Below are 67,274 nucleotides of genomic sequence, written 5' to 3'. Positions count from 1 at the left end.
ATGTATATTTCGATACCATTAAGGAAGAATATGAATTGTGCTGTTGCTGCTGTAGCGAACATAAATCTGCCTACCTAGCCCTAGAAAGGCGCAGCTGCACATCCAAGAGGGTCAGTGTTATTTCGCTGTATTCTCCTCTTGATTATACGAGCTGAGCCCATCAAACCCAGCATAATTACAGTAATTTCGCCCTTATTTATTCTAATGCAGTTTCCTATCTCTGAGGTAATTATGAGCAATTTTTTTCGCACGGAGGATCTTTTTTTGCGTTGACAAAAGAGATACTGCTCTGAAAGAAATTTGCTGCTGCCATAGAAAAAAAAAATAGTGAAATAGGTGAGCTGCCATTTCGTCACTGTTCCCTTAGACTTAGCCTATGTATAAGGCTGGCAAATTGCTTGCAGGTGTACATCACGGAGTTGTCAATGCGAAGAGGCTTCAAAATTAGCAAAGCACAAAGCAAGAGTAATGAAAGGAGCGACCAAATTAAAGAACAACTTGTGTGTCTCCCCTTCCTTACATTTCCTCTCGGTGTGAGCAGCTTTCTAAGCTATAGGACTTTTTTCTACAGAAGAAGCTCCTTGGTTACACGATAAATACACTGCAGACTTATTTTTTTTAATACCAAAATTAGGCTACATGATGAAATAGGCCTAAAATCCTCTCCATTTAAGAACTAAGAAATAGTTTTAGATCATCAAAGAATCAGGAACATTCAGCGATTTGACTAAGAATAAAAATAAATAAATGTTATGGCGAGGAGAGAAAATGGATGAATCATGCCTGCAACGAGAATCAGGTCTGTTTCCTGTTTTCAGTGATCTCAAATGCATTTAGTCCTCACGCTACTTCCAATTAAAATTTAAGAAATAAGCATCTAATACACACCTTTCAGATTGATGTTGAAGAGGCAAGCTCCCTCTGAGGAGTTTCAGAAATCAGCATGGAGGCAGATGAACAGCAGCATCCTGCAGCACAGGCACACGATGAGCGCTTAAATCCCACAAAATGTGTCCCATGTGTCGGTCTAAGCTATAGCAGCAGAGTTCAGAATATGACTGAAAATGTCTGCTTTATTTCCCCTCTTTATAGCTGATGGAAAAAAATGTAGATTATTAGCATAAATGTTTACTCCTCATTACGCTGATGACATTGTGCACTCGAGATCTTGGTAATCTTTGGGGGAAATTATGAGTAATTTTTTAAAATTTAAAGCAGCAGTTACCATGCAATTCAGGCTAATTCTGCGTAGGCTCCACACGGATATAATTATCGTTGAGTCAAGATGTTAGGCTAAAAACTATGCATTGATATTCCCATTTATTATGTACATACAACTTTGACAATGTTGATGCTTGAAATAGCGGGAAATTGTCTTGTGTAAAAATTACACCCCATATTAGGACATCTAAAATTGCGAAGAATTATATAGTAATTGCAGGCTTTCAGATTTGAAAGCCAGAATGCTCAAACCAGAGCAAATGTGGATGAAATTACAGATCAGGGTATAAATTAGGAGGGTATGGCATTTACAAGTTGCCTAGAGAAATGCAAAAGTATAAACCACAGCAGCTCTAATCCATGAATGAAGTCACATGGAGCAACAGAAAACATTCCTAAATCCTATTTTTTTTAATTATTATTATTATTTTTTCTACGATTTTTTTTTTGAAGAAATCAATAAATATTCTAAAATAATTTCTAGTATTATGTATTATGTAAGAATCTGTGCTGATTGGTTCACCACTGGTGTATAAGTCCGAATATGAGTGAATGGTAGTTAGGAGAAAACCAGCTAATATTGTGTCATTTCAGTTCATATGGTGTAGTGATCACGCAGGCCTATCACGATGCATGCATGCATTTATACTCTCTGTACAATGACAGTGTAGACAATTTAAATCTACAGAGGTCCATTCAAAGGTATACAGGCCCGTATGCACGTAGATTTAATGTTGTGTTGGTGCACAGCGCAGACCTGCTGCATGCCTAGGATCTGATCCTGTCAGCCGCAGGGAGGAGGCTCCATCATGGAGATATAGCAACCGCTGACAAGCTACAGTCAGAAGGAAACGATCCCACTTTATGGCCCGTGGTCGTTTGAAGGGAAGCGTGTGGGACAGACAGAGATGATAGTGAATGAAAAATAAGTGATGGCACAGTGTAATAATAATAATAAGACGCCCACCATCTATCCATCCATCTATCCATCTATCTATCTATCTATCTATCTATCTATCTATCTATCTATCTATCTATCTAATTGTGGTAAAAAAAAAAAAAAAATAGCTCTAATTGAATAGCTAAAATAAAAATCTAAATGATATAAGTTTTCCTTGCTGCAATAAATTTAGTTTCTGGCCTGTGTTTTCCAGTGTTCCCAGTGTGTTTTCCTGTAGCCTACAGGCCCTACATGCGCCACATAAATAGTAATGTAGGTCAATCTGCTCGTCTTCAGAGATCAGAGACTTGACTTGTGAGACGTGAGAAATGTTTCCATGATGTTGTAGCTCCAGGCTGTCTTGGACTGAGTTCCTCTCTCTTTTTCTCTTGTTAGGCTGACTTCATAAAACGTCTGGAAAGCGGCTCTCTGACTCCAGAGAGTCTGAGGATCCTGTGCTCATTCATACCCACCCTCATCTTCCCCTCTCGCATGCCAAGGCGTGTTGTTGTGTTGCCTCCCCCTCAGCTCAGCCTGCGCCCCGGGCCTCTGCCTGCCTGTCTGCCTGCCTGCCTGCCTGCCGGAGCCCCGGCTCGGCTAATCATCTGCTGACGGAACCGGGTAAAATAAATGTAACCTGAGACAGCTGAGGAATTATCTTAAGCTTGTCCACGCTTGTGATGGCACTCTAAGACGCTCGTGTAATTACAAACAACATATTATTACTTAAGAAATAGCCTTTAATCAGTGTAACCTTTCAAGTAAACGTCCGCCTAGCTTAAAGTTCAACCGTCCTGACTAACTTAGCTTACAGCTAGTTCTCGGTGGTTGCTAAGCAACACAACGGGCGGTTAGCCTAAGATGCTAAGCGATTAATTTTTGTTAGCAGCTACAGGTGTGCATTTATCCGATCTTTTTCGACGATTTCTCTAAACCACCACCAAAATACAGGTAAATATAATGTTTAGGCTATACTAAATCACTGTAACATATTCATTACTGCATAGAGCCTTTAAAGAAATCAAGGTGTTAACTGGCTAAATTGGTGATATTAAGCTAACATCATGTCTTCTGTTCATTTTTTGAAACAAAGATTTTTGACTGACCAAGAATTAAACGTAGGCTTAAAAAAATAGCACACCTAAATTGCTGTTTAATAAAATAGGCTAAAACATAAAAACAGTCCCTATGCAGGAATATATTTGTTACTAGGACCGTTGCATAAGAAATAAAACACAAATTCTCCTCAGCTTTACAATGTCTGTTAGGAAAGAAAAGGAGAAATGCGTCTGCACAGAAAACATTGTTGGAAAGGAAAAAAGGGGATGCATAGGATATGCACAGAAAACATTTTTATTTAAATAACGTCTGGCCATATATGGAACACTGCTAAAATAAATAAGACAAAAAATACAATTAAGTGTGATACAAGTAAATCAGAGGGGAAGGACAATCAGTAGCTTACGGTGGTTAATGGATTTGCACCAATAGCCTAAAAAAAGTGAAAGCGTCATGGGCTATCAAAAAGCTGTGGTAAAATATTTACAAACGTGGATTCATACACTTACCCCCCAATATATTCAAATCAACTAATGGCATGAGGAATGGATAAAGGTATGCTGTTTTTTAATCGCACAACAAAATGAGGTCATATTGAAAAAGGCACGATACAGTTAACTTGTGCTACATTTGTGACAGGTTGTCCTGCGATGAGTGTTTTATTTTGCAGGAATGGCAAAAAAAGTGACGTCCGCGTAAAAGTGGGCTTGCGCCCAGGCTGTGATTGCTTTGGGTAATAGTGGTTCATTCATCCCTCGACATAAACAAAATAAATAAATACAAAAATAACTGTAGAAATCTGTGTCTACCATTTGCCAGCCGGCAAAACCGGCAAGGTCCATGAACCTGTCTGGCTCCATTAACTTCTCCTAAATGCTTGCGTGTAAAGTTCGCATGGCGCACACACGAGGTCTGTAAAATGAAGGTATTGGCATTTTTCTTTTTTTCACCAGTATTGTCCGATTTAAACCCGACGTTTGTTTGTTTTGTTTTTTGTTTTTTTCAGAATATCGTCCCAGCGCTTATGGCGGAGTTGTGGTGGTGTTGGACCAGAGGAGGCTGCAGATGCGTGGTAGAGTTCGTGGTTGAGTACCAGGAGTAGTTCGCCAAAAACGATGAAGGCGCAGTCGTGTTGGGAGGGCTGCTGCTCTGAGGTAAACTGGAGTTGACACTGTTCATTCTTTGAGTCTGTGGAAAGTCCCAGGCAGTAGTTGGTGGAGACGTGCAGGGGGGAGATTCACTGGAAGCAACATGTTGCTCTGGGGGGATTTCTCCACTTTTCCACAACTTCTTGAACTTGGAGCGACGGTTTTGGAACCAGATCTTGACCTGAAAAAGAAACAGATATAAGCATAAAATTAACCAACCGATATTTTCCGACTCAAACCACTATTTGACGGCTTTAATATCTTTTCACCTTAGACATTGAGTTTATATTTGACAGTGTATGACCCCATGTCTTAAATGTACCCACCTGTGTTTGCGTAAGGCCCAACGAGGCTGCCAGCTCGGCCCGTTCTGGTAGAGCCAAATACTGCGTCTTTTGAAACCTCCGCTGAAGTGCAGCCAATTGGAAGCTGGAATAAATGGTTCGAGGTTTTCTGACCTTCTTTGGTTTTCCATTAACCATCCGGATTTCTGGCTCGCTCTCATCTTTCTCTGAAGGAACATTCAAATGAAAATAATGTTTTGCATGAGGTGTTTTTGCAAATTTTCAGTGGTGCAGAACTGCATGCATTTTTCACTGACGTCTGTTTGTGTTTGGCAGATGTGCTTATTCCTAATTATTAATTTGATTCGACCAGAAATAATATTATTGTGCGGAGGGCAAAATCAGGCGCAATTTGCTTGGCAGTTGTGTTTAAAATAAACTGAACATTCACTATATCGATGAATATCGATACAGTAAGACAGGTATGTGTCCGGTCATTTCTGACCAGATAATAATTATCTTGTCAGTTATATGCAATGCATGGTTCCATTTGCTCCTCAGACATTTCATGTCATGAGGAAGTTTAAGATGGTCTCAAACAAAAGCATGATAATCATCTAAATGCATTAAACACATTTAAGATGCCCCTTACCTGTATCTGCTGGAGTAGGTGAGGAGTTGGAGCCGTAGGAGCTGTATGCACCATAAGATGAGTTGAAACCAAGGTCGTAAGACTTCGCGTTATATGGCACAGTGCTCGTGGCGCTGCCGTGGTACTGGTAAGAGCCGAGTTGGAATGGAGACCCCGCGCAGTGGCCAGGTTGCTGGCTGTTGTAATAGCTGCTGTCCGTCGCCGTAGACACGGGCAGAGTCGGGGACTCCTGCGATTTGTGCAAGCTGTGGTAATTGCTTGAGGTAATCTGGTTCGAATGCATATCAGTATTTAAGTTCTCAAAAACCCCAGTCATCTTCGAGTTGGAGCGGAGCAGTCTCGTAACCTATGCGCAAAAACCGCAAAATTGCGAAACTGCAAGCTGAAAAACACGACTCAAATCGTGGACTGATGGCCCCCTTTTCGAGAAACAAAACGCATCCCCGTGTAAACTGTGGCAAAATCAGCGGAAGGTGTGTCCCTCTCACAGTGGCCTGTGATTATCTGCTACGGTCGGTGGTGGGAGCGCATTTATGAGAGAGTGAGAGGGAGAGAGCTACTGTGTCTGAGGCAACCAATGAGTAAGAGCTGCACCACTGACTACTCCCCACCGCGTCCACCCTCCATTATTTGTTCAGGTCTGCATGTCCCGGTTGTCTGCAGAGAGTTTTCCATCAAAGCATCTCAAAAGAATCAGCGAAAGGTACCATGACCAAACCTGCAGGCCCAACGGATCTGGTCTTCATCCAGTAACGCAGATTTAGTAATTCATCCCTTTGCATAATCACACATATAGTTAGAGAAGATAAAATATGACCTTAACATATGAGTGAAATGTACTACACGTCGGAAAAAGCTGCAAGTTGGTGTAGCAGATTAGTTTTTAGTGGCTTTGCGGTTTTGAGGTTAGCCATCTTCATTTGAATTTTACGCTTGTCAATATAACAGATTTATATAAGGTTCCAGTGCCAGCTGTGGTGGAACCACAGACCTGGTGTACACTTGATTAAAATCTTTATAAAAAAAACTCAGAAAACTGTTTGACACTAACAAAACGAGGCAGAATGAAACATAGGAAGAGAGGGACACAGGGAGTTAAAGGTGATCGTAAAGTGTTGATTTAAAAAAAATAAATAAATCAGACCCTGTGGATGAAGCTGAAGGCTGAAGGCCGTTAGGAGACTAAAGGAGAAAGCTACAGCGCCCCCAGGAGTTGGAAATATGACTTACAGTCATTTCCCCTTTCTCTTTCCTTTTGTCTGCATTTGGTGGATAAGATAGGAGAAGATTAACCGCCATAGAAACCGACTCCCTTCAACCAGCATGTGGAGAGGTTCCCAGAAGTGCGTTTTATCACTACAGCTTTACGTGAAGTCCAAAGTGTTGGTCGTTCCACATCGTAATAGCTTGTCCTGGAGTACAGAAGTTGGTGTGATGACAGATGTTGAGCTGCCTGTTTCTGTCGCCACAAGATGGCAGCATAGTTCCTTCTATTGTAATGCCATTGCATCAATTGCTCAGACTAACCAACCACTGCAAACCTGCTTTAGAAAATAACACTTTTACAATCTAGGAGAAGAAAACAGTAGCCTAAAGCTGACTTTATAAAACTAATCTGTCTGTCAGAGACAGACCTCAAACAGCCATTTAAACTTGTGGGATCCAGTATTTTGGGCCCTGGATTCTTCGTTTTCAGCCCCCATAAATATGGTAAAACAAAACCACACACACAGTGAAAAATTGGGATAATGTGTGCTATTGACTGAACTCAGACAAAGCTAAAACTTTCTTGTGCACGTGATCTCCCCTCCACAATCCCACACATGGCTCAAGTTCTCAGACAAAATAAACAAAATTTCAGACAAAACAAGCATTTCTTGAAGGCACTATTTACCAATGGGGAATGCAGTCAGAGGCTATAGTGGTGCTGCAGGTGGCAGAATCCCCAGATCTCTCTTTGCTGAAGCAATGAGTGCACATATCAGTTTCCAACAGGTTGTACATCTGATTTTCTCAGATGTCCAGGAGGAACAAGATAACAATTATTTAGAAGACTTGGACAAGGTTATTAGAACTTAGAGGTGCAGGAGGATTACCACCCCTGGTCATCCCCTGGCAAAAATTCTCAGAGTCAGAGTCAGAGTCAAAAGTCAACAATGGAAGTCATGGAAACAAGTATTTTCTCTAATTAGAATTCTTTTCAAAGGTTTAGTTGGTGTGATCGCCTGTGAAATTTGTCTGAAAGTCTGAAACTATGTTTTGCTGGGTAAAAAAAAAAAAAACCTTGGATTTTTTAAAATAGCTTTTTGTGCAAACTTTTTCCCAGTTCAGAGACCTTTCATGTAAAAGATTCAGATATTTCATGAGGAAAATGTAAAGATCTTCAAAGTCAACTGAAAGAAGAAAGAGGTTCCTCTAGAGAATGTCCAAGTCATCATATTTTTAGACAGCGGTCAGGGGTGGTCAGGGAGGATTTCACAACATAGTTTCACAATTTTAGAGTTCACAATCATTAGGATGTGCCAAAATATTCATAACAGCACAGATCGTGGGGCAACAACTAGACAACATAGCTCTTTTCATTCATTTTCTTTCAGCCTTAGCAGTAGATTTAGAATTTTCTTCTGCTGCATCAATTGTTTTCCTGTTGCCATGGTGGGTATGTCCCATTAGTTGATTAGAATTTTAATGTTTAATGTTAATGTTTTCCCTCTGCTGCAGTTGCAGAGCAGCTGGTGTTGTAGCATTACAGTGTTCAGTGACATGGAAATGATGCCACATGACAGGACACAGATGTAAGCACCTTTTATCAAGCATTTCAAATGACCATTTATACAGAAACTTCTCTGGACTTGGCTTTTAACACACCAATCACACAACATATATATGTATTCACTATCTTTCCTTTCAGTTCATAGTGTCTAATCTTTCTGTGATTGCTGCGAAAGAAAAAAAAAACAATTTCAGTAATTAAGCGTTTGAAGTACCCATCCATTATCTGATATTTCTTGAATGCTAGAGAAAGTTGAGCGGTTGATTCACATTGTTAAAGATGATGTAAAAATCACAATTACATACAATCCCAAATCCCAAATATACCGAAACTTTCCATTACCTCTTACATGTGTAATTCCATGCTCATTCTAGTTGAGCGGCCTCAGGTATAACATAGCATATAACATTCCTTAGTGTTACGTTGACATGTTCAATGAAAAGTTTGCAAACAGACAAAAGAAGCACCATCTGACACTTTGTATTTGAGAAATTCTTGTTATGTATGGTATTTATGGTCTGCATAATTATACAGTAGCCTATTTCAATCAACATTAGATTACAGCCAATACACCGCTGCCCTCAGAAAGGTTGGGAGGAGGAAACTACTCATAAAATGGCACAGCACTGGATGATATTGACATTTTGTCTTGAGGAATCAAAGTGCACAAAAATGGAAGTCACTGTGAAAAATAACAACCCTGACATTTTGAGGAGTTATTGATCTTGAGTGTCTCTTATCTTGTTTTTTTTGTTGTTCTAAAAGCTCAAAAAGCAAACAATAGCTGAGATCTTTTTGACGACTCACCATGAGGTGAGTAAGAAGCACTGATAATGCAACAGAGTAGAAGGAGTCAAGATAGCACTCTGCACTCCATGACCACACAGTGTCTACTGCCTGTTTATACTGGCAACGACCCAGTACAAAACTTATATTACAATACAATTGGCAATAAAAGAGGAAGGGCAGAGGGGGAGGACGACTCCTGGCCTATTGAACGGATGTTGCACTGAATATTAACCATTTTAGTTAGGTACAAATAGCTATTGATTTCAGGACATGGTCTGAAATCCTCAACAATCCAGAAGAGATGTTCATTAGAGTGTGTTCTGCATTATTGTTTTGTGCAGAACAATGATAATCATGATGATGTTTTAATGGTCTCTGCAGGAAAATTGGCATTCACGTCCCATAAACATTTAATACCAATATGTGTGCCCAGATGGAAGGAGTTCACTAGTCATGATTAGTGGATGCCACAGATTCTCAAAACTAATGTCCTCCCCCCAGTTCTGACTGAGGATGGCTGTCTTTGGTTCTCCGTGTCCCCATATTTTACTAGGGATAATGACATGTTTTGAGATTTTATTTAATGAGTGAATGAACCAGATATCAGACCAAAACCCTCAATTTAGGTATCTGTTTTCAATAGAGATACCTAGGTAAAAAGAAATAAATATACTTATAGCACATAAAATGAGTGACATTTTTGATTGGGTATATTTTTTTTGGGAATACCTACCACTTTAAACTGCACTAATTTTGAATATCTCTTAAATTGCGCTTTTTGTTTAATAGTGTCTGTATTAGTTTAAAGTTAAAACATAACTTTTTAAAAGTACAGTGGTGTCTTGATTTGTGAATTGTATTTATTGTTTGTAATATACTAATTGTGAAAAATGTAATTTGTTTTGAACTTGGATATTAGTATAGTTGTTAAAAGCAGAAGTAGGCAGACATACATAAAGAACATAATGTATTTAAGTACATCTTAAGTACAACTTCAGTGGTTCAAATTTAACTCAGCTTAAAATATGCTAATTTTGAATACCTAAACATACAAAAGTATATTAAAAGTATACTAATACGGTACATCCTTTTGAAAAACAGAATTTTTTGTAGACTTTTTTTACTTAGGTGTCATAAAACTAAGGATCTAAGGTGTTTTTCATTATGTAGTGCACTTGGGGTCAACAGGACTGTTGTATTTAATGCAGGAAGGTTTCTGGCTCAGTAGAGTGATTTGGCTGTTGGTGGATTCTCTTCACTGATCTCCTGCTGGGTCTATTGGAGCATTCATCACCTTGGCAACTCACCCTTTTAGTCAAATCACATTAAGGAAGTTCTTTTCAGCTTTGGCTTAAAAGTTTGAACACCTCCATGAAATGTTTTAGAACACACCAGTGTAACAGTAGGTGTTTTATTTGTTCTTCCATTGTTTCCAAATGTTTTTAAGCTCAGCTTCTGCATGTGCTTCTTGCAAACATGGAAATGATCTACCAACTGTTTCTTGACCTCTCGGTCTGAAAGGTTGAGCCTGTTCTCCGTGGCTCCGGACACGAGTGGAGTTTAAGTTGGAAACCTTCAGCAGGGTGTTCATGATTGAGCATGTGTTTCCTAAGAATTAGTCATGGTGGCTTTTCCCCTGACTAGACGTTATTTTTAACAACAAAGGCTTTAATGACGAGTGCTGGTAGACAATAACAATTGGAAGGAAGTTTTCAGTTTGGAGCTTGTAACAGATGTAAGGTTAAAGTTTGATGCCCCTCAAACTGGATGATCTGGGTTGAAGATCAATGGTATGGTTGGTTAAACTACTAATAAAGTATATTTTAGACTATAACCTTTAACATAGTCAGAAAGAGAAAGACAGAGTAGAAATGGTCTGTCCATTGCTGAAAGCCCATTAAACCTATTTTTATGGTTTTTGGGATTTAGTTGAAGTATTGCATTGCCTTCAGTGAGCTGAGAAAGTTCTTGGGTTTATGAGAAAAACATCAAAAACAGCTGAAATAGCTGAAAATCTGTTTCTTTATTGATGTGAAAACTCAACACACTTCTTTATTCTTCATGAAAGTCAGATTATTTTGAAAGATATGGTTTTCACAAAACAAGAAAGTCCCAATTTAAGTAAAATCCCTGTCTGCTGTAAAACACAATTGTTGTGACAAATGATAAAAGGCCATTCTTTTGCACTAAAGCAAAAATGATTTTGCACTTTGCTGGACAAATGAAGGAATCCCCAGAATTCCCTGTGTCATCTGCACAGCCTGCCTGAGAAAGAATTCAGAAAGGTCTGTGAGGTCCCGCTCCCTTTATTGTTGATTCAGTGGCACACACCCCCACCCAGGACCCATAAATGGAAGCAGTCCTTTGTGTGAGGGGAGTGGAGCAGATTTACTGCGGATGGTCCCTCTACAAAGGACCACGCCACTGTCACAACAGGACCAGGATCAGCTGCTCCCACTTTCACACAGTATGATTTAATGCCGTGCTTCACACAGCCACTGATGCAGACACAACTTCTACAGTCACTCAGCATCCATGCATCTCAATGGTACAACAGCGAGAGCTCTTATCTTCCCCATGTCTGGATACAGCCACTACTGTGATGATTTTATTTATACTTACTTTTACTATTACCACTTTCAGCATTTCTTGCAAGGACAGAGTTAGCTGTTTGCAGATTGCAACACAGACATTAATTTTAGTTTCTCTTCCGTGCTTTGAGTCCAGAAGTCCAAGACTTACTGTATAAATATCATTATCAATTCTCTTGGATGTAGGGTTCAGTTAGTTAGTTAGTTTTTTTTTTAATTTAAAGTAACATCCATCTGTTGTACCATTGCTCCATGGTCAATATGACTTAATTCCTGAGCAGCAGACATAAACACATGGTTTAATTTTGATGTGATGATGATCTTGAACTGAAGATTATTCTGGTCTGCACCTGTGTGCATTCTTAGTATAAGAAATCAATTCTTTGCACACCAGTGGGCAAATTGCCTATACCAACTGTACATTTTGTGCATGTTTCCTTGCCTCTCTGATAACTTGTGGGTTTGGTTTCCTCTGCCAGTTCTGTTAATGTTGACTTTATTACACTGAAACTTAAGGAGCTGGCCCTTCTGTCTCACTAGGGTTTGAGTTTCAGAGCTTCGAAAACTTAATAATGTCATTGTGAAGGTGGCAAATCAGTGAAATCCAACCACCCGCACTGCTGCCACTCTCAGCATCTCTCTCAAGGATGGTGTGAGTTGTCTAGATGGCAAAATAGACATTAAAATCCTCAGAGGATTGCAAAGACTGAAATCAGTATAAAATGAAATTACTTTTACATGCCTCTGTGTGCTGCATAAATGTCATTATCAAGATTGGACCTAAATTTAAGTGTTACCAAAGTCTTAAATTTAAAGTAAACAACATCCATCTGTTTGCATGGCACTGTAGCCATGTCTACAGTTTTATGCCTTGGTACACCAGTAAACTGCCTGTGCCAACTGTTCATTTTGGGTATGCTTCCTTGCCTCTCTGATAACTTGTGGGTTTGGTTTCCTATACCAGTCTCTGTTACGCTGACTTTGAAACTTAAGGAGCAGGCCCTTCTGTCTCAACAGGATTTGAGTTTCAGAGCTTCTAAAACCCAAACAATTTCAGCATGAAGGTTGCAAATGTGTGTAATTCAACCATTAACAATCGTCAGACAGATGCTTCTCTGAGGAAAACCTGCATGCACAAATGAAATTACATTTAAAAAGGAAAGTTTAGAGATTTTAACAGCTGCAAATATGTTTCTTGGCCCCTGGAAGTGAGGCTGCATAGCTGAAAGGAAATTATATTTCAAAGGTATCGTTTATATCTTTGCTTAAAGCTAAAATCATGTCGAACATTCCAGTTTTCTTTATTTGATTAATAGGCAGATATCATGAGCAATACTTCACCTTTAACTTCTTCCTATACTCAAACCAGTGGAACATGTATGTGGGTAGCATTAGAAAAAGGCTCAAATTCTTTACCCACAAGTGAAACTTAATATCTTCACCACTGATTTAACCGGGGGGCCAAATAGACCTTTCTCAAGTCAGCGTTCATTTTGTTTGAACAAAGATGCAGCTAATCTGTTTAGAAAGGCCTCGTCACCTGCAGGGGTCCACCTGTTCGACCTGCACCATCTCTCCAGTTTCTCTGTTCCCACTGACCTGAGACAATGCAAGGCCTAGCAGGTTCACCTCCTCTCATAGCTCATGTTACAAAGCCACCCAGGGCAAAAGTGGACATGAAAGTGCTGTTTATGTGGTTGGTTGAAGTCAGGTGCAGGCAGTTACACACCTTTTTGCTCACAAGGCACAGATCATAGTAAGCAAGAAACAAAAGAGCAACTGAAACTTTTTTTTTCAGATTAGATTTAGATTTAGATTTATCAAACCTAATCACTTAAAAGATGTGATAATGTCAGGAAATATGCTCTAGTATTACTAATCTAAAAGTCTCTCAATAAAAGATAACTAAGCCAATAGGGATTTTCAGATTTGCAAGCATACACTGATGTAATTCCATATGTGCTTTCATAGCTCATCTGTTCCTATGAAAAGGAATTTAGATGCACTGCTTATTAGCTTAGACTATATTTACCATAGTGTTCATGATATGTGTATCTGTTCATTTAAAAGGTTTAATTTCTTTGGCTCATCAAGATTACAGTGAACTATCAAGAATAGACATACAATCGGTGTTAATCAGTGTTTAATTAATGTTAATTAGCTTGAGGGACATAATTTTATCAGGTCACAACATGTTGTTTTATTATTCTAAAAATGTTAATTCTATCAGTTTTATATTCACCATCAATCACATATACCAGTCCCTGACTATATGTATATACCCAGAGGACTGATAGTACTAACAGCTTCACATCATGTTTATTAGATAGAGAGTAGTTTGAGTTACAGAAGTAAGGACTAAAAATTAGGTCTAGATTTAAGAAACTGCACAGGATTTCAAAGTGAGATGTGATAAGGAAATAGGATGGAGAGCAACAACTGGAGGGATTCAGTGGAAAACTGATTACTGTGTCTCAGCTTTTAAAAAATTACATTTTTCAGAACTGAGGAGCCAGAATGATCTGGAAGTTCAGCGTGTACCCGCCCTCAACAGCTAGTCATGTTTCTGGAGGTGAGGGCTCTGACACCGTTGTTTACCAGAGAATCTGGGTGACATCAATGAGGAGGCTTCTGATGCATCTGTTACCAAACCCGCAGCAACAGAGATGCCATTCACATATCTTACACTGGAACCTCCCAAGTCATTTGCTGCAATTAGGAATGCGGTTAAGACCCTGCCGCAAGCCCCCCCACCTCCCCACCCCAGCCTCTGCCTGCACATGAGTACACACATGAGTACAGTCGCATTCACATAGGCACTCAGGGGGCTTTCTAACTTCAACAATGCCCACATTGTGTTGTATTCTGTTGAGTAATTGTGGCCAAGGCTGGCTCAAACTTCACACCACCACCAAACTCCAGCATATACACACTGGGAAGTGAGAGGGCGATACAATGAAGCTGTTCTTGCAGGTTTGGATGATGACACAAACTGGCTCATATCACTGATGCTGGAGGGTGGAAACCTCTTAAATGCCAGCTTTTCAGGAACTGAAAAAACTACTTAAAGCAGTTTGTTCAGCTGTTTGTGAGCAAATTTCTTTTACCTGGAGTATCATAAAACCTAATTTCTCAAGACAAGTACAAGCCTTCAGCTAGTTAAAATGTGAACATCAAAAGTGGATAGATAAGCTTTTGACTTGTAGTCAGAGTTGAGACATTCTTAGGCGACTCAAGACCTCTCTTTCATGACCACAAAATCTTTCCTGTATGGTGATAACTTATTTATGAACCCGGTCATCAGCAGGTGTTAGTAATGAAAGCACACTTTAATATTTTATTCCAATTTTTATGGAAGGATAATCAGCCCCCAAACCAGAATATTTTGCCCCTTCTTTGTTTTAGTTGTTTTTAATTCAGTTAACATCTCAGGATTTTTTACAAGAAATTCTGATAAAAGACTGAAATTGCAAACCTTTTAAAAATTTTACAGCCTTTAGTGACCTACAGCAGCCTGTCTCCTTGTCTGTCTGAATTTGGGAGGTTTACAGTATTTGTCCAGCTGACTGACACACCTGACTTCATGTTTATCTTCTTCCACCAAACTAAAATAGCAACGTAACCTTCATTTGCAGTAGGGTGTTCCATTTGTTTCTCTCACTATTACTCATAAAATTGTAGCTGAAAACAAATCAAACGGAAAAATAGGAATACAGTCTTTGTACTACAGAGACTGAAGATAAAAACTCAGATTTCAGCAGATTGCAGTGTTGCCCAGTAATGGCATAATTGTTTTTGTTTTGTGACTGTTTAAACATGGCCTTTAAAAGAAAAAGCAAGCTAGCCTCTAGATCAGGGGTCGGCAACCCTGCTGTGGCTCCCTGTGACTTTGGAAAATAAAGAATGAGTATTTAATTTAAATGTATTTTTCTTGTAGTGCATTCGTCTTTAATGTACTTCTACATTTGAAGGTTATGGTGATCTTGTAACATTAAAATAAAACGTTTTTAATTTTTTGTCGCTCAAAATATGCGTCACAACCGCCGATGTGCGACACCCGGCGGCAACATTTTGAGGTTGACAGCTGACTGCACGCTTCAGTACACGCGATAAAGTGATGAGGGGAACAGAAGCACACGGCAATTTTGTTTCGCTGCAGGTGGATAATTTAAGTTTGGATTTTTATTTCATAAATACGAGGAGGACTCAAATAGACACTGAGTATTTTATTTGAAAGTTAGCATCAACCAAGCGTCTTTTGTTCGGAGTTCAAAATGTTTTTGTTACATGCAGAAATAAAATTTGGTGTTCTCTGTAGCAGTTCATTGATTTAATAAATGCCACACACTATAGTTTTTTATACATAGCATACAGGTAAAAAACAAAAACAAACAAAAAAACAAAAAAACAAAACCCAAAAACGATATATGCAGTGTTAACCTCATTTTGGATGTCAAAAGGGTTTTGTGGCTCCGGGTGTTTTCTCTTCTTGTGGGAGACGGTCCAAATGGCTCTTTGAGAATTTTAGGTTGCCGACCCCTGCTCTAGATGAAAGCTGTGGTAAGAAATATGCCAGTAGATTATGGGGACGCTTGACCTTTAAGTGGTAAAAACTGTAGAGGAAGATCAAAACCGGAACTAAAGCTAGTTTTGGTGTGATGATCAGACTCTGAGAAACACATAAAATATAGATTGTCCACTGTAGACAAACTTGCCAATTATGTAAATGTGAATATACCTCAAATCTGTTTAACTGACTGAGACTGTACTTGTCCTCTAACAGGCGGCCTCCTGTAGCAGTGAAGTTCGCCCTGAAGACCGGAGGGGGCGCTTTGGAGCAGAATCGGAGACCCGTCTGAGGGAACAAGCAGAGACAGCTTTCAGTCAAACTGCACCGGGCTAAACGGTGAGGAGCAGAGGGGTCAGCGGCGCTTAACTTTGGATCGGCTGGGCACATCTGGACCGCGCTGCAATGCTACTGCAGGGAGGATACTCCGCTGTCTCTGCTGCACTTTTATTTCATCTTTATTTTCTGGAGCCAACTGTGGTGCTCGCCTTCAATATTGACACCAGGCATGTCATCATGAAACGCGGAGAACCGGGGAGTCTGTTCGGGTTTTCCCTCGCCATGCACCGGCAACTCAACCCGGATAAAAGAGTGTAAGTGATGCCCTCAGCCAAACTTCTCCACTGCTCTGTTTGTTTTCTTGTGTGGTTGTTCATTGAAAGTGCAGCTCTGTTATGAGAGACACCTGACGGCACAGGTTCGGGGAAATTAATGACATAAGTAAATCTCAGCTTTTAAAAATCTCTAACAAGATTTCTTTCTGCCCAAAGTTATATCTGGGTTGTTGTGGGTAGGAAACATCTACTTAATTTTAGGATTCTGCCTTTGCAAGACTAATAAATGGATTTTCACTCATAGGTCGTGATGTCGGGCGCTGCAGCAGCCTCTACGGTTTACTCTAGTCACAATCTTCTAGTTTCTTCTCCGATGATGAAAGTTTTTGTTTAGATTTGCAGTAGATTTCTACTGTCTCCTTGAGATTCCTTGAATGTAAAATGGGAAGCCGCCCGAGGACAAGTGAATAAACAATGGTTCTAACTGTCATGCAAATGCGTCTGTAAGGTCAAACTGAGGGAACCTGAAAAGAATGGTGTACTGCTGCAACTTTTAGTCGATTAATCGTTTGGTTTCCAGCAATTCTGATGATGAATTTATCATTTAAACAATTTATCGAGAATGTTGTCAATAATTCTCAGATTGAAACTTCTCAAATGTGTAAATTTGCAACTTCTGCCTCTTTTATACATTTTAAACAGAGGATTTTGTGGTTTTGGACTGTTGGTCAGGCAAATTTAACACTGTGGTCACAATTTTTTGTATTTAATTGACTAAAATAGTTGTTGGATGATGAAAAGATTTGTTAGTAATTGGCCTGGTTAAGTGGTGAATATGAACTTTTCTTAAATATGATGTTTGTAGATTTCAGTTCATCAGCAGTGTCCTTTAAATGAATGATTCTTGTTGGGCTTCTCTACAGAGTTCTTTTAAGGTCTTAGTGCGTTTTCACTCAGTGGTTTTACTGGTAAACATTGATATGTACGCAGCACTGAGATGGGAAGAGTATATACTCATTGTAGTTGCCTTGAATGAATATTAATGGCTATCTGACTGATGCAGCCACAATCACATGTTTCAGGCATTTCAGTCATTCACATGTACACAGATGAGCCAGGTCAGAGCAGTTTTCAGCTTTTGCCAAAATTAAGCAACAGTTAAATTGTAAAATGTTCCCCAAATGCAAGAATGCCTGCTGATGCTACACATAGCAACCACGTAGCTAGGCTGATGTAGACACCACTGCAAACCATTTCCTTTGGTTAGCCCTGAGGGTGCAGAAAAAAATGTCTGTGTAGTGAAGCTGATCATCCTGCTACACAGAGTGGTGGGAGTAAAGTGAGGAGAAGGGTTGGCATGTCAAAGCCTGCGAGCAGGAATGAAAAGCCCTGATAACAGGAGTAGATTTTGCATGCAGAGATTTTTATCTGTTTTTTTGGCAGCTGTGCGAAGGTGGTTCATGATGTAGCAGCAACACAAAATTGGAAGCTTTCCCTCAAAAAAAAATTTTTTTTACAAGGATTTTATTTTGTTCGCAAAATTCTTTACATTCGTCAGATGTGACAAGTGTAAAAAGAGTGAAAGTCATGAAACTGAATGTAATATTTGCTGTTCAAACAGAGGTTCGAAATGTGACACTGGCCTGATAGTTTGTTTTTCTGCCAATAAAACTAAGAGGAGAGTGAAGATTGACCTCCTTTACATACTGATCTATGTGAAAACTGCTCCGCTGTTCTGGCAAACAACATCACTGCATCTGTACGTTGTTTTTAATATTTGCTTAAGCTGGTTTAAAATTAAGCAGTGATTGAAGACACCATTCAGTCAATAGAAAATCCGCAGCAATTTTGTTAATCTGTTAATTTTAAAAAAAAAATCAAAGTATCGAATATTTGCTGATTCCAGCTTCTTAAATGCAACGATTTCCCATTAGAGCTACAACTAATAGTTATTTCTATCAATTAATGTGTCAGTTGTTTTCTCAAGTAATCAGGTCTACAAAATAGTTTGAAGAAAGTGAGAGAAAAGTATGGAATAAACAGCAGCTCCCTCTATTTGGACCATGATCTCAGCTCTAAATCCTCATGTGACCCTGAGATAAGCAGCCAGACAAGTGAAGTGAAAGCTCGGTAGAGCACATAGAAGTAGGTAATGAACAGCCCTGCCTAACTTAAACGTGTGAGGCACAGTGACCACTCTGGAACTCTAAACCCACTGAAAACATAAGTCAGCGATGTGTCTCACACACTGCATCTGTCTCTTTTGTTCGCATGCGAACATGTGTTTGATGATGATCACTAGCAGCTGTAAAACACTACTGGCTATCACCTCTGGTATTAATCTGATTACTATAAATCATACGTGAAGAGAGGAACGCTGGTTCTAACAGGGTCCTTTCTAAACAGTCTGTTTAGCAAGCAACATATGTGACTAGATAGATTAAATTCATCTCATGTCAGATGGGAACTGGCCTTTATCCCTTCTGTGTTTCAGAGCTAAAACTTCTCCCCCACTTTGCTGCAATTGAAAAAACAAATCTTTCTGTGATTAAAGTGTTGTTTTATTTATAAATGCATGAAACCATTTATGCAACTCTATCCATATTGTTCCTCTAATGGGTTTATTGAAAGCACAGCTTGGATTCTCACAGTGTTTATAGTGTTATTACGCCTTTCTTCTCCTAATGGTCTCTGTTGAGAGGGAAAAAAAACAAGGAGATCCATGTTTCAGCATGAGACTGGCCATGATGTGGCATCTTGCTAAGAAGCAACTGGATGCCTCTTCCTTGAATAATGTGTTGGGTTAATGATATGGATATAACATCCTCTCAGTGAAACCAGAGAAAAAGGCCATTTGACAAGACATTCACAGCCATCTGTGCACATGTAACCTGATAGAGTAAACGCATCAGTGAATCATCACTTGAGGTACTTCAGTCAAACTTTGTACTCATGTTTGAAACAGATTGTGTAGCTTAGAAAAAGGTTAATAAAAGTTACACAGTTAAGACAGGTGAATCTGAAGACTTTTAAAAATCTTTGTTTTAAACTTTATTCTTTACTTGAAGTTGATCTGTACTTGTAATGAATATTCATGCCTTCCTCTGTGATGTGTACCAAGCCAATCACAGGTCAGCACCAATCAGTGTGTGTGTGTGTAAACTGAAAAAGTTAGAACAGCTGCAGCAGTTCTTGTGGCTTTGAGTGCACAGCTGTGGAGCACTGGAGCACATCTGTTAACAAAGACCAGTGAGATCATTGTGCAAACCTACCCCAGTCGCTATGTATTGCCATTTACACTGCAGTGAAAGACATGCTGCATGATGGGATGTGGTTTCACACTGCAGCTTGGCCAAAGGATCACTTACAGTATGTGATTCCTTAAATGACATGTGCTGAGTGGAAGATTTTACAGTTCACTTTCACCCTTTTCCTAAACTACTTGAGTAGTTTAGTTTAGTTTAGTTTAGTTTAGTCCCTCCCATATGAACTTTTATAACTATAATTATCCCTTAAACTTTCATTTAACACAGTCATCAGTTCAAATGTTTAGCTTGTCCAGTACTTTAGTTACTTGCAAATGTTAGGAGTCTTTTATTAAACTGCTATTTTTATATATATTCACACACACTATGCCTCAAGTATATCTTTGGTGTTTTTGTATTGCAGCTTCCTGTTACTTAATGGCAAATCTGTGAGTCGACTGTTTGTTGCTTTATAGGCGTATGGGGTCTATATTAGCAAATACATTAATTGCAAAAAATGTAAAACTACTAAAATTTAGCCTTTTTGAAAAACTAGTCCATGAGTCGGCTAGCCTGGTGTGTTGCATGTAAATGTCAGTGTTACCCCTCAGTTACTCGCTAAATTCTACATCTGTCACTTCCCTGAGTAGCTCTGCTGGTCATTTTGAGGTGTTTTTTCTTTACCTGTGTAACAAGATCTTCATAAATGTGATGTTCTCCTGCATGTGGCCTCATAGATTTGGCTTCTCTTGAGTTGATTATCAGTTACAGCAGAAGGGATATCTCTGCTCCAAAGACACGTGTACATCTACAAAATGTAATGCACTCCAATTCAATGCATTGTTTAAACTCTGGTGATTTCTGACCCTGCAGATCACGGTGTTTCTTAGTTGGATTGTATTATATTGTGCAGCAGTGTAGGTTCTTGTTGCCTGTTTGATGACACAGAAAAATAGATTTGTGGCTTTTTGTGAGGCATTCAGCATCAGTTTGTGATGCATGTTAGGCTAAGCCAGCTAGAAGCTGAAATGTCAAATTGAAGCTAACTTTGTAAGGGCTCTTGTTTGTATTTGCATTTCACTGGGCTTTGTTCAAGGAGAGGGATTGTGGTGTGGTCTTCAGCCTTCAGTCTCACATCAGACCTCCTGAAGAGAGTTCTTGTTTAGCAAATAACGAGCCACGGTGCTGTCCCATAGATCAATAGGTGGGTAACAGAAGGAACTACAGAGTCATGGGGAGGAGAAAAGGGTGGAGAGGATTTCCTCTAAATCCTTTGTGAAAATTCCTACTCTGTGGTTTACTTTGTAAAATTATGCCCCCCCCCGCCCGAATTTTGCTAACATTAAATTATTTTATTTTATATTGCAGTCTGACAAGTCCCTTCTATTCTTATGCATATGGTGATCTTTGTGTCTGTGTTATCACTGTTCTGAAATTTCTTTCTCTGTTCTTTTCTCTACATGACTTTTCTATGCAGGCTGAAACCGCAAGTGACAGGAAATATGGCCACTTTTTGTTTTCTACTTCCATCTCTTGTATTGCAGTGAACTTATTCACTGTGGCTTGCACAGTGTGTAAAAGGTTACAAATGCAGTCAACTGTGCAATGCATGACTTGGAAAGTACAGCAGGTTGGTGCTGGTACAGGTCTCAGTTATGTTCTAGTTGTCCTCTGGAATTCATTCAAAGTAATACCAAAAGGCATGTGAAAATAAATATGTATTAAATTCATGTCAGCAGACTTGAAAGCATCACCTTGCCTGCTATAGCCAAATTAAATGATCACTGACACATACACAAGGCCTTCCAGAACATCTCCAGTGAGTCTGCGGCAATGATGTATTAATACAGACAACTGTTATTCACAAAAATATAGCAGTGGACAAACTCAAACTGTCAGGTTGCAGAACCCTTTAAAATACGTGCTGTTGATGGTGTCATTTCAGTGGCTGCCAACATGACTGACCTATATACACATCCTCTCTTCATTCTTGTGAGAATGTGTATTTTTGAGAGAAGCTGTGGTCAGTGAGCAGTAGTTGGGCAGCACAACTACATTAGTGAACAGACAAATTAGATTGTCTGCTTCACTGCTTCTTTGCCCTCTGAGGAATGTCAGGACAGTAGTCTGCTGTCATGTACGAAAGTTTTCTGTTTTGTTTGTTATCATAAATTACAGAAGCACTTTGAAAGACTAAACACAAGTTCTCGCAGCCTAAACCCACCTCATCTGAAATACATGACAGCCAATTAGTGCATTAGCCACTTAAAGGCATGTTGTGAAACAGCTTTGTCCACCGTGTTATTATTTATTTATTATTACCCCCCCAGCCTTAGCTTCACTTTGTGTTGTGTCACAATGTGTGTAAAATAAACCATGAACATAGTAAACATTATTCCTGCTAATTATGAGCATGTTGGCGTTTTTACTATGGGCTTGCGACCATACTGGCGCTATCATTTAGCCTCTCAGAGCCACTAGTGTAGCTGTATACTCTTAGTCATGTCTTCTAACTGTAGGTATTCATGGCTCAAATTGTAGTTTGATAAAAATCTGGTCTCGGACTGGTTACAGTAATAAATCTGATTTCTTTGTATTTATTCAACAGATTCTTCACTGTCTCACACAGAAACTTGGGTATTTCCTTTTAATTTGGCAGCCATCTATATTGTTCCTAATTCTTTTTTGTCCTTTTGCCTTTATTTAATAGTGACAGTGTAGATACAGGCAGGAAACATGGGGAAAAAGAGACGGGCATGGCTTGTAGCTAAGGTCCCCAGCTGGAAATGAACCACGGATGTTGTGTTTATATGGTATGCGTCTTAAACATTAGGCCAACAGGATGCCTCTATTGTTCTTAATTCTTGCAGATGACAATTGTTAACAATGAGACTTTAAACTCAGACATTTGCAGTACAGCTTCATTGTAATTTAATAGGAGACCAGTGAGTGTTTAAAGTCAGCCTCTTAGATTCAGAGTGTGAGCTTTCTTCTAGACTTTATTGTTTTGCTTTGACATTCAGACAGATAAAAGAAGTGGGACCAATACCTCTGCCAACAGTAGCCAGAATATTTGTATTGCATGACGGCAGCCGGAAGGCATGTTGCATTCTTTTTCTCAACAGAAAAACTTGCATTCTTGTTGTTGCTAGGCCATCACTGTCACTCTCACTGCTGATCTTTTCACATACATGTACTAAATTCAACAAGCTGCTGCCCTGGAACTTGTTGAAAGGTCTTTATAAAATTGTAGAAGCTGTAGCTGGTCAGAGTGATAACAGGTGACTACAACAAAAAGCACAAAAAGACACTTAATCCTGTAATGCCTCAAAAAATGAAAGTTTGATCAAAGTTTGATGTTTTTCACTTTTTCTTCAGGCTGTTGATCGGAGCTCCCAGAGCCAGAGCTTTGGGAAAACAGACAGCCAACATCACAGGAGGGCTTTATAAATGTGAAATCTCTCAGTCCAGTGATTGTGAGCGCATTGAATTTGATGATAAAGGTGAGACATCAATCTGTCTGTCTATCTTCAGACATTGTGTCAAAGGTCTAAGTTAAGTTTATTTGTCACAATGAGAGAGAGGACCCACATATCTGTAAAATGTAACAGTCAAATATATCAAATATAATGCATATCATCAGCAATGAAATGGACAATAAAAGAAATGAAATAATCGAGAATGAATATTGGTGGTCATATCATTGTTTTGTGTTGTTATATTTTGAAAGAGGACACACTTGTTGAGTGGAAGCAGGATCAGTGGATGGGGGTGACGGTTCAGAGCCAGGGACCTGGGGGAAAGATTGTGGTAAGTCAAACTGAGGGCCTGAACCATAATTCCCTGTAACCTTGAGTTGCACTGTGGTCTTATCTGTTGTATGAACTAAAACACAGCCGTGTTTTGTAATTTCAGACATGTGCTCATCGCTATCAGAGGCGCTTGTTTGTGAACACAGCTCAGGAGTCACTTGACATCACTGGGCGCTGCTATGTCTTGAGTCAGGACCTGACGATTGACTTGTCCTCCGGTGAGGACGGAGGTAACTGGAAATTCTGTGAAGGCAGAGCCAGAGGCCATGAGAGGTTTGGATCGTGCCAGCAGGGTTTGGCTGCCACCTTTACCAAGGACTACCATTACCTGGTGTTTGGAGCACCAGGAGCCTACAACTGGAAAGGTCATTAACTAACCATAACTACACAGCGCTTTACAGTATTTACTGGAGGAATCGGGTTTTCTGTTAAAATAAGTAATGTCATGTTTTTTTATCCTATCAGAAACATTTCTGGGGTGGCATGGTGGTGCAGTGGTTAGCACTGTTTCCTTGTAGCAAGAGGGTTCCAGGTTTGAACCCTGGTCTGGGCTCTTCTGTGTGGAGTTTGCATGTTCTCCCTGTGCCTGCGTGGGTTTTCTCCAGGTACTCTGGCTTCTTCCCACAATACCAAAAAACATGAACTAGGGTTAATGGGCTACTCTGCATTGCCCCACGTTGTGAGTGTGTGTGTGTGTGGTTGTCTGTCTTTGTGTGTCAGCCCTGCGATTGACTGTGGTGTACCCCTCCTCTTGCCCATAGTCAGCTGGGATAGGCTCCAGCCACCCGCGACCGTGACGGATCAAGTGGTATAGAAAATGGATGGATGGATGGATAAACATTTCTTGTTTGTACCTGTTAACATCTACCTCCACTGCAGGTATTGTGCGAGTGGAGCAAAACAACAACACCTTGTTAGAGATGGGGGTGTATGATGATGGCCCATATGAAGTTGGAGACGATCTGGCGTCTGTACCTGCCAACAGCTACCTTGGTGAGTATCTACCCACAAAACAGACAGAGCTTTTTCTAAACAAATACATAATACCTGTTCAAAGAGCTGCACCTTGTGTGTTCCAGTGAACCAGTGTTTCCCTAACTGTGGGACAGGTCCCTGAGACTGGTGCGGAACCTTTGCAAGATACCAATACTGAATATGACCATAGAAAAAAATGTAGAGTTAAACTAAATTTGAATCAACTTTCTCACTCAGACATTTTGATTTGTCAAACACAGGTGTAATGAATAACATAATTAACTGCTGCATTGCGTTGCAGTAATCTTTGGAAGAGACATTATTAATGTTATTAGTTGCACCTGGTGTTTTTCCTGCTATGACAAGTCCAAATGTTGGCTGTGAAAAAAGGTCTCTGAATCTGATTCATTTGGGAACTATAAAGAAGCAACAGTACTCTGATTCTAACAAGGCTTTCAAGATTGGGGTCAACAAGAGTTCATAAAACGACATGTGAAAGGACAAGATCAGTAGTGCTGCTAATTATGTGAATGTGTCAGTCATATCTGAACTTCATCTTGCTCTTGTGGTCAGTGTCAAAGGAGCCTTGTGTCTTTTGTGGGTTAAAACTTTGTGTTTGGGGAAAGTTTAACTTTCATTTTTTATTTGCGCAGCAGAAATGAATGAACAACCTGTATAAAACATGTAGTTCTTGATAATGCTTTTTTTTCTTAAATGAAATTCAACCTGGCTTCTTTTGTTATCAACTTCCCCAGTCTTGTCATCAGTTTGACGGAAATGTAATCAGTTTATGTATTGCATGGGTGTGAATAAAGAAAAAGGAGGATGATGGAAAATATTTTGCAACCACATCAGCAAGCAGACTTGGCAGTGTCTGTAGATAAGATGTGGTGAGAGATTGTCTGCCCTCTCACTAGCGTCTCCTGCTGGTTGGTCGGGACACCTGCACAGAAACAGAGAGAATCTCAGCGTGTTCGGCTTTCTCACTCAAACTCTTTACTGAACAAGTAAACAGAACTGGCTGTGCATAGAATTTCTATCAGCAGAGATATGTGGTTATCTACACAATCCTCAGCCCAGCTACTTAAATCAGCCATCTGTTCTTCAGTTTAAATATTTATGATATTTATGTCCTACAACATCTCTAACACTTTAGGATTCTCCCTTGATTCGGGACACAGCATCACTGTGAGTCGTGGCCTGACTGTGGTGGCTGGAGCGCCCAGAGCCAACCACAGTGGAGCTGTGGTCCTGTTAAAGAAAGAGAGGGAATCCTCCACCCGACTCTCTGTGGAGCACACTCTTCATGGGCCAGGGCTGGCATCCTCGTTTGGATATGACGTGGCTGTAGCTGACCTGAATGGTGATGGGTGGGTAACATTTCTCATGGCCTTTATTCTATTATTTGATCTTATTGGGGAATAGGTTTTTCAGCATCATTCATATAAGTCAAAAAAAAATGAAGAAAAGTATATACACACATAAACAAAATATTTGTATAGCCCTGAGATGTTGGGAAAGTATTTGGCTTCCTTTAATATTGCTTTATTATAATGCTATCTAGTCTGTTACTCATGTGTAATTTCAATGTTTTCCTTTTAGTGGACTTTATTTATCTATTAAGTTACATTCTGTATGATACTGATAAATATTTACCTCCCTTCTTTGATCTAGATGGCAGGACATAGTTGTAGGAGCCCCTCAGTTTTACATGAAGGACAGAGACGTAGGAGGGGCTGTCTATGTTTACATCAACAAGGCAGGAAGGTGGGAAAAGATCACTCCTATCCGCCTGAATGGGACCAAAGACTCAATGTTTGGACTGGCAGTAGAGAACATTGGAGACATCAATCAAGACTCATATGAAGGTAATTTAGCTGTCATTTTGTAGCTCATTTATGTTCTCTCTATCAGTTGCTGTCACATTGCAGTAAATGATTACTTTCTTTCTTTCAGACATTGCCATTGGAGCTCCTTATGATGACAGCGGGGCAGGAAAAGTCTACATTTATCACGGCTCTGCACAAGGAATCAACACCAGTCCTGCACAGGTTGACCTTTTTAAGCATCATGGGAATTTTTTCAGATAGTCACAAGTCATAGATCTGTCTAATCTTTCCTTTCTGCAACCAAAGACATTTCACCTTCAGTAAAGTATGTCATTAATATTAATACACAGTCTTGCTCTGAAACCCAGACATGTTGAAGTGCCAGCTTGTCAAATATCTGCAAATCATTGGAGCTTTTGATACTAATGAACAAAAAAAATGTCCTTGTTATGTTAATTTTATACATTTGCTGACCAATTTTTTTCCCCCTTTTAAATTTTGATTTCTTGTTCACACAGATCCTTTCAGGAAAAGAGCACAACCTCCGATTATTTGGGTATTCCCTGGCAGGAAACACGGACCTGGATAGTAACTCTTATCCAGACCTGGCTGTAGGCTCTCTGTCGGACACAGCTCTAATTTACAGGTAATTATTGCCTCACACGTTGTAAGTAAAATTAAACCCCACTGATTTCTATCACAACTTGATTTAATAACCTTTCTTTCAGGACACGGCCAGTCATTAGAATCAGGAGAGATGTCAAAATATCTCCAGAGAAAATTGACCTTACAATGAAAACCTGTGGTAACCGGACTTGGTAGGTGTTCTAATATCCTTATATTTAAACAGGTCTCACTGTCAAAATGTCATCTCTCAGAATTGTTAAAAAAGTCTATTTCCTGTCCACAGCCTCACAGTGGACGCATGCTTCACCTACACAGCAAACCATTCATCTTACAACCCTAGACTAAGTAAGTAAAAGATAAGTTATTATCTTGATACAGGATTATTCAGCCATTTTTCCTTACACGTGCTCTTCCTCTATACTGCAGCTCTCAGATATTCTGTTGAGGCTGATGGGTATCGCAGGAAACAGGGGCTGCCCTCCAGAGTGTTTCTGAACCAATCCCACACTGACACAGACTACCAGTTTAACGGCACCTTAGACCTCCGTGGCCAAAACCAGAAAACATGCATCAAGATAAATGTCACACTTAAGGTAAAACATATCACACCGTTCGCTTGCCAAATATCTTGGTGCTACTAAAACAGAAAAGGTATATGTCAAGGTATTTTTGTAGCAACACATGAGCACATGAGCTTTTAATGTCTTTTAGAAGACTATTTTTGGACTTACAAGCTTTTGACATAAAACCTCAAGTCAATCGCAGGGCCGACACACAAAGACAGCACTGAGGAGAGGCCATCAGGTTGTGACACAGTTTGCAGTTAGACATGGTTACAGATTTTTGAAAAAAATGGCCACAGCAAAGGATTTTTGAAAGTTTAATAACTTTAATAACAAAAGCATAATATGATTTCATTGTTTTCAGTTGAATGTGGATACTATCTACTTAAATAATAAAAATACATTCCTATTGTATAACAGAACACATGCAGAAGCAGTTAATATTCTCCATACTTCAGCACCTGTTTCTGATTTCCACAGGACAATATTAAGGACAAGATGCGTAGCATTCCCTTCGAGGTGTCTGTCGACATTTTGGGTACAAAGCGACAGAGGACCAGGAACGGCCTCCCCGAGCTTATGCCTATATTAGACTCCACTCAACTGAGCAAAGAAATCATTGAGGTAAACATGAAGCATGTTTTATTAAGTTAATGACAAAATGTTTACAGTGGAATAAGGTTTGTTTATGGCTTTGTTGTTGTTGCAGGTCAACTTTGTAAAAGAGGGATGTGGAAGTGATAATATTTGTCGTAGTAACCTGAAGATGAATTACAAATTATTCTACAAGCAAAATGACAAGCACTCCCCACTACCCATGTAAGTTCTACAATTTCCACTCTTCTAAGCAACAGATTAAAATGGGATCTTAAAAATGTTGCAAGATTAAGTAAAATTCAGTAATTAAATCTGTAGTGAACAACATCATTTTTACGTAATAACATTCAAATGACTTTGTAACATGATCACATTCCTTTTACTACCTGAGTTCCTTGTCATGGTATTTGGGCCCTCCCATAGGCAGTATGATTCAGTCTGACTGCACCAGTAACCCCCCCCAATATGAAATCATAGCCAGCAAACAGGTCAACAGTGCAACACTTAACAACAGAGAACCCAGTTACACAAACCAGAGCTAAAAGGTGATTGAATGTATTACTTAAATGACACTAATGCTGCTCTACATACATGTATGTTGCCTTGTGTCTGCTAAATGTTGCTTGATAAGCCAGGTTTAATATAAGAAAACAACATACCAGCCTGAAATGATCTGTCATGTTTTGCGTACTAGCAGCAAGAGCAACATCCCCGTGTTTCATCGGAATTACGAGGGGAAGGACCTGACCCTGCAGGTCACGGTGAACAACATGAATGGAGACGATGCTTATGAGGCAAAACTGGTGGTGACTTTCCCAGATGTGCTGTCATATTCTGGAGTCCGTTCAAATCAAATGACGGTAGGTCCACAGCTACAATCACTCTGTTGTTAACTCTGTTGTATAGTTTGTAAGTTAACATGCTACTGTTAGCATATAACAGCTGTGCCTCATTACAGCATGTTAAGATCAACATCATATCTGCACTGCACTGATTTGGAAGTTTTGAAATAAAGGGCTGGATAAGTGACAATTTTGACCTATTTGTGGGACAAGATGAAAAGTTAGGGTATAACCATAGTCATTAGGATTCATTCTTTGGGGATCATAAATGTCACTTTTACAGGAATCCATCCAGTAGTTGTTGACACAAATCAACCAATAGACAGCTATTACCATATCTAGTGAAAAAGTAAAAAGCTAAAAAGCCTTTTAAAACATGAAGAATTTTGCAGAAACTATCCTTTTCTTTCTGACTTACAGATTGCTTTCTGATTTGTAGTTTAATAACCATCCAGGCGCTCCATTTCTTCTTTCCAGGTGGAAAAGCCGAAGCTGATCACCTGTCTTGCCAATCAGAACATCTCTCAAGCAGACTGTGAGCTGGGAAATCCATTTAAGAGAAACTCAGAGGTACAGACTTGTCATGTTCACATGGTAATCCTTACTTTGGCTTCTAGTTGTTCAAATGCGAGAGATGTTTTTTTTTTCTTTTTTTTTTTCCTCAAGACTACATTTTACATCATCCTGAGCACTAAGGGCATGACTGACGACACAACGGAGATTGACATTGACCTGCAGCTCCAAACGTACGTACTTCTGCTACAGATGCTGAGCTCTGTTATATTCTGTACATGTACGAGAATACAGAAGAACTACAATGTGTAATTGTTCAGAAATCATTCTTCTTCCTGCTGTGGTTTTTTTCTTTCAGAACCAGTGTGCAAAAAAATATTGCCCTTGTGAAAGTAAAGGTTCAAGTGATCATTGAATTGCCATTATCAGTCACTGGGTAAGTGTGTAGTGGTAAATCATATTGTGTGAAACTGTTGTTTGTCTGCAGATATCGTAGATACCCAGCACCTCCATACAGTATGTGAAATAAAAACACTTGCTTGTCTTCCTCAGGGAGGCCAGTCCCAATCAGGTTTCTTTCGGAGGTAAAGTAAAAGGAGAAAGTGCCATGAGGACAGAAGAAGAGATCGGAAGCTTGATTAACTTTACATTCAGAGTGAGTTTATTCATCTGACCTGCTTCTTTATATTATTGTTAAGGCATTGGTTTTATAAAATTTGATAGCACATGAAATACCTAAGTGCTACTGTATTGATTATTCCTGCAGATAAACAACTTGTGGAAGTCTTTGAAGCCTTCTGTAAAAGCCTCACTACACATTCATTGGCCCAAATTCAACAAAGATGGGAAATGGCTGCTGTACCTGGTGAAGATCACATCCACGGGACACGAGGACATCCGCTGCTCTCCTGAGTCAGAGATAAACTCTCTCAAACATATCCAGGTAGGATTTTTTTTTTAAGTTTAATGGACTTAAACTAAAAAACAGTTGGCCAGCTCTCAGCCATTATCCTTCACTGCTTAATTGTACTGTGTACCCAGGAGTCCACCGTGTCCCGGACAAAAAGGGAAATTGAGAGGAAAGAAAGAAAAACTGGTGGAAAAATGTCTTCTCTGTCGGACAAAAATAAAGTCTTGGTGAGTCTTTGTGTGGATGAGTCTACATTCTTTTATGAATTTTGAAGATTTTATGTCTAATAGGCTCTTTCCTTTCCTAGATGTGTGAGAATCAGATCAAATGTGTGGTGCTGAAATGCCCCCTGCAGGGCCTGGACGGTACAACAATTGAGCTGAGGTCTCGTCTGTGGAACTCAACCTTTATTGAGGTGACATGTTGCATTGTAATGTGTCTCATCAGTGTTTCGCGATAGTACTGGACCTCCTGATTTGGCGTGACTGTCTTACCTGAGCAGGTGTTTCTGTTTTTACACAGGATTATGCCTCTGTTTCGACCTCGCATATAGTTGTGAAGGCCTCGCTCGTGCTTCAGGCTCAGGCTGAAAACGTGATCCTGACAACTCCTGACACTCATGTGAGTAGCTACACCAAAGTATTTACCATTTACTACCTTCACCCTAATCCACTAGACCGCTTGGTTTTCCTTGCTTTGATGTTTTATTGCAGGTGAGGGTGACGGTGTCCCCAGAAAGTGAAATAGCCCAGCATGGAGGAGTTCCCTGGTGGATCATACTGGTGGCTGTTCTTGCTGGCATACTCATTCTAGGTTTACTGGTGTTTCTGCTCTGGAAGGTGAGTACATGTTCATATCATTCGTTTCTGGTAAAATAGGATTTGGGTTCCCATCTAAATCTGTCTTGCCCAAAATATCGAATTATATTCCTTAAAATTACAACACAAGTATTCAGTAGTGGTTAAATGGGACAGTTCAGTATGCAGTTGCTTGTAAGATCATAAGACAGTATTTCCACTTTTCTTTGCCTCCATCAAAACTTACTAATCAAGTGATCATAATGTATTCAGGTATGTAAAAGATCATCTGCCAGATCGTTTAGAGATACTCAGGATCAGAGTCTGGAGGTTGATATTAAAAGTGGGTCCAGGTTTGATTTGGATTCAGTTAAAAAGGCATCAATCAGGAGATTGTGTACGTGAGCAGCAAACAAGCATCAGGTTGTTGTCCCGTGATATTAGAGCAACTCTGAACTCGCTAGATAAAGCTGTTTCCTTTACAAAATGTTTTAATTTCTCTGTTGTTTTGCCGGAAGAAATCATATTAGCCATTGACTATCATCACTTGTCACCCTTAACCATTCATCACCCTTACTCCCCCTCCCCCAGTGTGGTTTCTTCAAGAGAGCAACAAAAGACCAGTATGATGCTGCGTATCACAAGGCTGAGATCCATGTTCAAGCCTCTGACAAAGACAAACTCTCTGCTGAGGCCTGATTTATACTCTGAACAGGGGTAAAAACAAGCTGTCAGCATGGAGTGCGATTACTGCCGTCACTAATGAACTCACTTTCCAGCCGCTTCAGCTGATTTGATGCAGAAAAATTCAATCAGATACATATTGTACTAAGTTGATGAAGCAGGTTTTCTGGAAAACTTTATATCACACTGACACTTTTAAGGTTAAATTTCACATGAAGAAATATTGAATAGTTGTCATGCTCAGTGTCAGATTAGAAATCTTCTGGTGGTACAATATGTGTCTCTGAATTTTGCCAAGAAATTAATGTGTTTTCTTACCAACAGGCTTAATACTTTCTTCTTCAAAATCCATATTTCATAATGGAGCTTTGCAGTTGCTTTTGCCGTCATCTCTTTTACTGCTTGGCTGTTTTAAACATCCTATTAAAAACTGCAAAGCATGCTTAACATCCCTGCACATCTCTCCCCTGTTGATTACAGTGTGCATAAACATTTCTGACACTTCTCATTTTTTGATAATGAAACATGTTTGTTTTTTTCCCCCAAATCTTCCTTCTCAGTGTGGATTCTTCAAACGCTCCAAGCAGGACAGCAGCGTACCTCGTTACCACGCTGTGCGGATAAGAAAGGAAACTCCTGAGTATAAAGATGGGAAAGTCAAGCTTGACCCATTTGAAAAAAAGCAGTGGATGACGACTTGGATTGACAATGAAAGCTACTCATGACTCGTTTTTCTGTTTCAGTGATTTTTGCAGGTGGGGATAAACCGTTTTTCTTAAAGAATGTTGAGACATAAAAAAACAGTGAACTTTGTTGTTCCTTTGGTGAACACGATGCTCAGTGATTTCACTTTTGAATTTTTACACTGTATAGATGTTGACTCTTTTTTGTGTTTTGTATATATTTAAGTACTTATGCAAACTGTATATTTATTTTTTGATAACAAAAAAAAGTCCTGCAGCCAAAGAGTTTTTGCAGTCTTATGTCTGCCCTGGAGTAAAACAGTAAGGGGCAAAGTTTACTACTGTTTTTATGAAGCTGTACTGTCTTAACGTCTATGCAAGCAAGGTACAGCTAGCTCGGTGTAATACATGAATGTACATCAGTATACATTTTTAGTTTGTCTTCTATGCTTCTAGTTTTCAGTACTTTCCAACAAAAGTATTCCTGTCCTCTATGGAATCACATTTAGGTACAATAATAGTGTAGTGACTCTAAATGCAAGTGGAGTCTGTTTTTCACATCTGCTCAGATTGAATTGTCTCCTCTTCTCACTCCTGTGGCATTCAGGTAGCATTCACTGTACTGTAGGTCATCACTGAAGTAAGAATAAGTCTTTTTGTTCTATGTGAGGGATCCAAAGGGAAGATGGTGAAATTGAATTCGAAGTCAATGTCTTGCTTATTTTATTGCATTTTATTAAGTATAATAAAATGCTTGAAAACCAATTGCTACTGTTAAATTTAATAACCATTACTATGTTTAATATTAAAGGAGGTCTGCAGCTAATTATTTTCATCATTGATTAATCTGCTTATTTTTAGGATCAATTTATTGGTTTTTTAAAATGTCAGAAAATAATGACACTTGCCACACTTTCCTAGATGATATTTTCAAAATGTTTGTTCAGGCTAACCAAATGACATTTTGTTTACTATAAAACCCTCACAACTGAGAAGCTGGATCTGGGTAGTATTTGGCTTTTTTTTTTTTTTTTTTTGGCTAGAAACAATTAGTCATTAATCATATGCAAAGGATAAAACTAATTCTATAAGTGTGTGGCTCTCACAGATAAATTCTCAGCATTTATATACTTTAAATTGTACAGGTATGTTACATCTGTGACTAAAACTCTGCCACTGACATACTGTATTATCTTATTTTACTAACCAACAAAACAGAACCTTTATCCAAAGGTTTATTTAATCATATTCTTTAGAACGAGCAACTCATTTACATAGGAAAAAAAATGATCATTTTTAACTATTCTATATAAAAGCTGTTCAACCAGAACTGAACTGTGATGGATGCAAATCCAAAATTAAGTTTTTTCAAGGAAATTTTCCTCCTAAAAACACACATCCCTGCTTATGACTACTGAAAAATTAGGTGTCAATATAGAGGCCAACATATTTATTCCAGTTCAGTCAAATGTTAGACGAAAGGTTTTCTCCTGCTCCTTGCGCTGGTTGTCACACAGTTTGGACACCTCCTCCACTCGTCTCTGCAGAAGCACTGAATTCTGGTCAATCCACTGAAGTGAATCCATGTGGGCATTGAGAATTTTACAGATCTGCTGAAGCTAAGAAAAAAACACAAAAGAAAGGCAGTTAATATATTTTTCAACAATAAATGTTAAGAGTACAGAAATTTGTCAAGCCAAGTTTAAGTAAAATCTGATATCATCTTACGGGATCGCTGGTGTCTGCTGGCCCACTAGATGTGTTGAGGTGCTCGATGATCTCCTTCAAGTCCTGCGACATCCTCTTCAGCTGTGCGTCCACGTTCTCTGCGAGCTTGTACGTTCTTTCTCGCTCCTCGTCAGCGTTCTGCATGTAGATGGTTCCACTCTGCTCTTTCACTGACTCTTCAAGCGGGCAGAGTAAGTCCTCCAGCTCCTTCTGCTGGGACAGGATGAAATCCAGCTCCTGGTTCAGCCTTCTCTGGTCCAGCTTCACCTTCTCCATCTCCTTATGCAGGGATGTGATCTTCTCTCCATTCTCCACCAGCATGCGGTCCCAGGCATTCACCTGAGTTGCCTGCTGTAAGAAATGTCTCTCCTGGTCCTCAAGCTCAAGACTCCACTTGTTAATGAGACCCTCCAGCTGGGCGTAGGTCATCACTGGAGGAGCTGTGGTTGTAGTGATTGTTGTAGCTGTGGCAGTTGTTGTGGTACTTGTGCCGGACGTGGGTTTGAGTCCCAGTGTAAAGCCTGTAGCAGCACCTGTTGTGGCAGCTGCAGTTGTGGCAGTAGAGGCAGTGGCAGAAGCTGAGGTGATGGTAGCTGCCCCCAGAGGTTTGAGCATAAAAGACAGACCTCCACCAGCTGCTGTGGTTGTTGCAGGAGCAATGCTTGCTGCTGAAGCTGGAGCTGTACCCAAAGTAAATCCTGTACCTGTTGCAGTGGCAGTAGCTGTAGATACAGGTGTTGCAAAGAGAGAGGGACCTGAAGCTGGGGCTGGCTGGGTTGATGCAGGAGGAGCTGGGGTTGATGAAGGTTTAATCCCAAAGGCAAATCCTCCACCTTGACCTGCTGTGGCTGCAACAGTGGAGACTGGCTGGGGCTGGGTGCCCAAGGTGAGGGTGGAGGGAGCACCGGTGCCAAAGCTGAAGCCTCCTCCCGTGGTAGCAGTAGAGGGTGCAGCTGTGGTCACCTGGACCTTTGTAGCTCCAAAGCTGAAACCTCCAAACGAGAGGCCACCTGATGCTGCCGTTGGTGCTGGTGCTGGTGCGGTCGTTGCTGCTGCAGCAAGTTGGGGTTGAACCTGAGAAGCGGTCCCAAAGGTGAAGCCCCCTCCTGCAGGGGCGGCAGCGTTTGTCTGTGCGGACAAACCTCCCCCGAGGGTGAACCCTGACCCCGCCGCTGGAGCTGCCGTGGAGCCTAAAGTCAACCCTCCTGCTGGTGTGGTTTGAGGAGTCGTACCCAGACCAAATGTGGTGCTAGGGGTCCCAAAAGAGAATCCTCCGCCGGCTGCTGTGCTCTTCGCTGGGGCGCCGAAACTAAAAGAGCCGGTAGAATTGGTGCTGGTCTGCGGGGAAGTGCCGAAGGTAAAGCCTCCTCCGGATGCTGCAGGTGCGGAGCTTGCCAGCCCAAAGCCAGTGGCTGGGGCTGCGGCTGGGGCTGCAGTCTTCTGAGCTCCGAAAGTGAAGCCCGTAGAGGGCTGCCCGAAGTTAAACCCGCCACTCATTTTCTTTCACAAAAAACGTATAACGTTACTGAAAGCTGATCAGATACAAAATGGTCACTTCCTCGCTGAACCTCTTTGGCTTTTGGCGGGTCGCAAATACGAGCTGGTTCAGCTGAAGTTACCGAGGAACTTTTTCCTCCTACGATGACTTTCCAGACGTTAGCAGTTAATCAGAGTCGATCAAATGTTTGTAGGCGTTACCTTGACCGAAGCCGGGAACCAAAAACTAACTACACATCTTTCACTAAAACGTGGCCCGTAGCTTCGATGATCTTTCACGCAGCCATTTCTATGGAGGACTACAGGAAATGACGGCAGTTAGGGCCAACGATGAGCGTGACGTTTGCCCTGAGTTTTGGCTGCTGCCAAGATTGACAGATATAGTGTCCAATCATAGCCCTGTCTGGAATCAAATCCAAATTTGATTGGTACATCTTGCTGCCTGACAAACACACATCAGGGACGCGCCTATAGGTCTTTCCAAAGAGTAAACAGTTAATGAAATTAAATCCCTGTATGGGCAGAGTACGAGCAGTCTGCCGACTGACGTTGAGATTCAAAAAGATGAAATAACGGACTAATTCGCCCAAACGTCTACAAAATTATTCTGTTTTATTGGTTAACAGTCGAGCGCAAACAAATATTATAATACAGTTTAAAACACACTGTAACAGTGTCAGCTAAAAACACTAAACACGAAAGCAAATGAATACAATCGTAAAAAACACCACTCTGACAGTAAGCTTTGATCATATGCTCTTTCTACTATTTTCACAAATACAACAAATAACATAAACGCATATTTTGGTCAATAAAGTTTGTTTTTCTGAACAAAGTCGACTGGCAGACACTTCTCTTGACAACGTTGGGACTCTCTGGGGTAGCTAGCTGCATACTGAGTAGCCACACAAGCCTCTTTGCCATGTTGACATTTCTGCTTTCAAGGATTGAGCAAGCAGTAAACTGAAGTAAGGATCCATATAGAAATACTTTACGGTAGCGACGACTATGGATGCAGAAATTTTACCATACCTCTTGACAGTCGGACGTTTATTTTAGGAGTGTGTTTGCGAGCTGCTGAAGTTAGCCGACAAGCTAATATCAACATAGATTATCTAACTGTAACTGTCAGCTCTCATTAAACCTGTTAATTACCATTTCAAGTTGTGACTCCGTCTGAACAACACCGTCGGCTGAGTGAGCCAACAACATGAGGATATTAAGGTTTCTGAGGAGAAGCGTGTCCATAGGAAAGGACATAGACTATTACTCCAAATTCTCACCCTCCCCTCTGTCAATGAAGCAGTTTCTGGATTTTGGTAAGAGGTGCTGCACACACACACACACACACACACACACACACACACACACACACACACACACACACACACACACACACACACACATTTACAGTCACTGTAATTCATGCATTAATTTGGCATTTGATATCTGTTTTTACTTTTACTCTTCAGGCTCTGAAAATGCATGTGAGAAAACGTCATTCGCCTTCCTCAGGCAGGAGTTGCCTGTGAGGTTGGCAAACATCATGAAAGAGATCAACTTATTGCCAGACAACTTGCTAAGGACTCCATCAGTCGGGTTGGTCCAGAGCTGGTATGTAGGTTTTGCGTTTTCCTCAGTTGCCTAACAGTTTACCCTGATGTCACTGTCTGTAAAAAGGCAGAAATTATTTTTTTTCTTTTCCTCCACAGGTATATGCAGAGTCTTCAGGAGATCCTTGAGTTCAGAGACAAAAATGCAGATGATGAGAAAGTCACATATGAGTAAGTAAATCCAAACATACAAAATGCAGTTTTATTTATTTCTATACACTATTTATGATCTTTTATTCAGTGCAAAAAGCTAACCTGTTTCTCATTGTAATCTTTATTATGTCTTCCTTTAGTTTCACAGATGCTGTGATAAAAATCAGAAATCGACACAATGATGTCATCCCCACTATGGCTCAGGGGGTTGTGGAGTACAAAGAGACTTACGGCACAGACCCAGTCGTCAGCCAAAATGTTCAGTATTTTCTGGATCGTTTCTACATGAGCAGGATATCAATCAGGATGCTGCTCAACCAGCACAGTGAGTACATTCTCTTCAACTTCATAAAAATATGATCCCTATTGTCAGTGATGAACAATAAGATGGGTTAACAATGTGCTATGGTTGTACTTGTTTTGGAATAAAAGCCCTAAACAGCAGAACATTGTGATGATAATGTGACATTTAAGTGTAGATTTGTCACAGAGAGCCAGACTGCTGCATTAGCAGGAGATCAAAGCTTTATTTTTCTGAACACAGTCCTGGTAAACATCTAGATTTTGTATTAGTTTGGATTTGTACATTTTACTGTTGCTGGCACAGCAAACCAGGATTCAACAGACCACAACCAAAGCCATTTAATGGCGTTACCCCATTCATTATGCCTGTGAGCCGGCGACAACCCTGACAGAAGGCTTTATGTTTTCAGGTTCATACGTATGTACGTAGCTTCTTTGCTAAGAGATAGTCAACCTGCGTAAACCTACACAATAATAAATGATGTATCCATAAATGCTGCATCCTTTATATAATCGGTTTTAAAGATATTATTATTATTTTATGATAAAGGACCGATAAAGCAGCATAATGATAAAACAAACAAAAAAACCCTGAAGCTTACGGGTTCAGTAAAAACATCATGCAGGTAAAAGAGCTAAACAACAAACAGGTTTTGAAAAAAGCAACATTTAATATGAAACCTACAGGAAATAACATGACCCTCACACAGAAACAAGACTGACAGGGTTGTGGTTACATTGTGAGATCATTATAACATTGTACTTTTTCAGTTCTCCTGGCAAATATTGCACAGTCTGATATGCCTGAAAAATGTTGTACAGCCTGACAGAGACTGTGACGAAGGACTTGAAGGATAATAATCAAAACACTGAAAAGATCTCATAAAATAAAACGTGCCTAAACATGCATTCTTACGTGCTTTGTTGGAATATAAAGTTTATTTTGGCTGTGTTTTCCTTTGAAATACCTGCATGTGTTTCCTTCTAGCACTCCTCTTTGGCGGGAAGGTGAAGGTGAACCCAGCCCATCCCAAACAGATTGGCAGTATTGATCCAAACTGTCGTGTCAGTGAAGTTATCAAAGGTGAGAATATCTTAATGAAAGAACTCAAACACGTGAGGAGTGACAAGTTGCGGCAGTGTTCAAATATGCTGTTGTTCAAGTAGTTCAAGTGTCTTTCTCGTACTTCCCTGAAAACAAATGTGTCCTTTGCAGATGCTTATGAAAATGCACGAAATCTTTGTGACCGGTACTACATGAACTCTCCTGAGCTGATACTGGAGGAATTCAATGGTAATTTGTTTGGACATTAGAGAAAAAAAAACTCTATACAGACACATTTAATTATTATCTCACAAGCATACAAACATTTGTTTGTCACATGTTCTGTTTTGCTTAAGTACTTAAAATTGCATCATAAATAAGTACATAAATAAGAATTGATTCAACCATGATGAAAATTTATTTGATATTTGATTGTCTATTTGTCCTGACAGTCAAAGAGCAGGGGAAGCCCATCACTGTGGTCTACGTTCCATCTCATTTGTATCACATGGTGTTTGAACTCTTTAAGGTAGGATTTGCTTTTTTGGACTCTTTCCCTCATAAGTACTGTACAGTTACTGAACGTTAAACTCTCACAGAATGAGAGTGACACAGATTTATCTTATGTATATCCTGTAATTTTGTCACATCAAATAAAGGAAAATCTCCGATGTGCTTTCCTGTTTGCAGAACGCCATGCGTGCCACCATGGAGTTATACGGCGATGCCATGGAGTATCCTCCTATCCACACACAGGTCGCTCTGGGAACTGAAGATCTGACAGTCAAGGTAAATCTGCACAGCTGCACCTCAGACTGATTCAACAAATCCATGCAAATCCCAATTCTGAGATTTGCATGTTTGTCAGAGAAGGATGTCATCATACCATATGTTCTTCTTCTTCAGGTGTGTGATCGCGGAGGAGGCGTGCCGTTGCGGAAGATCGACAGGCTGTTCACCTACACGTACTCCACGGCTCCTCGGCCCAGCATCGACGGTTCACGTGCTGCTCCTCTGGTCAGTATTCCTGGTGTGAAACCCTTTTCCCACTTCGCTCCAGATGCATACACATTGTACCATCGAAGTGTTAAAATGGAACTGACGCACAGACCTTGAACTTATTCCAGTCTTATTTTAGTTGTTTTTTGTACTCGTCCTAATGAGGCACTGGATATTTTAGTGCCTCGTTTTTAATTCACAAGCTCAGTCAACATGTAAACAACTTATATAACAGAAGTTTTGTCCAGGCTGGCTACGGGTATGGCTTGCCCATCTCTCGACTATATGCGCGGTACTTTCAAGGGGACCTGAAGCTGTACTCTCTGGAGGGTTATGGGACTGATGCTGTGATCTACATTCGGGTAATTGAGGTTTTGTTTTTTTTTAAGAGAAACAAGTTTGTCTCCCAAAGGAAGGCAGAGTGGATGCACGTTTTTCATGTTCCTCTCACTTTTCTGTCAGGCACTCTCCACAGAGTCCATCGAGAGGCTCCCTGTGTACAACAAGTCAGCATGGAAACACTACAAGACGATCCACGAGGCCGACGACTGGTGCGTCCCGAGTAAAGAGCCCAAGGACATGACAACGTTTCGTAGTTTCTAAATTCAAATGACAAAAGTTTCTGTAGGAACGTGTGCAAGAGAGGTTGGTGTAAATGAATGGTTTGCGTGTGAGTTTGATGGTAATTAATTAGTTCAGAGTTTTATGTACAGAATTTAAATTGAAAGACTGACAGAACAAAGTTTTAGTGCCATATATTTCACATAGAACTATAGTTTTTGGCATGACAAAGAAACTCTCAATTTATATTTAAAAAAAAAAAAGAAAAAACTTACTCCTACTGGTTCACAGCACTAATCAGAACTGGGAGTAACCAGGACCAACTTTCTAAAGAAAGACACACCACTGCTGAAAGCAGAGATGAATTGATTGGATTTTTGAGGCCAGAACTGATGTTGATATTTGAGTTTTTTAAAAAATCTGGATTTATTGTAATATTGACTGACACTTTTAAAATAATGAACATATAAAAAAAAGCACAGTGTAGAAATTGTCAGTGCTCTCTAGTGGACAAACTACAACACTGTTCTAAAGCTACATATGAACACAAATAGTAATAATAATAATAATAATATATATCTGTGATAAGCTAAATCTGTTTCTGTAATTTGGGTCAACCCATCATTTACAGTATGAACTGTACAACTTAACAGGTAGTTTATACAGTTGGCTTTACTAGTTTACAGCTTGCTCCTTGTTTGGTTAGCTGCTTTTGTTCATCTCCGGCGCTCATTTCTCCTCCGTGTGAAGTTTGACACTTTGGAGGAAAAGGGAAATTTGTTACACGCTTATTTGCTGCTTGTTTTTAAATCTGTTGGAAGTTTCTGCTGACATGTCTTTTTTTCTTAAAATGTTAAGGAAATGGGTTTTTTTTTTCTTCAGTATTGATTTGCTATTTGTAAAGGGCAATTTGCACCAATCTTCACTGTGTGTAACATAAGGAAACTGAATGACTGGAATTCAGAATTGCTGAAAGAAAAATGAACATACTGATGAGCAAGATATTTCATGTTCTTCTTAAATTCTCAGTTAATTTGCAAATATGATGCTGGGAATGTGAAACAAGATGAATCTTGTTTTTCCTCATGAGAGGAAATGTGTAATGACAAAGTACAGTATTTGGGTTTCTGTGCTTGTATTATTAGGACTCATCCTGTTAGATAAGCTATAATTCACATTTTCCATGTTACACAACAGTTAAACTGTATAGGTCATGTTCAGTGAAAAATAAACACCTCAAACAGATTATTTTTTGTTAAAAAGCTCTATACAAATGGAGTACAGGTGAATGAAAGTGAGGACAAGAAGCTAATATGACGCACATGTGCTACTACTTTTTACTTTTTAAAATATTCATCAATACAGCTGACACTTTTTGGCTTCTAATTTAAAATAGTACAGTGACTGTGGTGTTCAAACTGAGTCTGAGGGCATTAATATCACTGTTACTGTGGAAACTATTGTGTTCTGTATCCCGAATGAGTTGTGTTGGAGGAAATATTAGAATAAATTGCTGCAAATGATTGCGGCTCCTCCATATCAGCTTCACGTCACTTGCCCTTTGATTTGAGACTGAACTCTACAAAGCTGAATTTACATCAGGCCACTGACACTGAAAGATGAAAGACCTAAGAAGATGTAACCAGTTGTCACCTGGTGCTCACTGTAAGTGCAAAATAACTCATCACATCAACACATCACATAAAGTGAAAATTAGTTTATTGATGCTGCATGTACCAAGAAACGTTTCTCTGATTCAGAAGACATGGAAAACATAATTTTCTTGCAGTCCAACATGTCGTTATTCTATACAGAACGTGGAGTCATGCTTGAAAAGAAGAAGAAGAAGAAAGGAAGCACTTCAGTTTTGGCTGTCAACACTCATCGTTCAGCCTCACATTCATACATTACGCTGTGCTCCCGACTCACACAAGTCCTTGTCATAGGCTCATCTTACCGTCTAATGGACCAGTGAGGTGTACATGTAGCAGACCTGCATGCTGTGTGTATTTACATGGAGCATCACGGTACCATCTCGGCGACACACAGTCAGAGTCAGGGACAGCAGAAGCAGCATTCACCTCGTCCCTGCTTGATTTGATGTTTGTTGCTTTCCATTCAGCAAAAATGACGGCCTAGCTATTCTACTTAGTAGAAAAATTTAGATAGTATAAAATGAACAATGGTATTTAGGTAAAAAAAAAAATTGCAGTTAATAGGCACATGTATAAAACTCATTTATACATTTAAAACCTTGTCGCCCATTGAAGCTTAAAAGACAAATATAGTGCTTTTATCTGAACTGTACAGTAATCGTTCCTGCAAAACGCTTGTACAGTGAAACAGGCAAGTTATACTAGCAAAAATATAAAATGCTGAAAAAGCAGTATATATTTGACATAGGTAAATGTGTGCATGGTCTGCAATAACTACAGTTTTATCTGAACACAGACTTGTTTATAATTTTAGCTTCTAGCTTTTTAGTGGTAAAAAAATGTTAGGATACCTTTTTGGTCACATACCCAACTTTTGTTTGTTTATTTGTTTGTTTGTTTTTATTGACATTCCCCATCTTTCAGTTAAAACGGTTTAAGCTGATGTTTGTTAAAATATTTGGGAGAAAACAGTGAGGAGAAAAGAAACGGGAGCTACAGTATGAACATAAATCACTACTGGCACCTCAGTCAGCACAGGTACAGCTCCTGGCACAGTCATGTTCTGTGGTTGTTGGCATTAACACCATGAAGAACATGGCACTGTCAGTATTAAAAAAAAAAAACATGGTTTCTCAGAGTTCTGCATGGTGATGAGCTTTATGCTACATGAATTCAGAGAACTGAGCAGCTACCTCAGCAGACAGAGTCGGTACTGAGAGGCAGTTTCCCACTGCGTCGAACCTCCTTCTCTCTTTTTTCTTTCTGTTTCTCCAGCTTCTCCTGAGCCTTGCGCATGTCCTTCAGCTTTTTCTTGATAGTTGAACGATCGCTCTGACTCGACACACCAAGTGCCTGATGGAAGAGGTGCACAGATTTAGGTAAGAATAAAGCTACCATCTTTTTTTCACATGTCAGAGCTACAACTAATGTTTTTCATCACTGATTAATCTGCTTAATGTATTATCACCATTTGTTCATTTGGTCTTCGCTGTCAGAAAATAGTGAAAAAAAATCCCACAGAATCCTAAGTTTCTAGAGCCTGATATGATGTCTTCAGTGTGCTTGGAAAAAAACTCTAAGTCTAAGTCCAAATAATCATTTCAGGTCTGGACCAAAGTTGTTGTAAAAGACAACTTCATATGAGCATTGAGAGTTTTTCTAATTATGTTTCCCTCTTGGAATTTTTTGATTTTAGGAAATATGTAACTTTATCATTTTATCCTGATTAAAAAACTGCTTTGATGGGAATCTATAGGATGTCTCGTATATTCAGACCAATGCCACACATCAGCAATGATGTGTAATTTTTCCATCATCCCTATTCAGTCTACTTGTCTTCAGTCTTTTCCCCACTATGGTTGTAGAAAATTAAAATATAAACTGTACATTTAAGTGTTCTCTATAGAATAGAAGCTTCTAGCCACAAGGTGGCAGTCAAAAGCTGACAAAGCCTAAATAAAGGCATTTTTTTTTTTTTTTTACCTTCAATTTGTCACTATCCAAGTGCAAAAGCTGTTGGCCGTCCACTCCCTTGGCTGTGAATTCAGGTGTATACTGGTCCATATTCATGCCCATCAACCAGTGACACACCTGTTGATTGGTCCATTCAGAGACAGGCCGGTTCTGCCACTGATACTCTTTTCCTGTAGCTACTGGTTCATCATCCAAAGTCTACAGAGGACACAGATGATACAAACAGATATTAGAAAAACAATAATCCTACCGTAGCTTAAGTTTCTGAAAATTTCTGAGTGGGTTCAACAACCTTGTGGCTTTTAGTATCTGACTCTTTTGTGTCATATGTTGTACTGTAAAGGAAAAACATTATTATTTGTCTAGTGTATGGAAAATATGTAGTATGTATAACGATGTGCAACAGCCATTTTGATGCTGTGGATTGTATGTGTTTGACAGTGTGGGTCAGGGTCATTAATGCACAGTTATGAGACAACTGGTGAAACACTGATCATGTTTTCCAGGTCTTTCATAAAATTACTTATATAAATACCATTTGAAATAATTTCATCTGAATAAATGTAGGTTGGGAAACAGCTGAAAAGCACTATAAGGTAGAGAGAAGTGAGGCTGAGGGACTGAAATAAAAAAACAAAGCCAACTACAGAGTGTACTCAAAGGACATGGAGTGCAAGTTCTGCTGATCAGCAAAACTGTGTGCGGTGCACAAATTCCCCAAGATAGCGCTGAGAAAACAAGCATGCAACAACAGCAAAATATCAACATTCACAGATACATGTCAGTGTATGTCTTCATATGTTTTACTGAAAGAGACTGAGATACTTTAAAAGATTTGACTATAATATTAAAAAAAATGGAGAAACACCACTGAGCAGGCAGGAGAGCATTCAACACTCTTCTGTGGTCTGCCAAAGCTTGCAAAGAACATGAAGCACTGGTTGACAGTTCTAAGAGGCAAAAGTACGAACTACTAACATCACAGCTGACTTAAGAAAAGCTAAGCCACAAGACTTGTAACACAAAACAAAACAGCTCTAACACACACATGCAGCTCCCTTCTATTCCCTCTCCATTCATGATTTAATCTCAGCTCAAAAAGGGGGGAGGCTCAAAGAGCATGCTTGAGAATGACCCCTTTCAGCTGCATCAAGGCGTCCCACACGGCTTTTGTGACTGTGCAACAAGGAGAGCACTCACCTCGCTGGAAGAGAAGATTAAAGTGTGTGAGCGCCCAGACAGATTGGGTTCAGCAACTAACCCAGAGATGTCTGAACTGGGACTGGCAGCGTTAGAATCATCTATGACTGAAAAACTCTGGAACAAGTGGAAACAAGGAACGCATTTACTAAAGTAACAGATGACCAAACAACAGTTCTTTGCTACGAGAGGCAAACAAATGTAATGCTACTGCTAGGTGTGAGGAGCGGGGGTGAGAGCAGTGCTGTTTCATAAGGACTGAAATTATGATGATACATGATTTAATCTGATTACAGTGGCATTAACCCAGGTCATTGATCTTCAACATGTGGAAGGAAGGGAGAAGATCACGTAGCTACTACGCAGCACAATATTCAAGGTGATTAAAACTTAAACCGATCCACCACCAACTACATCAACTACTTCTAAGCTACAACAACTAACACTACCTCTACTACAAGAACACATACATACAAATTTCAGGTATGAGGTAATGTTTTAAATTTAGTTTAGTAGATGATATTAGATTAACTATTTGGTTGATTGAGTGATAAGTTTTACTTGTAACACACATTTTACAAGACACAGATGTGGGTTCAATTTGGAATAAGGGAAATATCCAGACCTGCAGGCTGTTACACCAGCTATGTGCAAGCACATGTGCAGTTTAATTTCAGCGTTGTGTGAGAATTTCACTATAAAAACAGGCTGCACAATACAAGTTAGTTACTACGTAGCAGTTAGTCTTGACTTTACACACAAATCTCTGATCAAATGTTGATAAGCTGGTGCAAACAGCCCTGGAAACTATTTTTGGCTTCATCTGTTTCCTCTGAGCGACCAGGCTTTCGGAATGTGAATAAAAGGAAACTTTGATAACTTTAGTTTCCTATGAGGGCGTGTGTCCATACAGCGTTTCTTTTTTTTTCTTCTGAGGACTAGCGTCATTTTTCAATTGTTCCCGATGAGGAGAGTGTGCATGCTGCCTACTGAAAAAGTGCTGCACCCAGCATCTTTTTTCAGATTACTCCACCTTTTTTTTTTGGTTCTTCTGAGCGATTGTGGTTGAAAATCTCTGAACTTAATAAGCAAATAATAATGAAAAGCAAAGGTGCAATGCTACTATATCACACAAGGGCGGTGGTGATAGGCTGCTGTTGTTAAAGAAGCAAAATCCACACGCAAGCACTTTTTTCATGAAGCGCTCCTCAGTATAGAAAAAAACCAAAACAAAAACACTATATGGACATTCAGCCTAACACTACCACATACCCACTACAAAAAGAAACAGTGAATAATTCATTGTAAGCGTTGAGGTGAGGAATTACAAATCGCAGAGCTGCATTTGTTAGTAATGCTCTAACATGTCATCTAAAACCAAAAGGTAAAACAAATGTGTATACTGTACCAAATCTAATGAGCGACTGAATAAAGAGGACCAGGAGAGATTTGTCTGTTTAAAGGAAACAAAACAAAAATACAACTGGCATAATATACACAGCAACACACAAGAACCAAAACCATTCTCTAAGTAATAATTCCTCTTCGGTTCAGCTCAAGCCTTGAACTCATTAAACAGAATCGTGGGAACATCAGCCCAACCGCAGCCTGTATGACAGTTAGCCGGGCGTTTCACTGAATGCGTTTGATGTGTCACTATTTGCAAGCTCATTGAAAAGCCACCAAATCCTTCCCTGTTGGCACTCCCTGGCGGCTGACATATGGATCCAGTTAGTGTAGCCTCTGCATGGTGTCGCTTATTTGGAGAACCGGAAAGTGAAGGCACATGCCTGTAAACAGCCTCCCATTATGTGTCTACTGGTTTTACCCTTTCAGTGATGCCAAAAATATATTTTGATGATGGAGGATAGACAATAGCTGTCTTACAGCTGGCCAAGTCATCAATGGTGAGAGCTGGATGACTGAGAGGCATCAGCTTCTTGACCCCACTGATGTTACATCTCTATCTCACTTACGCAGAATAAAATACCACGTAAATACTGTGTTAGATACAAATACTCTCTACATCCCAATCCCATATTTATTTAAGTTAGAGGAAGTCACATGCCTTATTCTTGCGATCGTGGCTTTGCTCACTGCTGGTCTCAGTTGCAGTGTATGGCAGGCTGCTGCTGGAAGAGGAGGGCTCCCTGTCTCTGTCCCTCTCCTTGTCTCCAAACCAGTTGAAGGGCATACAGGTTGGGATGGAAGTCATCGACTCTGCCGGAGACAGGTTCCCTCCAGGTTCCTCCAGTAACTCTGCTGACCCCCTGGGAATCAAAGAAAAAAAGATAGATACAGTTATAGACACCCAGACTTACCCATGTGAGGGTTTGATATTTCTTATGTTTAATAAAGAAATGAATCAGTAAGTAAAAACTATTTGATATCAGCTATATTAACTCCAGCAAATGTGTTAAAAAAAATTGGGAAAAGGTCAGAAATATGAATCACCTTAATATTACTATAAATAGTGTTTAACCTACTCGTACAATATTACCTGCTGTCCAAAGATGCTCTCATCGCCTCCTTGTCATGTTTTTTTCCTTTGCCACCCGACTTCCGGAGGCCACTGTTTTGATCATTGGTAACATTTGTTCAGTTAGTAAAAAATGGCGGGACCATGAAAAAAAAAATAATAGTGATTTCTGTGGAGACCTACCCAAAGTCTGGAAATCGTCTTTTAGGTTTTCCGGCTGGTGAAGGCTCATTTAACTCCTCTGGAATGAAACCATGATTATCAGTCTTAGTAGTAATGTAAGAAAAAGTCTTGCTTTTACAGCCATTGCATTTCGGCCTTGCATACCTTTGAGCTCTTTGCCCTTGCCTTTGGACTCTCTCTTCTTTACATTGTGTGCGGATCCAGAAGGGGAATGTGGTGAGGAGGTGTCTTTTGGGGGAGAGAAAGAAGGACTTCCGCTGCTTTCAGCACTGTCTCCCTGTGACGGCGACAAAGATGGGCTGCTGGAGGGCTCCACCTTACTCCTGGATCCCTCTCTGGCCTCGCCTGGATTATCTTTCTGCCCATTCCCAGGATAGCAGATGGGCACGGGGAGGGAAAGACTCTCCTGGATGGACCTCCTCCTCCTGGGAGATTCCTGCTCCTCCTGCTCGTCCTCATCTTCAGTTTCCTGTGGAGACAAAGCTAATTATTTACAAGGACAATACACCAGAAAGACCTGCCCCTCAGTGCTGATTGGTTGAGTTATGTACAGTGACAGTCGTGTCACTGTACATGACACACCTGTGACACTACTGTCACACCACAGTATACTTCCTGGTGCAACAGCAGAATAGGTGGGTTTAACATGACGTCACGACACAGGGGCGCGAGGGCGCCAAATTCAGATGGAAGGCAGGAAGTGTTTCAGCCGTTAGCTGACTGACACACAGAGAATCTACCGTGTGCAAAAATGCCTATGTTTTGCGTAGTTTACCGGTGCTCAAATCGCTCCAATAGCGAAAAAGAAAAAAGCTATTATAGGGTACCAAAAGTAGTCACCCACAAAGGTGAGAAATATAAACAAAGAAAAAAAACCTTACCGAACAACGCCGTAAAAGGTGGATATTAAACCTACGTCTGCGGTCGGGAGGAGACGTCTGCTCATGCCGTGTCTGCAGTGACCACTTCGTCAAAGGTATGTTAGCTAGCTAACTTGGTTTTTGTGGCTGTGTTTATACCATTAGGTTGTCGCTTAATGCTCATTTACATAGTAATAATAATAATTAAGTTGCCGGTAGTCTAATATGGACTTCATTGGGACTTTTTAGGCTGCCCTAGCGTTTTAGGGGACGTTGACTCAGTAGTCCAAATGCTATTTCGCTGTCATGTCATACATTAGTATTTCTATGTAATTAACAAATAAACCCCCCTGTATACCTGTCAGGTGTTTGTTGACATTATAGCCGCTATTGCTAGTTGCTAGCCATACATAACCAGTATAAGAATAAACACTCGCCCTGGCGAAGACCAAACGATAATCGCATTGGAGCAGTTTGGTAACAAGGTTGTGGTCCCACCCGCTCACAAAAAAGTTATATTTTTGTAGGCTTTCGTTTGCTGTTTCGTATAATAAGAGGTCTGAAGTACGAGATAATTGGTGATCTCAACAGCCTCGATTGTCGGCAAATCTTTAACATCCGTTGAAAACTCGCTCAGATTCATGAGATACGGGTCACGTCCAACGTATTGTTTGATTGTGTGTATCGGCCATCTCGACACGGGATCTAGACCCGTACAATACGGACTCTCTGCTAATATTTCCTCCATTGGCTTTGACATCTAACTTACTTCTTGCCCTCCATGTGAAACCGCTCCGCCTACGTGCGTCATCATAATTAAATCTATCAAACATTTGTGTTTCATTTTAATGGTTAAACATTATTCTGGTTAACGAGCGCTCTGCTTCTACAAACGGGAAAGACAGGTTGTGTTTGTCACCATTAGTTCTGAGTGTGAACATCTCATGATGGGGTTTCTTGCCTCACCTTGCACCTAACATTAGGTGACTGTTCCATCCAGTTATATGTTCTTACAACATGGGTCTTTGATTTGAAGCAAATTAAGCAGTGTTAACAGTATCAGCTGTTGTTGACTGACCTGAGAGTGACCTGAAACCACTGCCAGGCTCTCCTTAAGTTTGTTCCGAGACGGAGGCTGACGTTTGGCTTTCTGAGCCAGCAAGCCTTTCGCTCTGTGTGCACTGGTGTCCAAACGCTCAGTTTCAGGGACCAACTCACTCCAGTCTTGTTCTACAGCAAAGAAAAACAAAAAGTGCATACCAAATAAGTCATAAGACACTGCATCACGTTTTAATTATTTATCAGGGTTCACTGGAGTTTATGATGTGCGCCTGTGAATGTTTTACAGATCACAGAATAAAAATGTGACGTGCGTACTTCCGTTTTCTAATTTAATTCAAATAACACTTTGTACCTAGCAGTGAGTCAACAGACTGCGTGTTGGTGACTGAGCTTTGGCTGCTTAGTCTCTCCTCTGCAGCAGAGTCCTGACCGCTCTGAGGCTCTGCACCTGAGGCCCCTCTGGACTCCAGGACAGATATCTGTGGACAAACAAACAAACACCTAGTCTCGTTACAGTGTCTCTAGCAAGTCCTCTGCGGTGTATAAGTACTTTTATTCTGAGCTGGGGTCTTACCCTCTTCTGTAGGCTCTCCAGCTGCTCCTTGTACCACTTGTCTTTTTCATCTAAATGTTTTTTCAGTTCCTCCTCTCTCTTAACAAAGTCTATTTCTCTGGGGAGGAAACAAGGTGAAATAGTCGTTTCCCATCAGTGCTTCAATTTTATGTCATTAACGCCACACCACTCAATTTCACTTGTGGGTTTTCTGCTTATTAAATCACAAGATGTAAAATCAGAGTTTAACCGTGTGTAAATGAAATACTGTACAGTGGCACTGTGTCAAGACAGAGAGAACAAAATATATTTATAATTTATTTCCAAAAATCCCCAAAGAACCAAATTATCAAATACAATAAACATAGTGCAGGTACCAACATAGATTTCCCCCCACAAGAAGCCTACTACGTGTCATCTTGTTGAGACATCTGCTCAAAGAGTGACAGGATTCTGTTACTTCATTTTCATAAACCACTCTTTTGTCACTTTTATATTCTATCCTGCTTCAAACACAAAGTGATATATGAACTGACTGAAGTTATATCCTGTGTTTTCAGTTTTTCTTTTTGTTAAACAAAAGCAATATTCTAAACAAACTCCAGATCAGGTTTCAGGATGCACCATAGTGTCAGGTCAGCTTTCCTATCAGTAACTTTAAGTGCATTATTATTAGTGTCTTATTTTAATTCTGATAGCCCCTTATCAGATAAACATTAATTAAGCTATTTTAACATTTGTTATTTTGTTTTGTGAACGTGTCATATGAATTCATTGACTTGAGTAAACCACTAAATACAACAGCAGTGGTCCCTCCAAAAAAACAGAGTGTTGTGTGACTGAGGGTAAACTCACTTCTGCTGGTAGTCCTTGAGCAGTTTCTTGGCCTTGTTGTACTTCTTGTCCAGGGTCTCATACTGGGCCTGAGTCTCAGCTAATTGTTCATTCACAGTCTTACACAGAGCCTGGGCTTCAAGCCAGTAATTCTCCAGCTTGAGGATTTTGTCCCTGCTGTCCTCGATCTTTTGCTCTAGTGCAGACTCCCTGGCTTCCCACAACGATTTGTCCTCCTCTGATGCCCTTAGCTGTACAGAGATGGTGACATGTTAAACTGAATTTGTTTAGCAGGAGGGCCACTGGCCTAAGACAGCCTGCGTTCTACTTATTGTTAATAAATGTAAATAGTAATTTAGAAGAACTAGGTCACACATTTTGTCTACTTGTTGAATGTTACCCCATTTTCTTCAGCAACTTATTGTAAGAGCATCAAAAGTTCACATCCACAGTTTTATAGATCAAAGTTGTGATCTTTCTATTTAGTTTTAGTGTACAGCCTGACCACAGGCTATCAAAACTAATTTGTAATACATATCACGAGCATCAGTATCATCTGTCACTGTGAAGTCATAACAGTTAACAGTTCAGTTAAAAATGATTTTTAAAAAACCTAAATTCTCCATATTACTGAGAAGAAACATGAGAGAATACACATTTTATGAATACCTACTTCTCTTGTGGTACATACACATGGTGTATTTATTTCTCTTGTATGCGAATATCTTGAAAACAATCCATAAAAAAAGAAAAGAAAATACTAATTTAATTTCCATCATACCTTTTCCTTTAGTTGATTTATTTCAGATGCAGCAATGCTGTGCTTGAGCTGCAGCTACGGAACAAAAAAAGGCAAAATAAAGCATTTGGTTACACCCATGTTATTGAATCTTTGGTTGAATAAACAGAATACTGAAACTTTGATTTATATTTGAAATCACACAAGACAGATAGCCATGGTGATACCTCTTTGAACTTGAAGGCCATCTGAGAGCTGTCCATGTTGGTTGGCATAAACAAGGCCTCTGAATCAGGCAGCTCAAACACCTCTACGTTCCGCCCTGGAGAGAAATTGGAGCCCAGAATCCTCTCATCCACTCCATCCTGGTCCTCATAGCGCTCCTCCTGAAATATGATATCACACATGGCATTACATACAGCAAACACTGCCACACCCTACATGCCCAGGAATATGTTCAGCATGTGTCAACAACACTCCCAGTGGCACAGTTCACCACAGTCTGGAGGTAACATTTTAGCCAATATATCATCAATGGGCTCGCTCACGGTAAGACACTGCAAAAATTTGGCAACACATGTCTGCCACACGTCAACACACTAACTTGAACAACATTCTCAGTGGATAGTGAGACTATAAACAAACCTGCAAACACATACACACATTTTGCATAACCACAGGGCCAGTAGAAACGGTGTCCACTTCCTCAGTTGTGCAACGTTTCTTTTTGTCTTTGTCTGCTCCAGTAAATTCCAGATATATTCTCTGCCTAATCTCTCTATCATAAAGACGAGGGCTTGTGGCTGCTTGAACTTCAGAAGGCAAACATTTCACAACTCTGGCAGCCAGGCAGCAGTTGAATGAACACTTTTCAACACTGCAGAATGGTGATACATAGTTTACTCACGGTCATTTTCTGATTGAGCAAGGTGTAACTGGACTGGGTGTGGCAAAAGGACTACTGTTGGAGTAATTGTGAATAGTGTTCATGTCAACATCTACGTAGTAATTACAACGGGGAAACTCTGATTTTTCAGGAAGCTCCAATATGCCCAACTTACTGGACAGGATTTTAATACATATATAACCAGCTCCGTAACAGTCATAAATGTAGGAATCTTTACCATCTCTTCCATCCATCATGTAACATAAACATGGCATAAGGCTGAACAGCAACTGTCCAGTTAACTCACCTCCTCTGTGGAATGTTCATAGGGATCATCCAGGTGTTGTTGCTGCTGCAGTTGGTTTTTCTCCTGCTCCAGTGTCTCGCTTATGAGACGCGCCACCTCGCTTTGTGTCCCTGGCTTCTCTCGACCAATCAGGAACCTTTTTTTTTTTTTTTTTTTTAAATGCAAAGCGTTAATGCCCAGTTTAATGGACTATTTTACATGTTGCCTGAAAATATCACAATGCAGCTTTTGTCATGTTGTACTCACTCAATACAGGAAAATGCAAATTTTGGGATGCAGTTTAGGCCTGACCCTCTTTCCTCTATGTTAAATCATCAACACATCACAATACGTTGTGTTGCTTTCACCTCTCTTTCACTTAGAAGAAAAAACACTGATCATTCTTGGCCTCTGAACTTTAAGGCAACAAACAGACTCAACTGTTTACCGCTTATATCTAATCACTGTGAGATAGCCATGGCTCATTCTTGTCAACAGTGAGATCTTTTTTTTTTTCTTCTAAGTGAGGAAGGAGATGGGCTTTGTGCTGACCTCACTGTGCCTTTGGTGTTCTTCAGGACTGTAGCAGCAAACAGTTGGGTGACGCCCACTAGACTGATACCATCCACCTCCACAATCTGGTCATTCACCTGTATGCTAGAAAGACAAAAGATAGTGATTAAAAGAAGTTTTCAACGCATTTCCACCCAAGGGTTATGCACCAACTTCATAGGAGTAAAGATTAAAAGAAAAAAACAAAACAAAAACAGTAAACTCAAGGCAGCTGGGATGCCTGGGAAACGGAAGTAGTGAGACTATTTTCTTTAGCTTCCTCATGAGGTTATAAATAAATCTGACTCTTTGTGTCTTGTGGGGGGAGGAGGGGAGGAGGAATTCCTAGAGTGTGCCATTAAATCTGTCGTGGGTCAGTGTAGAGTGACTGTGTGTAATGTTTCCGGTTTTATACAAAACATTACTAGTGTTTCTCTTGAAACTAGAATTTATTGTAGAGGTTTGGCCGAGTTAACTCACCGTCCATCTCTCTCAGCTGCTCCTCGCTCTGTGATGGTTTTCACAAAAATGCCAAGCTTTTCCAGCCCCTGGTCAGCTCCCACTCCCATTCCTATGATGCTGATACCAAGCCCATTGTCTCCTAAATGCAGAGAAATTATGAAGATTTTAAAGGGTTGGCTTAAAAAACTGCATGCTGCCAGGCTAAATTTCACCCTAAATCATCCTAGACAATCTTGACATATCAAAATTCAGATCAATATGTGATCATTTGATAGCACTGGTCGACATAAATATTACTAAAAATCTACAAAATTACAAAATCTAAACCAAAGTCACAACTGTGGAGCAATTCATTATGTTTCCCCCTAATAAGTTCCAACCACTTACTTATGACGCATAGGAGTTTGCCTTCAGCCTTACTAAACTCACCTTTCTCAATCTCCACAGGGAACACATCCATCTTCTCCACTCTCTTCTCCAGCTCATACTCTGCAGACGCCGCCACTGGGTCCACATCATCGTTTCGCCGATCGTATTCCTCATTGGAGAAGGTACTGAAGACCTGTGTTGGTCAAAATAACAACCACATAGCTTCAACACACCACCTTATGTGCGTTTAGCAAGCAGTTAAGCATCAGACAGACTTATGTTTACCAATGTCGGCAGGATCTGTATAGACATAGCCATATTACTTTCCCTTTTGATATTCTTTTGTTATTCTTATTTATCTGGGCAATCTGAACAAGGGCACATTCCTCATTTGGCAGAAATTACATGGTGAGCGAGAATTACACTCATACTTTGGACCTTTACTAGGGAAATTAAGGCATTAGTGCAGTAGTGAAGCACACTTTAACAGCTGCTGAAGGATAGCACAACCCTTTGTTGATGATTTGGACAACTGACGCTCAGATGCACTTTTTTACTCATCAAACTTGTTCTCATTTCCAGACAGAGACTGTCAATCTGCATAATGTTGAATTATCTAGCTATACAGACTGCATTTTAAATACTATTGGTGATCTTTGGCATCTTTAATGAAAGATTTATAATTTTTTCTTTTTTTAAAAGCTGTAAATCAAGTGTCAATGACAATGAAGCAGAAGATACATTCCCAAGACATACTCTAGAGGATTTTCAACAGAGTTTTAAGACACAGTGAACTTTGCAGGCAGGCCTCATAAAGAACTGGATGTGTCCCAGAGACTGTTTTCTGGTTGGAATTATAAACCACACACATGCAGAACACGAGCAGCGTGGAAAGTAGGGCACAGCTGGGGAGAGCTAAGCAGTGGATGTAGCAAAGATCAATGTTCCGAGGAGACAAGAGGATGTCATCAGCACAGTGAAAAGGAACGAACTCGGGACCAATACAAAGAGCAAAATGAATCCTTTAATCTTCTGTCAATGGGCATTACCCAGTGCTCAACACCAGCGTTAAGGGTTACAGCAACATTCTGTACTATTTCCCTTGAATACCACTGATACTACCAGTAGAGACAGTATTCGTAATCCACTTTGAAAAGGACTCCAAGGTCAAGCTAAAGTGAACACTACAATATTAAGCATAAAATGGATTGGAGAGGACCATCTGTTGTGACTCAGTTACAACAGAGTAGTAAAAGTATACAGTTCATTATATTTCAAGACAATGTTTCCTTATTTTACTCAGTTACAATTATTTTGATTCATCTTCTGATTCGTTTCTTGGTTAATCTTTTCAACAAAAATGCAGTAAGTACTGAAAAATGTCCATCATAGAACATCTTCAAATGTCTTGTTCAAAACCGCAGTCAAACATTTGACTTTTTGGCATTTTTTGCTTAAATGATTGTTGGCTGTCCAAATAGTTCCCTATAAATTTCTTTGTCAAAATGTTAATTGTTGCAGTTCAAGTTGGCACCATTGCAAGGTCTCCTAACATTTTCAAACAGAGTCTGACCAGTCTGACAAGGTCCTCTAACGTCTGCAAAATTGCTGATGTAGAGGTCTGAGTAAAACAAACTCAGGTCCCCAAAACACAAGGAATCTAAAAAAGAACCAGGAATTTATTAAGAGAGTTATTACAGATCCATTGTTAATTTAAAAAAATCTATCAGGAACCAATGTCTGATTATGGATTGGTAGCATAAACCCCCTGCTTGGTCATTATTATTCTTAATTTGCGTGGGGTCATGACAGGATGTTCGCATCAATGTCAAAAGGTGTAGCTGACTGAGCTGATAATGAGCAAGTTGATAATTTGGCTCCACTGTGAATATGAGAGGGGAATGGTAATTTTACTGAATAATAGAAGTACTGATTGGATGGAGCAAAACAGAACAGTTGGCTCTTGGAGTATAAACAGAAGAAAGTGGGGAAATTAAGTAAATAGGAAAGTATATGAGCTGTAAGTAGAATATGAATAAAGAGAAAGAATGTAGTCTTCTTACTGAACTTTTGCTGAGTTTCATTCTATTACATTGAGTCTTAAAAAAATAAATGCTCAAAATAAAAGAATAAAAAAGATTGTTTTAAGCCTCACAGTAGCAATCAGCATGGTGTATAAACTTTGTACAGAAGCAGCAGTTGGTGAAAATATAACTATTTACTGGGGGAACGATACAATGATATGAGAGGTTTCTAAGATGCCCAATGGAGTACCCCTGTATCTGGGATCTTAATTTAACAACAAAATTTGTACACGTGTAAACTTCTAATGTGATATTTGCTCTAGTGTGAATCTACACAATCAAATGACTTACTAAGCACCAGCATATCCAGGTACACAACTGCATACAGTCTTACAGTCTTTTAGACAATGGGAATGAAGAGTGTGGTTAACACACAAAAAAACATGAGGAAGTAAAGCTATTGGTTTATTAGAATGATTGAGATATTTGGCATGAGGATGCATGATGTAACCACGTCAACATTTTCACTCTGGGCTACAGAGTCTGAGGTCTAGATCCTGCAGCGTGTCAAGACATGAGGAATCAACCACAAACAACCTCCTTCTCCCTCTGTCTTTCTGTCTCCTCACTATGTAGCCCTTGGATGCCGCCCAAAACAGTGTAGATAGTAAGTTTCCAGAATAACTCAATAAACTCTCCATTCAATCAGTCAAAATGAATTACACCCATTTCTGATTTTCACACATATTTATCCATGTGGAATGACATTGTGTTATCTTGGAAAGAAGGCTTACATGGGGTGATTTGGTAAGACTGAAGGTGCCCCTCTCATGTTGCCCCCCAAACCAAAAGAAAAAAGATTAGAAATTGGCAAATTACGCACACAACTACAGTTCTGTGGAACAGGCAGTAATGCTATTCAAGGGGCTTCAAACCGCCATCGACCCAAGTGAGTCCTCCATCTTCTGGATCCTCCTCTTTCCTTTTATACTTGAACAAGCTTAATGCCTTAGGTTTATAACCTATGACCTGTGTGTGCTTTTTCCCCCACTAGTAGATAGATGTTAACTTTATGACACAAAGACGAGGCAAGATTATAACTTCCAAAAAACCAACAAGCAACTCTAGACATTTCTGTCCTGCTTGCATCTTTAAACCAATTTTGAACAACAACCTTGAGAGCTCTTCTATAAATAGGTCTGACAAAGCTTATCAACTTCTAATTTAGAAAGTTAAAATGGATTCACAGAACTAGAGCAGGCAGACATTTCATTAAGGATGAAAGATGCTTCTTAGTTTAGACTTTGGAGACTTTAGTAATTAAGAGTTGAAAATGTAGGCTAATAGAATATAGGGAGCACCACTGCATCCTGTGCCCCAGCATTAACTGTGCAGCAGCAGTGCAGCTTTGATTCTTCGCCGTACCTCCCCCTCAACTCCAATGTCTGACTTTTCTGTTGCCATGGACTCCCAGGCCTCTCTCAAACAACGTTCTGTTCTTTGCTGAAACCTAATCACTCAACCACTGTCTTCTTTACAAGAAAGACAGAAATCAATCTCTTTATTAGCCTCTCCCTCACAAAAAAGCCTTACACACTTCTTACTGTCTCCAGCTATCAGACTAGACACTCGTTTTCCTTTGTCGTTCAGCGAATGCACAGTCCAACGATTAGCTAACAGAACACACAACGGTTGATCAGACAGACTGACTCCGACAAGTATGAGAAACCAAGGAAGCGCTAAGAATTTTTCTTTAAGTTTATACAGAACAAGGTATTTCATGTGTTTAATGCCAGCTTCTTCCCATAAATTATTCCTTTGGTCAGTGGGTTTGTGTTGTGGGTCAGACAACTGTTGTGCCATATTTCAGTTTTCTTCCAAAACTCCAGCCTTCAGCAGTATGTGTGGGCTTTTCATCCATCTTCAACAACTGCAGTGGTCTGTCTTCTCTATGTGTGCTCACACACACACACACACACACACACACACACACACAGATGTACACATGCCCACACCCAAACTGAAAACCTTTCCATCTTTCTCTCATTCCCCTCCCCACAACAGAATACCAATGTGGGAAATGAGTCAGCAGCTGCGAGGAAAAGCAAACCAGGGAAATCTCTTGCCAGTGCAGAACGAGGGCCGACCACTAGATTGGGGAGCTCGTAATGTAAGCGGGCCTACAAAAAGACAACAAATCAAAACATGCTGTGAGAGCGAGCTGGGGCAGGGGTGGTGGCCTGGCGCAGATCATAGAGTAATTAGGAAAGAAGGCATGGGGCCCAGTTTTTAGATCCTGTGTAAACACACCAGGAAAAAGAGCAAAATATATATCTAGTACTTCCTGTAAGCCTGCAGTTGGAATTATTAACACTTTGTAGATTTCGCACTGATTGACTGTAACTGAAACAACAATGTTTATGTTTTCCTGCCTTGAATTTCAAAGTGTTACTATATGACCTACAGCAGGAAGAGGTGGAGTGCCATAATGGAATCAAATTTCCAAAGGAGTGCAAGCATAAACAGGTTGAACAGGTTGTTTATAAATAGTCCACAAAAGCTACAAGGGCTGCTGAAATGTTTAACACACTATCACTGTTAACTTTCAGTGAAAACACACAGCATCCGCTAATGTGTTTGTCTGTAATCACATAATGAAAGCGTTTAAGGCAATCACAATCAGCCCAAGACTCATCCCATGCCAAGCTGTTTAATGAACAGCATTGAGCTGACTGCATTAGTATTCCGCCCCATCTTGACAGATAGTCACCCATCAGCCCAGGTGGCAGGAGGGGAAGTCGGATCCTACAAGGGGAGGGCCTCACTGCTGGTTGGATGAGGGTGGAGTCTTGCCAGACACATTGCTCTGGCCAGCAGAAGGCACATCTCAGATAGGAAATGGAAAGTATAACACTACGGGATGGGCTGGCCACAGAGACCTGAGTATGCCCTTTTTGCTTTTCACTAATCATGTGAAATACAGTTTGAACAGCAGAGGATTCTGCCCTGCTGAAGTCAAATCTCAACTTTCCAGCCTATATAAATAAACACAAACCTTCTGGTTTGGCAGCATGAACCTTCAGGGTTTCTGCAGAAACACCGCTGGGCACCTATGTCAGTCTTATCTGGTTCCACATGAAAGTGTACAAAGTGCCTACCTGACACCTGTTGGAATGTCTACAGATAATAAACAAAAGCATTACTGCAGGCATAAGGGAAGCCAGACAGACAAAAGGATGTCAATGCCTGGATAGTGACCAATGTGGACAGTGTAATTATCTACAGTGCAAACAAAGAAATAAATAAATGCAGCATTCCTCCTGTTACAATGAACTGTACAATTCTTGAGCACACCCTGTGTGTCCGAGAGAGGACAATGTGTTCACTTGACCAATAAGTAAGTGCTGGTGGTACTTCCTGTGACTCAGTGGGGGTGGTACAAAGCAGCAGGTGCAGGTCATCGGGCAGTTTCTTTTGTTATGATTAACTGTTTGTTTTTGACTCCTGTTCTAAATGTTTTTCATGTGCAACATGACACATAAAACCAAAAAGACAACCTCTCTATGGAGCGCACATAACTACCCTGAAAATGAGTCTTTGTCCTCAAGCAGATAACACACCTACAGTAGGGAGTGTTAATCATTCAGTAACTCTGGGCTTTTTGCATTACTCCAGAGTGTTAAGTGAATTCCAGCAGATGCAAACCTGTAAACTGCTAAACAAAAGTGACCTGAGGTTGAAAAGCTTCTCCAGAAAGAGACGTGCCTGGACACACAAATTTAATGTTACAGGCCCGGTTTTTATTTGCAGTTATAGAGGAAACAAACCCCTCACTATAAATACAGATATAGACAAGATATAATTTAAAGCAGTGGAGTGATATTTATGCTGCTCATACAGCCAGAGGGTATAGCAAACTTATATACTGACACAGCAGCAATGGGAATGCGGCATTTCAATGTCCTACTAAAGTGGGACTCTCAGTTAACATATGTGCAGCAGAATTTTCTCACAAAATATAAGGCAGAAAATAACTGCAGTATTTTTTCAACTTCACCATGAAGTTCTGTTTTATTTCTAACACTAATTATTTTCAGTATTTTCATCACGATGCAACGCCCTGTCAAGTGAATTAAATGCATTCAGCAGTGTTCGTAAACATCAGATATCTGGCATGAGACAAGACCTTCACTTTTAGGAATAATCAAACTAGTGTGCAGTAGCTCTGACTCTTCATCTAAGTTTCTCTTTCAGCCCTGATAAGGATGATACATGCTGAAACTGGACATCTTTCCTTCATAAAGAGGACCTTTATTCCACACTGGACACCTCCTCTGTCAAGAAGACTCAGGTTACGTAGGGAGCTAATCCCGTTGTGAGCCAGAAACACAAAGCACTTCCTCTCTCCTAGTTAGCAGTGACTCAAGTGTGCTTGATCACAATGTCAGCTCAGACTAACAGACTGTGGAGAATGATCCAGTGCCAGCAGGAGGCTCCTGTTAGCCAGACCACAGGTAGAAATTTTGGCTGAGGGACACTTGTGTGACTTAATTGGCTAACACACATACCACGTAACTTTGACCCCATGGTTTTAATCATAGCACGTTACTGTTTCGACAAATCTCTCCTTGTTCTTTCCGGCCTGTCCATTGCATGCACCCATTCATGTAGTTCTATAAGAGGCTAGCTGTAACTTAAAAGAATCCATTTACATTTTTGCAAATGTCATCTTCACCTGACATTTGGTCCATTTTTCTAAATTCCCCCACCTTTCCCTGGTGATCATTCTAGGCATAGAGACTGGGAAAAAAACTGTCTCTGAATCCTTTTCTTCCTAAATTCTTATGACCCTCACACACGTTAACTAATATTTAAAATGCTTCATATTACTGAACACTACATACTATTAGGGGTGGGCGATATGGCAAAAATCATATCACGATTTTTTAATGGTAAAATCATGATCATGATTTTATCACAGTTCATTTTTACAGTGAAGTTTATTTAGAACCAAACTATTCTCTATGTTAAAGACTTAGCCCTAAAGACAAAAAAAAGGTCTGTTTCTGTGTAATGTCTTTAGCCGTTACCACTGGCTAATGTGTGGTTGGCCTCGCTGCTTGGCTCTCAGCAAATTTTTCTGGATGCTGCCTCTTCAGGTGGTCAAAGAAGTTTGTTGTGTTGCCATCCGAAGCACGAACCTTCTCTGTGCAAACTTTGAAAATGACAGTTGTTTGCGCTTTGTCGTTTGGAGAAAACCCAAACCAGTTCCATACGACTGGAGTTCTTTTTGGGGACCAACTCCAAGCTTTCACTTTCGTTGCTGGCCATGGCTACCTGCTACAGCTTGACTATAACAGCGAGGCTAGTAAAAAAAAGAATCAGCACTGCTCGTACTTCGCCATGATTGGTTGGTCATGTTCACGTGAAGCGGGCTGTCAGTTGCCCAAGGAAAAAAAAACTTCTCATGCGTCTGTGCGCAAGCATAGAGCTGCAATTAATAGAATGTGCCCTATAGACGATAATACGATCTCTCTCCTCTGGCAGATCGTCAACACTTTCTAATCCTTCACGATCTAATATCGTCATATTGCACACCCCTACATACTATTAGTTTATACAATTCACTATTGAACCGAATTTAACATCATCGTTTCATACATCACTGTTAAAAAAAAAATCCACTGACCAGGGGGCTGTAACAGAAACGACAGGCTAAAAGCATTACAGTTGGCACGTGTATACTGAAACTTCTCACATACTCAATTCCACATTCTAGCACTGCACACACTAAACTACACAAGCACCACACACTACATACTATTATGTAGTGTGGGTACAACCGGTGTCATTCAACCAGTACCACTTCAGTCACTGTGACAGAAAACATTTAAACACTGAGAGGATACCATTAGCTAAGGCTCTGAGCATGCAAAAAGTTCCATGAATTATCACAGAAAAGTACACTGATACAAGCCCACATATGAACAACTAAAACTTTGTGTCAGCTGTGTCTCTTTTGCATAAAGTGGCTTTCTCATGGGTGTTATGAAAACTGTGAGCTGCTACAGAGAGCAGACAATCTAGCGTATTGTTGTGAACTATAAAGCTGTGTTTATCTCTGTCATAGCTCCACTTTGGGTGGAGGAAGCGCACTGTTGTGTCCCCTCCACTCCAGGTCAGCTTCTGGTCCCCTCTCCCAGGACCCCCTGCCAGGATGACTGGGACGGGGAGGAGGGGTCCACGCCCTGAGATAACAGCACATTTTAAGGCCTGGATAAACACTGAGCTGTTCACAAGCTGTGTGGAATGCACTGGAGTGATTTGTTTTCTCCTGCTTTGGCAAAATGTTGATTAGATATGGTGATAGTGGAACATCTATAGTGGAAGATATTACCTCCACTTCCACCACACCCCTAAAATACCCACTGGCAATGTTTACAGTGTACAATGTGTCGCAATACCAAAAGAGGTAATCAGCTGGATAATCAGTCTGGACTATAAAACTGTAAGCTGGAGAATAGATCAAATACATAATAGGATATCATGATATGACATGTGACTTTGTTGACTTCTTCTAGGAAGGTTAAAATGAAAAATCAACTTTTTGTATGCAGGTCATATGAAACATGCATTGTTGAGATTAGTTCATATGTAAAAGCACCACTGAGCATATTCAAAATACTGTCAAAGTAAAAAATATTGCCGTATTAGTTATTTTGTTAGTAGCACCCAGCTCTACAAACCCAACTGTAGGACTTCTATCCTCAGTGAAGAGATATTACTTCACTCAATAACAAACACTAACAACATGAGGAAAATCAGAGAAAAGGAGGAATACAGAATGTGCCTCTCAGCTTTTCACAATAGATTTATATCCTTAATTAATGGACAATAAAACTCCTTCAGCAGTAATAACTTTGCCATGGTCGGTAAAAGAGATCATGTGGATGAATAAAATCCCAGAATTCCTCATATCCATGCTGGACAGAGGTGAAAAGTCCCTCATGAGTGCAACAAATGATTCACAAATGGAGAGGAACCACTCTGTATGAGTAAAAATCCCAATCCAGCGCAGTGACTCAGGGGTGACCATGACTTCTTAATTCTACTGTACAGTCTAAAGTTTCACATGTCTCTGTCTCACTCCTGCCCTTGTTCAGCTGTGGCCCCACTCTCACATGCTTTATGCAAAGTCAACAGTATTTCCAAAAATACCACAAACAACTGTGCTGCCTCACATCCCCAAACTTCTCCCATCTTTGCTGATCTCTTGCAAGGTTAAGGAGATGAAGTTGTCAAACTACCTGCCTCCCTGGACACTAAGATTAAATAAATCACAGTTACGATTTTCTCAATTCCTTCAAAGCTTGTCTGATGATACAGCGCAGCAGCTGTGACGTCAACATACCAGACAAAAACATTCATTCTCAGCCTCCACTAATTTGTCTTGTGTCTGCAGGGAAACACCTAGCTTATACATCCTTGCTGAGTCATTGAGAAAGTGGTTTGTAATGACAGTGCTGTGCAATATGTTTGGAAGTGCTTCAGGCAAGCACCAGTGGTTCAGATGTAAACAACAACACAAAATACTTACCAGAATTGGGTCTACGGAGAACTTGATTTTCCTCTTCAGGGGAGGCTCTTCCTCATCTGACAGACCAGGGGCTTCATAACAGTCATCATACTCCCTATACATCTGATCCTCCTCCTCTTCGTCTTCTTCTTCCTCCTCTTCTTCCCTTAAGACCTGGTCTACATCCCTGTCATCCACAAAGGCTGCGTTCTCAATACCATACACCACCGGAGAGGCTCGATCCAGGATGCTCTGGCCCACCTGCTCCTCCAGCTCATTCTCCTCGTCTGCTGCCTCATCATCTTCTTCATGATTATCATCGCCATCTTGACTCACAACTAAACTATCTTCTCGTCTCTCCACTTTCAACTCAAATTGCTCTGTGTCCTCAAGGAGTCTGCCTTCACCCACAGTGTCTGCTAACTTTTGTGTTTCTTTTGCGACATCTCTTATTATGCCCTGATAAGAAGTGTTACAATTCTGTTTTTCTGGTGGAAAGGTACTGTTCAGGTGTGTTGGTAGGTGTCTGGGGCTTTGCACCTTCTCCTCCTCAAACACATTATTTTCAACATTCTCATCTTCATTCTCCTCACTCTCTGAAGATTCATTCTGTACAACTACCAGTTCTGCCCGTACCATTCCCACCCCCTTGGAGTCCATAGATGAGGTCTGGCTGGGTGGCTTGTCCCTGGTAGAGCTATGTACCAAATTTTCATTACTCTTGGCTTTTTCAGAGTTTTTGGCCCTGTCAGTGTTTTGAAAGCCGCCAGCTGATGGAGGAGGCTGCTTCGCATCCCTTGAGGGCGGACTATGTGGCTTGCCTTCGTCCCCACTAACAGATGTCCTGCTAAATCCATCACCGGATGATGAGGAGCGCTTGTAGCAATGGCTAATTGGGGTTGTTTGCTCTGGTGAAAGGGGTTTGTGAGTGGCATCCGTTGTTGGAGAAACAGACTTGTAAGCTGCATTAGGAACTGGCATTGTTGGTTTGAGCCCAATATTAAACCCAGACGGTGGTGGTTTGTTGATGACACACGCTGTCTGGGATGTATTTTTGTTAGTGGTATTACTTACAGGTGAAGAGTTAGTGGCTTCTTTGACAGGAGAAGTTGGTTTGTGTAAGCTGTCTCTTGTTGGAGAGGTAGGCAGGAAGTGTTCAGTGGTACTGTGTTGTTTAGCAGACACCATTACTCCTTTTGCAGCAGCTGTGTTGTTTTCTTCCGAGTCATTCTCAGCCATGTAATTCTCCAGCCTCTTGGATATGGGTCCTGCATTCAGTGACGCTCTAGACGCAGCCTTTTTCTCACCATCGGCCTTCTCATCTGGTTGAAATCTAACTGATGATGAAGGAGTTTGCTCTGATTTGATAGTGGTCTCGGATGATCCCGATACTCTCCTTGTACTTTTTCCCTCATCAGAAGAGCTTCCGAGGGACAAACGAGTCACTACTCTGTTTGGAGACTGCTTTTCTGCTGCAGGCTGCTCTTTGATTCCCCTTTCAAAGAGTTTTCTGGTCACAGAAAACTTCTCTGCCAGAGCTACTTTGTCAATCTCGACATCCTCCCCCTTGGGTGTTTTATCTAAATTGTGTGATTCGGGGCTTGTGGCAGTGTTGAAGTTAACTCTGTGTGCATTGACTGGGAATTGCAGCTTCGGCGGGGAAACCTGGCACACATCAGACTTTAAAGTCACTTTCCCTTCTTGGCTCTCCTGTTGCTGACCGTCCATCTGTAGGAATATGTTCTTTATCTTGTTCACTCTGGTCCCAAAAGGCCTTCCCCTTGAGTCCTCCCGGGTGTCACTGGAGCCATTTGTATATGATTTGGCAGCACCCTCAGATTTGGGCCCATCAAAGGTGCATTTAATGGCGTGGAAGTCAGACTTGTATGCGTTTCTGTGAGGGGACGCGCTCCTCAGCGTCCTCTCGCTTCCTTTGCTTTCCGCTTTGATCATTTTTTTTTTTTTTTGGCTTGTTTATGACTTTATGCCCAATCAGAAAACCCCGTTTTGGAGAGTCTGGAGCTGTTTGTTGGTGAACTTTTATCCCTCCACTTTACGCAAGCGGTGCCATGGTCCGGCGGAGCTTCTCTGAAGCACTGTTGTCTCAACTAAACAGTCGCAGCGAAGTCATCTACACAGAGGAGCAGACAGTAAAATCTGTTAATACAGAGATCGGACACCATTAACTCACCACCCCTAAAGGCAGTCACTTAAACTTGGTTAATAAATGATTATCTCTTCCAAAATTCAAATGAAAACATGAAGCAACGTTGGTTCGACGTTAACTCTATGTTAGGTTAACGTTAGCGTGTACGGCCGTTCGTGTGCGTTTCGATGGTTATCTGACTTAACCAAGGCCAAAACTGTTCACACTGAAAGTAACTTTAACTTGCTATGAACTTTTACTGTACTTAGCTGAACCGGTTGGACCGTGTTAGTGTTGCTGGTAGCTCTACACCACAGATAAAAGAGCCGCGATTAAGTTAAACTGGGCAGGCCAACAGTTCAATACAGCCCGGACATTAGTGCCTCGGTCTGAACAATTCATTGTGGCATTTCAAGTACGAGCCGTTGAAAATGTTAACACTAGTCCAACACACTGCACCGCACAAAGGTAAACAACTTTGTGAGGCTCTCACCTCCTGTTTGCTTCATCGTGTTAGGCGCAGAATGATCGCCCACAACGTCCCAGTTTTGCAGTATCAAACTTGTCCCTTCTTCTTGCTCACCGCCATCATTCCCCGCTCCAGCAGCGTTTTCCTGCCTCCTCCTTGTACTTCCAGACCTGTCGCGGGATGTGCGCGCACACTGGCCTCTGTGAAGCGCGCCCGCGCCCGACGAGAACAGAATGGGGGGGGAGAGAGAGAGAGAGAGAGAGAGAGAGAGAGAGAGAGAGAGAGAGAGAGAGAGTCGGGAGCGCGCACACATTCCAGGGCTGTAACCCACCACTCCGCTCTTCTCCACTCCCTCGTCTTTTTTTCCTCCACTGCACAGAGCTGAGACACCAGGATCTGTAGGAGCAAGGC

General features: G+C 40.4%; 5 protein-coding genes across 9 annotated transcripts; 2 read left to right on the top strand and 3 right to left on the bottom strand.

The window, feature by feature from the left end:
- Positions 1-3,498: 3,498 nt before the first annotated feature.
- dlx2a (distal-less homeobox 2a) lies at positions 3,499-5,798 on the bottom strand. The gene is made up of 3 exons (XM_041056522.1): positions 5,305-5,798; positions 4,695-4,879; positions 3,499-4,549 (listed from the first exon to the last, which is right to left on the bottom strand). The coding sequence occupies exons 1-3, from the start codon at positions 5,618-5,620 to the stop codon at positions 4,223-4,225; spliced, it is 828 nt and encodes a 275-aa protein (XP_040912456.1). The 5' UTR covers positions 5,621-5,798; the 3' UTR covers positions 3,499-4,222.
- Positions 5,799-16,348: 10,550 nt separating this feature from the next.
- On the top strand, positions 16,349-33,602 carry itga6a (integrin, alpha 6a). 2 transcript variants are annotated; one of them, XM_041056440.1, is made up of 26 exons: positions 16,349-16,617; positions 23,202-23,326; positions 23,554-23,633; positions 23,739-24,000; positions 24,515-24,628; positions 25,767-25,980; positions 26,285-26,478; positions 26,567-26,661; positions 26,958-27,085; positions 27,168-27,257; positions 27,350-27,411; positions 27,493-27,659; positions 28,110-28,253; positions 28,339-28,448; positions 28,924-29,086; positions 29,546-29,638; positions 29,735-29,814; positions 29,940-30,017; positions 30,134-30,236; positions 30,348-30,524; positions 30,623-30,718; positions 30,799-30,906; positions 31,014-31,112; positions 31,205-31,330; positions 31,880-32,005; positions 32,533-33,602. In XM_041056440.1, the coding sequence occupies exons 1-25, from the start codon at positions 16,430-16,432 to the stop codon at positions 31,985-31,987; spliced, it is 3,204 nt and encodes a 1,067-aa protein (XP_040912374.1). In that variant the 5' UTR covers positions 16,349-16,429; the 3' UTR covers positions 31,988-32,005; positions 32,533-33,602. The 2 variants fall into 2 exon arrangements, with proteins under 2 accessions (XP_040912374.1, XP_040912373.1); XM_041056439.1 differs by having other exon boundaries at positions 28,921-29,086.
- A 48-nt stretch (positions 33,603-33,650) lies between these two features.
- Positions 33,651-35,884, bottom strand: nup62l (nucleoporin 62 like). The gene is made up of 2 exons (XM_041056514.1): positions 34,384-35,884; positions 33,651-34,274 (listed from the first exon to the last, which is right to left on the bottom strand). The coding sequence occupies exons 1-2, from the start codon at positions 35,878-35,880 to the stop codon at positions 34,116-34,118; spliced, it is 1,656 nt and encodes a 551-aa protein (XP_040912448.1). The 5' UTR covers positions 35,881-35,884; the 3' UTR covers positions 33,651-34,115.
- An 865-nt stretch (positions 35,885-36,749) lies between these two features.
- pdk1 (pyruvate dehydrogenase kinase, isozyme 1) lies at positions 36,750-41,799 on the top strand. Its single transcript, XM_041056495.1, has 12 exons — positions 36,750-36,848; positions 37,045-37,199; positions 37,353-37,494; positions 37,593-37,664; positions 37,787-37,971; positions 38,938-39,033; positions 39,166-39,243; positions 39,447-39,523; positions 39,685-39,783; positions 39,901-40,011; positions 40,242-40,355; positions 40,456-41,799. The coding sequence occupies exons 2-12, from the start codon at positions 37,091-37,093 to the stop codon at positions 40,594-40,596; spliced, it is 1,224 nt and encodes a 407-aa protein (XP_040912429.1). The 5' UTR covers positions 36,750-36,848; positions 37,045-37,090; the 3' UTR covers positions 40,597-41,799.
- Positions 41,800-42,256: 457 nt separating this feature from the next.
- ppp1r9ala (protein phosphatase 1 regulatory subunit 9A-like A) lies at positions 42,257-67,043 on the bottom strand. 4 transcript variants are annotated; one of them, XM_041056432.1, is made up of 21 exons: positions 66,888-67,043; positions 65,610-66,379; positions 64,270-65,573; positions 54,709-54,841; positions 54,298-54,418; positions 53,818-53,922; positions 53,287-53,422; positions 52,321-52,479; positions 52,136-52,189; positions 51,376-51,605; positions 50,542-50,638; positions 50,320-50,446; positions 49,984-50,135; positions 48,190-48,514; positions 48,046-48,103; positions 47,884-47,955; positions 47,452-47,653; positions 46,792-46,836; positions 45,384-45,500; positions 44,193-44,381; positions 42,257-43,562 (listed from the first exon to the last, which is right to left on the bottom strand). In XM_041056432.1, the coding sequence occupies exons 2-21, from the start codon at positions 66,199-66,201 to the stop codon at positions 43,404-43,406; spliced, it is 4,377 nt and encodes a 1,458-aa protein (XP_040912366.1). In that variant the 5' UTR covers positions 66,202-66,379; positions 66,888-67,043; the 3' UTR covers positions 42,257-43,403. The 4 variants fall into 4 exon arrangements, with proteins under 4 accessions (XP_040912366.1, XP_040912365.1, XP_040912367.1 ...); XM_041056431.1 differs by having other exon boundaries at positions 64,270-66,379; XM_041056433.1 differs by lacking the exon at positions 46,792-46,836 and having other exon boundaries at positions 64,270-66,379.
- Positions 67,044-67,274: the final 231 nt, after the last annotated feature.

Source organism: Toxotes jaculatrix, chromosome 15 (genome assembly GCF_017976425.1).
Source record: "Toxotes jaculatrix isolate fToxJac2 chromosome 15, fToxJac2.pri, whole genome shotgun sequence".
Taxonomy (NCBI): domain Eukaryota; kingdom Metazoa; phylum Chordata; class Actinopteri; family Toxotidae; genus Toxotes; species Toxotes jaculatrix.
Note: the sequence above shows the minus strand (reverse complement) of the source record. Positions and strands in the feature narration are given on the sequence as shown.

Coding starts and splice junctions, on each gene's coding strand:
- dlx2a (XM_041056522.1), bottom strand. CDS start 5,620: ATGACTGGGGTTTTTGAGAACTTAAATACTGATATGCATTCGAACCAG. Junction 4,880..5,304: donor ACCTACTCCAGCAGATACAG/GTAAGGGGCATC, acceptor ATGTTCCTTCAG/AGAAAGATGAGAGCGAGCCA. Junction 4,550..4,694: donor TGGGCCTTACGCAAACACAG/GTGGGTACATTT, acceptor TTTCTTTTTCAG/GTCAAGATCTGGTTCCAAAA.
- itga6a (XM_041056439.1), top strand. CDS start 16,430: ATGCTACTGCAGGGAGGATACTCCGCTGTCTCTGCTGCACTTTTATTT. Junction 27,412..27,492: donor ATCTTACAACCCTAGACTAA/GTAAGTAAAAGA, acceptor TCTATACTGCAG/CTCTCAGATATTCTGTTGAG. Junction 29,815..29,939: donor ATTGACCTGCAGCTCCAAAC/GTACGTACTTCT, acceptor TTTTTCTTTCAG/AACCAGTGTGCAAAAAAATA.
- nup62l (XM_041056514.1), bottom strand. CDS start 35,880: ATGAGTGGCGGGTTTAACTTCGGGCAGCCCTCTACGGGCTTCACTTTC. Junction 34,275..34,383: donor CAGCAGACACCAGCGATCCC/GTAAGATGATAT, acceptor TTTTTTTCTTAG/CTTCAGCAGATCTGTAAAAT.
- pdk1 (XM_041056495.1), top strand. CDS start 37,091: ATGAGGATATTAAGGTTTCTGAGGAGAAGCGTGTCCATAGGAAAGGAC. Junction 37,665..37,786: donor GATGAGAAAGTCACATATGA/GTAAGTAAATCC, acceptor GTCTTCCTTTAG/TTTCACAGATGCTGTGATAA. Junction 40,356..40,455: donor ATGCTGTGATCTACATTCGG/GTAATTGAGGTT, acceptor CTTTTCTGTCAG/GCACTCTCCACAGAGTCCAT.
- ppp1r9ala (XM_041056431.1), bottom strand. CDS start 66,201: ATGATCAAAGCGGAAAGCAAAGGAAGCGAGAGGACGCTGAGGAGCGCG. Junction 47,956..48,045: donor AGACGATTTCCAGACTTTGG/GTAGGTCTCCAC, acceptor TGATCAAAACAG/TGGCCTCCGGAAGTCGGGTG. Junction 45,501..46,791: donor TCAGTCGCTCATTAGATTTG/GTACAGTATACA, acceptor CACTTGTTCCAG/AGTTTTTCAGTCATAGATGA.